Source organism: Chionomys nivalis, chromosome 24 (assembly GCF_950005125.1).
Source record: "Chionomys nivalis chromosome 24, mChiNiv1.1, whole genome shotgun sequence".
In the NCBI taxonomy this organism is placed as follows: Eukaryota; Metazoa; Chordata; class Mammalia; order Rodentia; family Cricetidae; genus Chionomys; species Chionomys nivalis.
Window position 1 is genome coordinate 50,538,106 of NC_080109.1, and position 72,089 is coordinate 50,610,194.

Below are 72,089 nucleotides of genomic sequence, written 5' to 3' on the forward strand. Positions count from 1 at the left end.
ACCCATTTTTATTAATCTGTATATTGCCATTTGGCTGTGGCTTACTGGGTAAAGTTTTCAGCATCTATCTCTGGCAGCTCCATGGCTTCACTTTTAATTAATGCGTTAATTATACATTACATTGTTAAATGAACTGCACAAACACAATACCTTAACCAAGAGCAGAAATATACATATAATAAAATTGACCTAAAACTTGTATCAATAAACTATGATCAATACCAATGCAAAGTATCCATATCTATAGCATATTTCCCTTTAAATGTAAAGATACATTCACAAACAATATTTGGGAATATGAGCATAGTTCTGTCCAAACTTTTTCCTCCTGCTTATTGGGTGAAGTAATTTTTTGAGGGTGTTCACAGTGACCTCTTGCGGGGTGTGGTCTATCAAACCCCATTAGCCTGGAATGAATCCATAAGTTCTCATCCTCTGTGGAAACAAAAGAAGAATCTCTTTTCTAAAACAACATACCATTAGACTCAAATTTTGAAGTCAAGATACCTTTATAATATGTATGCTGGTTTAGCTTAGCAGCCCATATAATGAAATGTTTCTCTGTATTTAGCTTACAGTCAAAAATTTAAAGAAAACATAATAATATAAATAATCCAGACTTACTGTGTATAGTCTGGCTTTATGTGACTTTATTTCTTTTTATTTGTTTTATTCCTTTTAATCTATGACTGACTGTACTCTGTATCTTTAAAACATTGTTGAATGATTTACTTTTTTTAACTCCCTATTTTCTCTTTTAAGCCTGTGTATATTTATTTAATGTTTGACCAATTTAGAGATTTTTATGTCTTAATTTGTCTTTATTGTACTATTTGAATTTTTTTTACTGTTTTGAAGAGCTTTTTAAATGGTAAGCAGCTTGGTTGTAGCTGCTCTGGATGTTGGTTCCACCTCTTCCCACTTTTAAAATGGTAGAGGTACCATCACTCTCAGCTCTGGGGCCACACTTAGCACTTTAACTCTGAGAATGAGTGTGCAGCATTTAAACCCTTTTTGTTTGAGTAACAGATAGCTAAATATGTTCTGTAGTGTACTGCTTGACCCAGAAATATTTTGTGTATGGTGTCAGGAATCGGCCATGTGTTTTTGTTTGTGCATGTCTAGCAGTCCTGATTCCACTGCCTACCCAGAAGGAGGGCACTAATCTGGTCTCAGCTACTTTTCTCCCAAACCTGAGTGGGCAAACAAACACCCAGGCCCACAAATACCATTTTAAAGCTTGAGTTTGTGTTGTCAGCATGGCACAAAAAGATGCTTAAAAAAAAAAAAAACATGACTTTTTTTTTGTTGTTACCAGTGAATTAGGAAAACCTCCCTTAAGAGATCTGTAGCATGTCATTAGCAATATATATCATCTGTAGAATATATATATATATATATATACTTTTTTGTGCTTAGAATTTTTTTTTAGGTTTTATAGCTTAAAAGCTTTTTCTAGATTTTAAATTGATTTAGCCCCACATTGGGTGCCAAATGCAGTGGGAGGCTGCTTGCTGGTTCGTGGATGCCTGGCTATCTTAGACCTAAAATAATCCTATAGAAACTATATTAATTAAATGACTGCTTGGCCCATTAGCTCTAGCTTTTTATTGGCTAACTCTTATTTTAATTTAACCCATTTCTATGAATCTGTATATTGCCACGTGGCTGTGGCTTACCAGGTTAAGTTTTCAATATCTGTCTCCAGAGGCTTCATGGCTTTTTTCTGACTCTGCCCTCCCAGAATACAGACTGCTTTTCCCACCTATTTCTGTTCTGCTCTTTCCATAGGCACAAAGCAGTTCTTTATTAATTAACTAAAAAAGCAACACATAGACAAAAGGACCTCTCACTCTAGGAATTGAGTTCTGTGCAAGGTGATAAGTATGGGTCTATTTGTACTCTTCTGCATGCAGACATCCAGTTTGATAAGCATCATTTTTTGAAGCATGCATGTCTGGTTTCTTGACCAAAAATCATGTGTTCATAGATGTGTGGGCTTTTGTCTGGTTCTTCAATTCAATTTAATTGATCAATGACTGTTTTTATGCCAGTCCCAGATTGTTTTTATTTCTTTAGCTTTTTAGTACAACTTGAAATCAAGAATGGTAAGAACTGAAGTAGTTATTTTATTGTTTGTGATTTTTTTCTTTTAGCAATCATATTTTTGTTATTGTTTTGGTTTCTGTGTGTTTCCAGTTGAAACTGAAATTTATCCTTTCTAGGTCTATGGAGAATTATGTTGGAATTTTGATGAGGATTGCATTGAAATTGAATATTGCTTTTAGAGGGATGGCTGTTTTTACTCTTAAGCCAACTGATCCATGACCATAGGATATCTTCCCATCTTCTGATATCCTCTTCAATTTTCTTCTTCAAAGACTTTCAGATTTTACACACAGTTCTTTCACTTGCTTATATAGAGTTACCCCTAAATATTTTATATGATCTGAGGTTATTGTGAAATATGCGGGTCCCTTAATTTCTTTCTCAGATTATTTGTCATTTTATTTAGGAATACTACTGATTTGGGGTGTTAATTTTATGTCCAGCTTGCTTATTAAAATTGTTTATCATCTGTAGAATTTTCCTCGTTGAATTTTTCAGGTCACTGAAATATACTATCATATCATCTTCAAGTAAACTCTCTTTGATTTCTTGCTTTATAATTCATATCCCTTTGATCTCCTTGAGTTGCCTAACAAAAATTTCAAGTTCTATATAGAATAGATATAGAGGGAGAGGACAGAATTTTCTTGATCCTGATTTTAGAGAAATTTCTTTGAGTTTCTCTCCATTTAAGGTGGTGCTAGGTATGGACTTACTGTAAACTGCATTTATTATGTTGAGATGTGTCCCTATTTCCCAAATATCTTTAGGATTTTTATCATAAAAGGGTGTTGGGATTTATTTAAGGCCTTTTCTGTATCTAATAAGATGATCTTTTTGTTTCAGTTTGTTTATATAATGTATTACATTGACAGATTTTCACATGTTGAATCATCCCTGTATCTCTGGGATGAAGCCTACTTGATCATGGTTGGTGACCTTTTAAATGTACTTTTGGATTCAGTTTGTAAGTATTTTATTGAGTATTTTTGCATCCATGTTCATGAGGAAAATTGGTATGCAAATGTTTTATTTTGTTGGGTTTATATGTGGATTTGGTACCAAAATACTTGTACCCACATGAATTGAATTGAGCAATATTTCTTCCCATCTTATGTTGTGGAATAATTTGAGGAGCATAAGTATTAATTCTTTCTGAAAATCTGGTAGAATTATGAACTAAAACCATCTGGCCTTGGCCTTTTGGTGGTTGTTGTGGGACTTTTACTGACTGCTTTTTTTCAATAGAGGTTATAGGTATGTTTAAATCTTGATTTAACTTTAATAAGTGGCACTTATGGTAAAAAATATCTTTTCTTTTAAGACTTTTCCAATTTGTTGGAGTTCAGGTGTTTAAAGTGTAAGTATGTCCTATGATTCTCTAGATCTCCTTAGTGTCTCTAGTTATATCTCCCTATTTATTTAAGATTTTGTTAATTTTTATACTATTTCCCCTTTTAGTTAATTTGGAAATGGGTTTTTCAATCTTATTAATTTTTCTAAAGAACCAACTCTTGGGCAACAGCAGGCACGCCTAGGTGGTGGAAGCACTGGCGCGCAGGCAGGCCCGGGCGGCGGAGGCATCGGCAGGCAGGCCTAGGCGGCAGAAGCACCGGCACGCAGGCAGGCCCGGGCAGCGGAGGCACCGGCACGCAGGCAAGTCCGGGCACTGGATGCAAGATAGTGCAGGCAAGAAACAGTGAAGCCTGCACTGAGAGCAGATTGCCCCGCTACAATTAAATCAAACCCAATAGATAGCATCAGTAAGAGGAGATGGGCAGACGCCAGGGCAAGAATTCACCCAACAATCTGAAAAACAACATGAAAACACCAGAACCCAATGATCTTACAACACAAGGACTTGAACACCCTAACACAGGAGAAGAGGAAAAAACTGACTTTTTGAAAGCAATAGAGTCCCTTAAACAACATGTAAAAAACGCCCTCATAGAAATGGATGAGAAGTATAACAAAAAGTTTGAAGAAATGAGTAAATACATAAATGATACCCTGGGAAGCCAAGAAAAAACGATCAAACAGGTAATGGAAACAGTTCAAGAATTGAAAACTGAAATGGAAGCAAGGAAGAAAACACAAACTGAGGACCAGCTGGATATGGCAAATATAGGTCAACGAGCAGAGACTACAGAAACAAGCATAATCAATAGAATACAAGAGATAGAAGAAAGAATCTCAGATTCTGAAGACAACATAGAGAAAATAAACGGACTGATCAAAGAAAACACCAAAACCAACAAATTCTCATCACAAAACATGGAAATATGGGACACAATAAAAAGATCAAACCTAAGAATAATAGGGATAGAAGAAGGAGAAGAGGCACAGCTCAAAGTCCAGAAAACATTTTTAACAAAATTATGGAAGAAAACTTCCCCAACATAAAGAAAGATATTCCTTTGAATATTCAAGAAGAATACAGAACACCAAACAGACTGGATCAAAAAAAAAAAAACGTCCCCTCACCATATAATAATCAAAACACAAAATATACAGATTAAAGAAAGACTATTAAGAACTGCAAAGGAAAAAGGCCAAGTAACTTATAAAGGTAAACTGATCAGACTTACACCTGACTTCTCTATGGAAACCATGAAAGCCAGAAGGTCCTGGATAGAGGTACTACAGAAACTAAGAGACCATGGATGCAAACCCAAACTACTATACCCAGCCAAGCTATCGTTCACTATCAATGGAGAAAACAAGACATTCCAGGATAAGAACAAATTTAAACAATACGTTGCCACAAATCCAGGCCTACAGAAAGTAATAGAAGGAAAATCACAACCCAAGGAATCCAACATTGCCAACACTGCCTACAATAACCCAGGCATCTAGCGACCCTTCAACAGCACAACTCAAAGAAGGGAGACACACAAACTCTTCTACCAAAAGCAGTAAGAATAACCGGAGTTAACAACCACTGGTCATTAATATCACTTAATATTAATGGTCTCAATTCACCAATAAAAAGGCACAGGCTAAGAGATTGGATATGAAAACAGGATCCAACAGTCTGCTGTTTGCAAGAAACTCATCTCAACCACAGACAGGCATCTACTCAGAGTAAAGGGTTGGGAAAAGGATTTTCAAGCAAATGGTCCTAAGAAAAAAGCAGGTGTGGCCATACTAATTTCTAACAAAACTGACTTCAAACTAAAATCAATCAGAAGGGACACTTTATACTCATAACAGGAACGATTCAGCAGGATGAAGTCTCAATCCTGAATATCTATGCCCCTAATATAAAAGCACCCACTTATGTAAAAGAAATATTACTAAAACTCAAGGCAGACATCAAATCACACACACTAGTAGTAGGAGACTTCAACACACCTCTCTCACCAATGGACAGGTCAATCAGACAGAAAACTAATAGAGAATTAAGAGAATTGTTGGAGGTAATGAATCAAATGGACTTAACAGACATCTATAGAACACTCCACCCAAATAGGAAAGAATACACCTTCTTCTCTGCAGCTCATGGAACCTTCTCGAAAATTGACCACATACTTGGAAACAAAGGAAACTTCCACAGATACAAAAAAATATCAGTGTCCACCTGTGTCTTATCAGATCACCACGGATTAAAGTTAGAAGCCACCAACAATGCTACCCCCAGAAAGCTGACAAACTCATGGAAACTGAACAGTCAACTACTGAACCACACCTGGGTCAAGGAAGAAATTAAAGTCTTCCTTGAATTTAATGAAAACAAAGAGACAACATACTCAAACCTATGGGACACGATGAAAGCAGTGCTAAGAGGAAAGTTCATAGAACTAAGTGCCCAATTAAAGAAAACGGAGAAAGCATACATTGGGGACTTAACAGCACACCTCAAAGCTCTAGAAAAAAAAGAAGCAGACGCGCCCAGGAGGAGTAGAAGACTGGAAATAATCAAACTGAGGGCAGAAATCAACAAAATAGAAACACAGAAAACAGTCCAAAGAATCAATGAAACAAAAAGTTGGTTCTTGGAGAAAATCAACAAGATTGACAAACCCCTATCCAAACTAATTAAACGACAGAGAGAGAACACGCAAATAAATAAGATCAGAAATGAAAAGGGGGACATAACCACAGACACAGAGGAAATTCAGAGAATCATTAGATCTTACTACAAAAGCCTGTATGCCATAAAACTGGAAAATGCAAAAGAAATGGACACTTTTTTAGATAAGTACCATATACCAAACCTAAACCAAGACCAGGTGAACGATCTAAATAGACCTGTTAGTCGCGAAGAATTAGAAACAGTTATCAAAAATCTCCCTTCCAAAAAAAGCCCAGGGCCAGATGGTTTCAATGCAGAATTCTACCAGAACTTCCAAGAAGAGCTAATACCTATACTTCTTAATGTATTTCACAATATAGAAACAGAAGAGTCATTGCCAAAATTCCTTTTATGAAGCTACAGTTACCCTGATACCAAAACCACACAAAGACCCAACCAAGAAAGAGAATTACAGGCCTATCTCACTCATGAACATCGACGCAAAAATTCTCAATAAAATACTGGCAAACCGAATCCAAGAACACATTAGAAAAGTTATCCATTATGATCAAGTAGGCTTCATTCCAGAGATGCAGGGCTGGTTCAACATACGAAAATCTATCAATGTAATCAACCATATAAATAAACTGAAAGAAAAAAACCATATGATCATTTCATTAGATGCTGAAAAAGCATTCGACAAAATTCAACACTCCTTTATGATAAAGGTCTTGGAGAGATTAGGGATACAAGGGTCATACCTAAATATAATAAAAGCTATTTACAGCAAGCTGACAGCTAACATTAAATTAAATGGAGAAAAACTCAAAGCCATCCCACTAAAATCAGGAACACGACAAGGATGTCCACTCTCTCCATACCTCTTCAATATAGTGCTTGAAGTTCTAGCAATAGCAATAAGACAACATAAGGGGATCAAGGGGATCCATATTGGAAAGGAAGAAGTTAAGCTTTCATTATTTGCAGATGATATGATAGTATACATAAGTGACCCCAAAAACTCTACCAAAGAACTCCTACAGCTGATAAACACCTTTGGTAATGTGGCAGGATACAAAATCAACTCCAAAAAATCAGTTGCCTTCCTATACACTAAGGATAAGGAAGCAGAGAGGGAAATCAGAGAAGCATCACCTTTCACGATAGCCACAAATAGCATAAAATACCTTGGGGTAACTCTGACCAAGGAAGTGAAAGATCTATTTGGCAAGAACTTTAAGTCTTTGAAGAAAGAAATTGAAGAGGACACCAGAAAATGGAAGGACCTCCCTTGCTCTTGGATTGGGAGGATCAACATAGTAAAAATGGCAATTCTCCCAAAAGCAATCTATAGATTCAACGCAATCCCCATCAAAATCCCATCAAAATTCTTCACAGATCTGGAGAAGACAATAATCAACTTTATATGGAAAAACAAAAAACCCAGGATAGCCAAAACAATCTTATACAATAAAAGATCGTCTGGAGGCATTACCATCCCTGACTTCAAACTCTATTACAGAGCTACAGTACTGAAAACGGCTTGGTACTGGCATAAAAACAGAGAAGTCGACCAATGGAATAGAATAGAAGACCCTGACTTTAGCCCACAAACCTATGAACACCTGATTTTCGATAAAGGAGCTAAAAGTATACAATGGAAAAAAGAGAGCATCTTCAACAAATTGTGCTGGCAAAACTGGAAGTCAATCTGTAGAAGAATGAAAATAGATCCATATCTATCACCATGCACAAAACTCAAGTCCAAATGGATTAAAGACCTCAATATCAGTGCAAACACACTGAACCTGATAGAAGAGAAAGTGGGAAGTACTCTACAACACATGGGCACAGGAGAACACTTCCTACGTATAACCACAGCAGCACAAACACTAAGGACATCATTGAATAAATGGGACCTCCTGAGACTGAGAAGCTTCTGTAAAGCAAAGGACACTGTCACTAAGACAGAAAGGCAACCCACTGACTGGGAGAAGATCTTCACCAACCCCGCAACTGACAAAGGTCTGATATCCAAAATATACAAAGAACTCAAGAAATTAGACCGTAAAAGGTTAATCAGTCCAATTATAAAATGGGACACTGAGCTGAACAGAGACTTTTCAACAGAAGAAGTTCAAATGGCCAAAAGACACTTAAGATCGTGCTCAACTTCCTTAGCAATCAGGGAAATGCAAATCAAGACAACATTAAGATACCATCTTACACCGGTCAGAATGGCTAAAATCAAAAACACCAATGATAGCCTCTGCTGGAGAGGTTGTGGAGAAAGGGGCACACTCATCCATTGCTGGTGGGAATGCAAACTTGTGCAACCACTTTGGAAAGCTGTGTGGCGGTTTCTCAGGAAAGTCGGGTTCAACCTACCTCTCGACCCAGCAAGACCACTATTGGGAATATACCCAAGAGATGCCCAAACATACAACAAAAGTATATGTTCAACTATGTTCATAGCAGCATTGTTTGTAATAGCCAGAACCTGGAAACAACCTAGATGTCCTTCAATGGAAGAATGGATGAAGAAAGTATGGAATATATACATATTAGAGTACTACTCAGCAGTAAAAAACAATGACTTCTTGAATTTTGCATACAAATGGACGGAAATTGAAAACACTATCCTGAGTGAGGTAAGCCAGACCCAAAAAGAGGAACATGGGATGTACTCACTCATATTTGGTTTCTAGCCATAAATAAAGGACATTGAGACTATAATTCGTGATTCTAGAGAAGCTAAATAAGAAGGTGAACCCAAAGAAAAACATATAAGCATCCCCCTGAATATTAACCTTCATCAGGCGATGAAAGAAGACAGAGACAGAGACCAACATTGGAACACTGGACTGAAGTCTCACGATCCAAAGGAGGAGCAGAAGGAGAGTGAGCACGAGCAAGGAACTCAGGACTGCGAGGGGTGCACCCACACACTGAGGCAATGGGGATGTTCTATCGGGAACTCACCAAGGCCAGCTGGCCGGGGACTGAAAAAGCATGGGACAAAACCGGTCTTGCTGAACATAATGGCAATGAGGACTACTGAGAACTGAAGAACAATGGCAATGGGTTCTTGATCCTATTGCACGTAATGGCTTTGTGGGAGCCCAGGTAGTTTGGATGCTCACCTTACTAGACCTGGATGGAGGTGGGTGGTCCTTGGACCTCCCACAGGGCAGAGAAACCTGCTTGCTCTTTGGGCTGAGGAGGAAGGAAGACTTGATTGGGGGAGGGGGAGGGAATGAGAGGTGGTGGCGGGGAAGAGGCAGAAATCTTTAATAATTAAATAAATTAATTAATAAAAAAAAGAACCAACTCTTTGCTTTATTGATTCTTTGTGTTATGGCTTTTGTTTCTATTTTATTGATTTTATTCCTGAGTTTGATTATTGCTATCTACTCCTATTTGGTGTGATTTCTTCTTTTTGTTCTAGAACTTTGAGGTGTGCCATTAAATTGCTAATATAAGATTTCTACAGTATTTTTAGGTGAGCACTTAGTTCTATGAACTTGCTCTTTAGAACCACTTTCATTTTGTTCCAAAAATTTAACTATGCTGTATCTTCATTTTAATTCAATTCTAGATAGTCTTTAATTTCTTTCTTTATTTATATACTGATATGATTTTTATTTGGTAGAGAGTTGTACCATTTTTATCAGTCTGTAAGCTTTCTGTTGGTTCTCTAGTTGTTTATATAGCTTTCAACTATTAAGATAGAGGGAAATTTTCTTGTTATCAGTTGAGCCTTGCTTTTTGTCAGAATATTCGTGAATTTTGGAGAATGTTCTCAAGTTGTACAGAACAATACATATTCTTCTGTGTTTGGATGAAATGTTCTATAAAAATCTGTTAGATCCAACAGGTTTATAATATATGTTAGCTTTAGAATTTCTATTTTTAGTTTTTGATTGGATGAACTGTCTATTGGTGAAAGTGGGATTTTATACTATCAGTGTATGAGGGTCAATATGTGTTTTAAGCTATAGTGTGTTTCGTTCACAAACGTGGGTGCTCTTTTCTTTTAGACACTGATGTTAAGAATTGGTGTCATCTTGGTGCACATTTCTTTCAATGAGTATGTAGTGTCCCTCCCTATCACTTTTCTAGTTAATTTTGATTTGAAGTCTATTTTGTGAGGAATTAAAATGGTTACACCAGTTTGCTTTTTAGGTCCATTTGTTTAGAATATCTTTTTCCAAGCCTTTATTATGAGGCATTGTCTATCCTTGATATTGAGGTGTGTTTCTGGGATGATACAGAAATATGGATCCTATTTGTTCACCCATTTTAATAGACTGTATAATTTTAATGAGGAATTGAGACCATTGGTCTTGAGAGATATCAATGATTGTTGTTTCCTATTGTTTTTTTGTTAGTCATGGTGGTAGTGGTGGTGGTGGTGGTGGTGTGTGCGTGTGTGTGTGTGTGTGTGTATTTCTCATCAAATTGAGATTATTTATTCCTTGTCTTTTCATGATTGTAGTTAACCTCATTAGCCTTTAGTTTCCTTTCTACCACCATTCTTCAGGGTTGGATTTATAGGTAGATATTGCTTAAATTTGGTTTGAATAGGTATGGCCCTCATAGACTCATGTGTTTGAATATGTGACCCATAGGGAGTAGCACTATTAGCAGCTGCTGTCTGGTTGAAATAAGTGTGGACTTTTTCGAAAAACTGCATCACTGTGGGGGCTGACCTTGAGGTCTTATATGCCAAAACTATTCCCAGTGTAATGAACAGTCTCCTGTTGCTGCCCACAGATCAAGATGTAGAACTCCAAGCAATCTCTTCAGCACCATGTCTGCCCATATGTCACCATCTTTTCCTCCATGACAATAATTCAAAAGGGAGAATCTTCTGTTTTGTGTAGATTTCATTGGTTAATAAAGAAACTGCCTTGGCCCTTTAATAGGACAGAAAATTAGGTAGGCGGAGTAAGAGAACAGAATGCTGGGAGAAAGAAGCCGAGTCAGGCAGTCGCCATGATTCTCCTCCTCGAGACAGATGCAAGTTAAGATCTTTTCTGGTAAGCTACCACCTCGTGGTGCTACACAGATTATTAGAAATGGGTTAATCAAGATGTGAGAGTTAGCCAATAAGAGGCTGGAACTAATGGGCCAGGCAGTGTTTAAAAGAATACAGTTTCTGTGTAATTATTTGGGGTAAAGCTAGCCATGCGGAGCCGGGAGCCTGGCTGCAGCCTGCCACTCCTCACTACAGAGTGTCACCCAATGTGGTAACGAACTCCACATAAAACCTGAGAGAGCTTAATTTTAAACACACACAAAAAAAGAGAGTTTAACTCAGCTTTTTGCTGTTTGTGGGTGGCTTGCTGCAAAGAAATTTTCCTGACTCAGCAGCACGAAAAAAATGGCTCTTTTAAAATGCTGGCATTCTGGGCTGTGCTGCCATTGTGATCTCTGTCTGGCTCCTGCGGGAGACAGAGCTTTTGAATGGAACATTTGGAGTAAAGTGCTAAGGTTTGCTTGATTGAATTGTGTACAGCTCAGGGGCACTGAATGGTTCTGAGACAGGAGGGGCTCTGGCTCCACTCTGCCATGCTGATCTGTGCTGAACTCAGGTAGAAATGATCATAATTATCATAATAATAGCACAGTTAAGGTTTAGAATGGGCAGGAAACAGGCAGTACCATATTACATCTACATGGTGCAACTTAAGTTTTTAACATTTTAAGAAATGCTCCTGGATAATAAAAAAATTACAGATTCACAATAAAATAGATTCAGACATAAAAGACCTGTAAATGGGTCACAGTGTTGGATAAATATATGTAGGCTTGGGAGAGAGAAGAAAAAGAATATAAAGTCTTTAAAGAGACAGAGTGCAGATAGTTATAGATCAAAAAAATAAAGAAAAATAAGCCACATAAAAACGGAAAATTCTCAGAGAGCCTGGATTCTGTGTTTTATTGTGTTTTCTTTGAATCTTTTGACTGTAAAGGAGCTAAGTACAGAGGGACATTTCATTATATAGGCTGGTAAGCTAAACCAGAATGGATATCATAAGGGTATGACTTCAGAATTTGGGTCTAAGGATATGATGTTTTGGAAAGGGTCTTCTTTTGTTTTCACAGAGGATGAGATCCTGTGGATTGCTTCTATCCCAATATGGTGTGATAGACCACACCCTCCTGAAAGGTTGCTGTGAACACCGTCAAAAAATTATTTCACTCAACTGCTGACTGAGAGGGACCTGGCACACAGGTTATACCATGAAAGACCTAATTAACAACACCCCATTTAGCAGGAAACAGTTTGGAGAGAAATAACTACATCCATATTTCCAAATATTGTTTATAAATGTTCTTTTACATTTAAAGGGGGATATGATATAGATATGAATAATTTACATTGGTATGGAGTTTAAGGTCAATTTTGTTATATGTATATGTATTTCTGCTCTTGATTAAGATATTGTGATTGTGTAGTTCATTTAAAAATGTAATGTATAATTAGGAGATATAGGTTGTTAATGGATAATCATCGATAATAGTATGTTAGTTAGATTTTCTAGATATATAGAGATATATTCCAGTTAGATAGGCATTCTTCATATCTTTCAAAGACTGCAGAATGTGGCATTTAATGTTTTAATGACTTAGGGCTTTTCATGACAATGAGACACATCTGCTCCAGGGAGCACCAATCTACTTCAAGAGGAAGATGGTCATCGAAGAGGCTACTTATGGAGTTGGTTAGCCATTTGGACAAGAAACTGCTCTTGCCTGGACTGATGCATACACTGGACACAAAGAACCTGCAGAAAGAGAACTGCTGAATTTGTCTAATGGTGAGATGGTCTTTCAGGGTTCCTGACTCATGAAAGAGTCTGTGAGACATTCTGCATGACATGGAAGATAGTGACTAAACTGTCTTTGAAATTTCCTGCTTCATGGAAATGTCTGCTGGATACTATGGGCCTGTAGGCTGAAGATGGATGCCCCAACGATACAGAGGAACTTTGGGTGACTGTCCAGGCAGTGAGATGTCTCTGTCATTTCTAGAGTTTTTAAAGTTGCTTATTTCTTGTTTACTTAGGCAATATTATATCCTTCTGGAGTCTTTGATGGAGTTAAAGAATGGTTAGTTATAGTTATTGTTTTCCTTAGTTATGATAAAGATAAAATAGATAGAAATGTTGTAACTGTAATTCTTACTTGATAACTGTTTTGTTATATGTAATTTTGCTATGTTAAAGTTAAAGCTTTCTTTTTTGTTTAAACAGAAAAAAGGGAAATGATATGGGAGAGTCTTCTGTTTAGTGTTGATTTCATTGGTTAATAAAGAAACTGCCTTGGCCCTTTAATAGGACAGAAATTTAAGTGGGCGGAGTAACAGAACAGAATGCTGGGAAAAAGAAGCTGAGTCAGGCAGTCGCCATGATTCTCCTCTCCAAGACAGACACAGGTTAAGATCTTTCCTGGTAAGCTACCACCTCGTGGTGCTACACAGATTATTAGAAATGGGTTAATCAAGATGTGAGAATTATCCAATAAGAGACTGGAACTAATGGGCCAGGCAGTATTTAAAAGAATACAGTTTCTGTGTAATTACTTGGGGTAAAGCTAGCTGTGCGGAGCCAGGAGCTGGGCTGTAGCCCACCGCTCCTACTATGAGCTAAACCTCTGAAGTGTAACCTAGCCGCAATTAGATATTTTCCTTTTCCAGAATTGCCATGGTCACGGGTGTCTTTTCACAGCAATAGAAACCCCCAAAAAAGACAATCATGGAATGTTTTACTTTTTCCATTGGTCACAATTAATGATTAGTTTTGATGAGCATTGTAGTATGGACTGGAATCTTTGGTTTCTTAGAGTCTCTAGTACATGTGGGATTTAGAGTCTCCATTGAAAAATTTGATATAATTCTAATAAATCTGCCTGTATATGTTATTTGGTCTTTTCCTTGTAGCTTTTGATATTCTTTTTTATACTAAATGTTTACTGCTCTGATTATTATATGTCGAGTGGACTTTCTTTTCTGATGTGGTCTACTTGTCATTCTTATATTTCTTGTCCTTTGATTAGGTTAGGAAAAAAATTCTTCTATGATTTTGTTGAAAATATTACCTAGGCCTTTTATCTGGATTTCTTTTTATTCCTTTATTCCTATTTATTTATAGATTTGGTCTTTTCATGATATCCCAGATTTTCTGGGTGCTCTGCTCCAAGAGTATTTAGATTTTACATTTTCTTTAATCAATATATCCATCTTTTTATGGTGTCTTCAATGACAGATATTCTCTCTTCCATATCTTGTAATCTGTTGGTGATGCTTGCCTTTTTGTTTCCTGTTTGAGTTCCTAAATTTTTTCATTTCCAGATTTCTTGCAGTTTGGATTTTTTTATTGATTTTATTGTACTTGTAGTTTTGAATGGTTTTATTTATTTCCTTCCACTGTTTGTGTTTTCATAGTTTTCTTGAATGGTTTATAATTTCCTCTTTAAGGACCTCAATAATATCCATAAAAGTTGTTTAAAGGTCTTTTTTTGTGACTCAGCTATGTTGGAATATTTTGGGCCTGCTGTGGTAGGGTTATTAGGCTCTGCTAGAGACATTGGTCTGGCTGTTTTTGATTCTAGTTTTATGCCAGTATCTGGGCATCTGGGATTGAGAAAATTATTATTCTAGGTGGAGATATCTGGTCTTGCCTTTTTTGACTGGGTGTTATGTTTCTTTTTTTGTTTCCTTTCTTGGTTTTAAGAGGTATGGTGGCCGTGTGTTTCCAAACAGGAAATTTTGTGAGAACCTGATAGGTGTGCCCACTGAAGGCTTTTGGTCAAATAAAATTGTGTGTATTGTAATATGACACATAGTAATGGGGAATAGGCTAGGGGCTTAAGGGGGTTTACAGGGAGGAAGACAGAGTTTTGCACCAGGATCAACTTATTTAGTTTCCTCAGAATGGGGGCAGAGAAAGAGAAGAGTTTGCCTCAGAAGGTCTGATATAGAGCTGAAGATGAGATGGAGGAAAAGGTAGGAATTGAATCTGAAGGAAGAGAAGGAGAGGTTAAAATTTGTAGTCATTCTATCTGTTTCCCTGTTAGGAGTTGCCTATGGGTAGCAGAGTGTCTAGTATATTTGGGGGTTGGGATAAAACAAGTAATAGGGGAGGAAAATTAGCAGAGGAAGGTCTGTGGGATCCACAGGAAATGAGGCAATGATGAGAGAAGGCTTCAGCAGGTGTTCAGTTGCAGAACTCGAGATGATACTTGGGGATTAAGTCTGGAGGAAATGAAGGTGAGGGGCAGTCAGACTACCTACTTTTCTGGATGGAGTGGTTTGTGAGTTAGCAGAGACTGAACTAATGCTCTATAATCCTATCGAGGGAGAAATTAGCTTCCCAAGGCAGTAAGAGTAGGGCTTGTCCATGGTGTGTAATGAGCTATGACATATGTGAATATGGTTCTTGTTGGGCCAAGAAAGCATAATTAAAACAGTTGGAATCTTTATTGGATTGGCCAATGATACACTCAAAAAGTGACCAATCTCAATACAGACCTCCTCAGGCAAAATAAAGAGCATATAGCACATCCATATTCATCCTTGGTACCTGTTTCATTCTCAAGAGTTCTTAGTTTTCTTTAATAATCTCTTGTGCTCTGTTGGCTGTTGGCACCTTGTTCATATTACCTTATTCTTTTGAGAATGAGACAATAAATTTGAAAGCAATTGGTTTGGAGTGATGTTAGTGACTTTAGGTCATCTATCATCTCAGCTCCTTGGGCATAAAGAAATGAAAGGGGCTCTATTATTTTAGAAGAAGCCACCATCACCACTCTAAAAGGATAGGTACAGGGATTTGTGCAAGTCTCTTGGAATACCATAGTTATAAAGAAGGGTGCATGAACTGGCATAAGAACACTCACCATGTCCCAACAGCCCAATAGTACATTATCCAACATGTCTATCTCTTTTTATAGGCTCCTGTAAGATTGAGGAAAAATATGCAGTAAGATATTCTTTGGAGACCTTTCCCTAATCCCAAAACAATGAATTGTAATGGAAGTATCTCTTTTGCAATACATTTTGACATTCAATACAGAAAGTAGTGGGAGCTGTTATAACCTCACTAGTGATATCAAGGTATTTTCGAATGTTCTGTATAAATGTCCAACTCTACCTGGTTCTTTGCCTGAGCCACCTTTCATTTGAAGTGGATAAATTGAAAACTTGAAAGTTGTTCTCTCTGGAGTTCTAAGTTCATATTTAGGTAATCATGTTGGTGTGGTTTCTACCCTCTATCTGCTCCCTCTTCTGCAATGATCAAGGGCATTTTTAGTAGAGAATATATTAGATGTATCTTTTTTGGCTGAGAGCTCCACAGACACATACTCTCTGCACTTTGATCAGTTGAGAGTATTGGCATTAACCACAATGCACTGCACAGAGAGACTTCTCTGAGATTCTAGAGCTGCACTGATCTATGGGAATGAAGACACAAATTTAAAGGGTACCTCAATACTATGTACATTTATCAAAGTAATATTAGTAGACTCACTTCTGGGGTCTGTGAACTTCCAAACACTGAGTTCTTGGCCATATTAATAGTATTGGGGATGTGTAATATGTTTCATTTTGTGCAGCAAGTATTAATTCCAAAGAAAATCTTGTTGGTTAATTTCATAAAATTTATGCCACAATTGCATCCATGTCCATATCTTGCCTATCCAATGATTATTATAGCTCAGAGGATTGATATCTGGGTATGACTATTGATAAATGACCCCAAGCCAATGTATCACTTTCTAGCACTAAGAAAGCTATCCAAAATGGATACCAACATGATGTTTCCGTGTCCTATGACCAAAGTATTTGGAGTCTTCAGCAATAGGGTCATACCATCAAGTTCTGGTGGGCAACTAAGAGCAATGGCAAGAGTAGATTGTTTTGTGGCTCTCCTCAATAAAATTGAATGGGGAACACTAGAACTCATATGTATGCATGCATATATGTAACTTTCCATACATCTTTTCCAGAAATCCGTAGCATTTATTATCATTCTCTCCCCTTTATTTTGCCCTATTCTCCCATTCCTTTCTTTTCTTAAGTCATTTACCCATCATCCTCTTTTCCCTTAAATCACCTCTGTTCTATTATACCTCTCCCTGAAGGTCTTTCTTCTCCCTCCCTGGCAATGGCCCCTTTCTGGTTTCACGGATTCTGTAGGTACTTTAAATTAAATACATAAATCAAAAGATTCAATACTAGTATCCACATATGAGTAAATGTTGTAATATGAGCGGCGGGACTGCGTCCCCGGCACCCAGCCGCCCGCATGGCTAGCTTATGCCCCGAAATAATTACACGGAAACTGTATTTTTTTAATTACTGCCTGGCCCATTAGTTCCAGTCTCTTATTGGCTAGCTCTTATATATTGATCTAACCCATTTCTAATATTTTGTGTAGCACAATGAGTTGGCTTACCAGGGAAGATCTTAACCTGCGTCTGTCTGGAGTGAGAGAATCATGGCGACTCCTGACTCAGCTTTTTTCTCCCAGCATTCTCTTCTGTTTACTCCACCCACCTAAGGTTTGGCCTATCAAATGGGCTAAGGCAGTTTTCTTTATTAGTTAACCAATGAAAGCAACAGATAAGATACAAGAACCACCTCCATCATTTTTCCTTTTTTTGTTTAAACAAAAAAGAAAGGCTTTCACTTTAACATAGTAAGATTACATATAGCAAAACAGTTATCAAGCAAGAATTACAGTTATAATATTTATATCTATTTTATCATAACTAAGGAAAACTATAACTATCTATCCATTCTTTAACTCCATCAAAGACTCCAGAAGAATATAATATTACCTAAGCAAACAAGAGATCCAAAACTCTAGAAATGACAGAGACATCTCATTGCCTGGACAGTCACCCAAAGTTCTTTTGTACTGTTGGGGCATCCATCTTCAACCTTCAGGCCCATAGTATCCAGCAGACATTTTTATCAAGCAGGAAATTCCAAAGACAGTTCGGTCACTTTTTGCTGTGTCCTGTAGAATGTCTCGCAGACTCTTTTAGGAGTCAGGAACCCTGAAAAGCCATCTCACCTTTAGGCAAGTTCAGCAGTCCTCTTTCTGCGGGTTCTCTGTGTCCAGTTTATGCAACAGTCCAGGCAAGAGCAGTTTCTTGCCCAAATGGCTATCAAACTCCATAAGGAGCCTCTTCGGTGCCCATCTTCCTCTTGAAGAAGATTGGTGCTGCCAGGAGCAGACGTGTCTCATTATCATGAAAAGCCCTAAGTTATTAAAACATTAAATGCCATATTCTGCAGTCTTTGAAAGATATGAAGAATGCCTAATTGAAATATATCTCTGTATATCTAGAAAATCTAACTGATGTGACTACAAGCTTGACTATTATTTATGATTATCCATTAGCAACCTATATTTTTCAATTATACATTACATTTTTAAATGAACTACTTAATCACGATACCTTAATCAAGAGCAGAATATATATACATATAACAAAATTGACCTTAAATTTCTATGAATAAGGCAAAATTTATACCTATGCAAATTATTCATATCTATATCATATCCCCCTTTAAATGTAAAAGAGTTTTATTGGTCTGTTTGATTACCTCATTAATTAAAATATTTCATAGTTCTAAATGTAAATTTTGATGAAGTTAACAAGAATATTTCTCTTGCTAGAATAAAATTATTGTGCCATTATACTCTAATGATCAACAAAAATCTTTAAATTATAATCAAGAATTTTTTGAGTCAAGCATCCTTAATTTACAATAAGAATTTTTGGGGTTATCTCCCTTAAGCTTCTGGAACATTGCATTCTCCAGAGCAATCAATGGTCATAATGAGAAAATGTACAAATCTAATTATTACACTACAAAAAATTATACATTAGCCCAGAATGGAGTATAACAAAAGTTTGTTTATTTAGAGATACACTTGTGAAGGGATAGCAATCTGCAGTCTTCTCCATGCACTGAGAACTGGAACTGAATTCAGCAGCCAAGGGGCCTACACATACTATTTGTCTAAGACCACACCTAAAGTGGATCAGTATCTTAAAGGGCTTTGTTGAAGGAGTTCACTCATCACCTTCCTGTTTTGCCTAAATAAGAGAGTTCTAAGCTTAATACAAAACTATATACAATAAGAACAAATATCAAGTATAAAAGTTTGAATTACAATCAGCATGACCAACATCAAATCAGAAATGTATACTAAATGTTCCTATCCCAAGGCATCTAAGTCTTATAGTAGAAACAGCTTGGCTAAGACAAGAAAGTAACTATGACAATCTAGTGTTCAACCACATTAAAAACGCGAGAAGGTAAACAATATTACTTGAATAAGCAGGAGTGTAATCAAGCAACTTACAAATGGTTTAAGAAATGACAGCGAAAACTGGCTACAACGTCTTTTTGTAATGTTGGGACAACCAACTTTGGTTAAGTCCTAGAGTGACTGACAGATCATTTTCAGAGGCAGAAAAATTTGAAAAATCATCTTACCCTGTCTTGGCAAGGTTTGACAGTTTTTTTTTATTTATTTTATTCTGCTTGTCCAGTCTGGACACCATATATTTTGTCCGTGGTTGAGGCAGGGGCAATTCTTTGCCCAAAAACCAGGCTTGCCAAATAGAAAACAGGATCCAAGTGGAGTGTCTTTGCTGCCCAAAATTTATTGTGAATATATTGGTGATGCCAGGAGCAATTGTGTCTCATATCAACAGAATCCCGAGTTATTTATATGACATATTCAACAGTTCTTTGAAGTGCATGAAGGTTACCTATCTGTTTGGAATACAATCTCTATACATCTAAAGTACCTGATTAGTCTAACTATAAGTATGATGAACATGAATGACAATTGTCCTATAATTCTTAATACCTATATAACTTAAAATCTAAGGATTTATATTAAAATATTAAACAATCTTTAAACAACTGTACAGCAAATGATGACAGTAACCTCAAAATATAAACAATGTATAAGTATCTTGATCAGAGGTAGAAATGTATAGTGCATTATGATAAATATATCCTTAAATTTTATAAATGTACCAATTACCTTAAGCAAAATTAGAAACATGCATGCATAGAATATGTCAAAATAACTTTGCATAGGTGCACAAATGTTATAAACAGAAATAGGAGCATATTCAATATAAAAAATATAATTTGAATTTGTATCAATATACAAGAATCTATACCAATGTAAATTGCATATAAATAGTAGCTCACAAGTGTTCTCACTATTACTCACTATTATTAGTGTGAATAAACTCATATTAAACTACCTATTATCCCATCCAATCTCCCCTTCTTTTTTTTTCCAAAAAGACCCCTAAGCCTACTTAATTTCCTCACACAACCCCATAACACTTAAAACAAACCCTTAATAGATGTCCCTAATGCTAAGGACAAACTTTGTTGGGAGACGAGACATTGTCTTCTAGAATTTCTTCCGATTGTCATGGGGGTGATGTTCTTTCTGTGGGATCCTGTAAAACCTAAAATAATGGTTAAGTTTTAAGATTATTGTCTGGTATAATTGCAAACAGTCTCTGAGTTTTCTTTTCTTAAGTTCTTATTTGAAGTTCTGGCCAGAATGTTGGAAGAAGGTGCACCATCTCAGCTATCCAAGTTGGAATCATCTAGAGCAGTTTGTAACCCTAAACCAATCTTGAAGTGATGCTATAAGCATAATGACATCAAATCAACCAGGTGGAATTGTTGTGGAGCCTCATCTTCTTCCTGATAACTTCAATTAATACTGCAGGAAAATTCATTGTTTATTTTGGAAAACATAAACATTACTCATATAGACATATATTCAGTGAAAGATATGTTTAAACAAAATGGGAATGGAGAAAAGTTAAAATTTTTCTAAATGTTTTCTTCCTACTGTTGCATAGCAGGTGGCTCCTGATATGAGAGAGAATCTCTGAATTTTCCTTTTGACAGCATGCTTAGATTTAGAGAAGTATAGTCATTGTCCAACACCAAGGCCAGCTTCAATTTTTAAGTTAGTTGTAACTATCATTATACTGAGAAGTAGGGAGATATGTATGCTTAGGTAGTTAAATTTTACCCTGCAGAGGATGTAGTGATTCTTTCTTCATAGCAATTTTTTCTTCTTTGGGCATCAAAATGTCCAAGGTCTCTAAACTTTTTGAAGATGGGTAGTTTAGCTGTGTTAGTTGGAAGAAGGCTGCAAACCTTCTGAGCAAGGCCCGGTAATGGTGTGTACTCTGGCCACATGGATGACAAACTCTAGCAGTCTGGAAGATTTCCACATTAGCCTGGAATGGATTATAACAAGGTTGATTTATTTTGATATAAACTCACAGAAACAATAGCAATTCCACAGTCCTCTGTGTGTTCTGAAAAATGAAACAGTCAAGGGTTATGTGCATGCTTTTTGTCTGCACATAAAGTCACATAAAGTACATGAGACTATGGCCAAAGTGTGCTAATATCTTAAACACTGTTGGCTGAGGAGTTTCCACAGCATTGATAATTGTCTTACAAATAAATAGCATTATTAACATTAGTACCTGCATTTACACATAAGGAAAAGTTGCCTAAATGTAGCCATATACCAAATGTTATAATTTGAATTTCCACTTACAGTTCTTCTGTCATACTAGGCTATAGCATTAGGGCTTGCTTGTTGGGGTTTCTGTCCCAACTGGTCCCCCAGCCATTTTAGTCCCAGAGAAAATCACACAGAAGTCTCCATAAGATTATAAACTGATTGGCTTAGGCTTCTTGCTATTATAACTTATATCAACCCATTCTTATCTATGTTAGCCACATGGCTCAGTATCTTTTTCAATGTGCAGGTCACATCCTGCTTCTTCAGTGGTATGTGCAGGACTGGGGAAGAGCTTCCTTCTTCACAGAATACTCCTGTTCTCATTGCCTTGCCTCTACTTCCTGTCTGGTTGTCTTGCCTATACACCCTGCCTGGTTATTGGCCCATCGGTATTTATTTATAACATGATTTAGAGATACAGACAATTCTCCTACACCACTTCCCACTCTTTTTTTTAAACAAAAGAAAATACTCATAGTCCATTTTTTGGGAATGTGGATGTAGTATTTCAGGATACTTCCTGCTGGTTGGGGGCACTGGTAATCTTATGGGGACCTAAAGAAAATTTAAAATTATGATCAAGTCCTGACTGGAGTATCCTGTGAGTCTTGATCATCTCAGGCAGCAGTCTTGAATCTGTTTTGGATGTAGAACTCAGACATTTGGGCCATCTATTCCTACCAGAGATTTCTCAGGTGGTCTTCCTTGATCAAACCTGATTTTTCTTAACTCAGAATGAATCCACAGTCTCTCATTTCCTGTGGAAACAAAAGCAAATCTCTTCTTCAAAGTAACATATCTTTTGACTTCACTTTTGAAGTCAAAGCATTTTCAAAATACCTATCTTGGATTAATCCAGCAGCATTTATAAACAAGTACCACTTAGCAGCTCCTTCTTCAGCATTTAAACAATTCAAGGAGAGTATAATAACATATAGTATCCAGATTCTCTGTGTGATTTTCATCTTTATGCAGCTTTATTTTAAACTCTATTTCTTTTACTTTTAATTTTTGGGGTTTTGAGACAGGGTTTATGTGTATCCTGGAACTCACTCTGTAGATCAGGCTTTCCTTGAACTCACAGAGATCCATCTGTCTCTGCCTCCTCAGTTCTGGGATTAAAGATGTGTGCTACCACAATTTGAAGTCACAGAAGTCAGTCTACGTCTGTCTCGCAAGTGTTGGGATTAAAGATGTGTACCACCAAACCCAACTATCCTCTTTCTTTTCTTTTTTATTTTAAGGACTTTAACCTTTATTTAAGCCTGGATATATTTTTAAACACACAGTAAACCTTTTATGCATTTTCTTCATCTTTGAATCTACTGTATATCTCTCTCTTTTTCTGACCATGAGTCTTTAATTTACTTAGTGATATGGGTGGGATTAAAGCCCTGGTCTTGATGGTTGAATTCAGCCCATTCCTTGGCTTTCCAACCTCATGGCAGAGGTATTGGCCAGAGCCATGTTTATTGCCACAATTCTATGATGTTTCAAGGTCTCTGCCAGCAAGCAAGCTGCAGCTGTGTGCTCAAAAACCACATTTAAATGCTCTGGAGTCACACCACTTGCCTGAGTCAGAGTTTGCCTGGGCAGGACAGCTCAGAAAGCCAGCATTTTAACACAGTGCAGTTTTTAACAGCTACAGCTGAAAACTGAAAAACATGTGGTCAACTTTTCATCAACACTATTTAAGTGTTCATGGCAGGACCTCTTAAAAGAGCTTCAAGGTTTTACATCTAAAGCTGAGTCAGGAAGCCTCTCTTAGATGAGACCACTTGCTTGCCTCTGGCAAGCAGAGCAGACCTGAGAAAGTGCTGGTATCAAGAAAATATGCTTTACTCTATTCTTTCCCAAGCATTGTCAGGCTTTCTGTGGATGCAGTTATCCACATGGGTGCCATTCTATAGCATTAGAGCTTGCTTGTTGGGTTTCTGTCCCACCTGATCCCCAAGGCATTTTAATCCCAGAGAAAATCACACAAAGTTCTCCATAAGATTATAAACTGGTTCACCCATTAGCTCAGCCTTCTTGATAACTATTATAACTTATACCAACCCATTATTCTTATCTATGTTAGCCACATGGCTCAGTACCTTTTTCAATGAGGATGGTCACATCCTGCTTCTTTGATGATCTGGCCAGGTCTGGGGAAGGGCGTCTTTCTTCTCAGAATACTCCTGTTCTCATTTCTCCACCTCTACTTCTTGTCTGGTTATCTTGCTTATATTCCCTGCCTGGCTATTGACCAATCAACATTTATTTAAAACATGATTGGCAGAATACAGACAATTCTCCTGCACTAGGCAACTTTAAGAACCAATTTGAATTTCTTTCAATTATTTAAGAAACTGTCTTAGAGGAGGGACCTCTGATGGTTAGTGTTACTTGTCACCTGTGATATTTAATGTTAATTGTCACAGTGATGGTTAGTGTTGATTATCACCTGTGATGGCTAGTAATAATTGTCACTTGTAGTGGCTAGTGTTAATTGTCACTTGGGAGTCTAATATTAATCTTCAACTAATACAATTTATAACTATCAGAAAAAAGTCTCAGGGAGAGATTGTTTTCATTGGGTTGGTCTGTGAGAATGTCTGTGAGGGATTGTCTTAATTAAGTAAATTGATATGTACAGACCTGACCCAGTGTGGGCAGCATCATTCACTGGGCAGAGGATTCTGAACTGTATGACAGTAAAGAAGTCAAGATAACTACAAACAAGCAAATGGGCATTTCCATATTCATTTTCTCTGCTTTTTCCTGTGGAAGTAATATTTGACATTCCTTTCAATTTCCCTAGTAACTTGTAATTGTGGGCTGAAACAATTTCCTTTCTTTTCTAAGTTGATTTTTCTTCTTAATTAAATTTATGTATTACTTTATAACCTGGTTTAGTTTGTAATCGCTCTTCTTCCACTTCCTTTCCACACTTCCTCCATCCACTCCTCCTCTGTTTCTTTTCAGAAAGGAACAGGCCCTCCATGAGTGTCAACAAAGCATGGCATATCAAGTTAAGGGGACAAAACTCCTCCCCTTATATTAAATGCTGGGCAAGGCAGAATGAGGGATCAGTTTCGGGAAGCCAAGAGCCTCTAACCAGCCCATTTAGGAGTGGTCTCATATTATAAATGTAGACATAAAGTTTATGTTCTCTCTCTCTCTCTCTCTCTCTCTCTCTCTCTTGCTGCTCCATCTGCTGCTGGATTCAATTCCTGTTTCTCATTCATGCAACAGACTGTGGTTGGTGAGCCAATCCCTGAATAAAGAGCCCTTTATTATACTCAATTCTAAGATAGTGTGGGATTACTTTAGAACTCCCACTTATTTTATGGCACCAATATGAATCCCAACTCCATGCCTACAGGGTTCTAAAGGTCCGCAGTCCAAAAGGTCTCCAATCCCACTTACCTGGCTTGATTTCATCTACTAAGTGGTTTTTGCAACTTGGCAATTTCCTGGGCTTACCCCTTTTCCCTCTACCCACTGCATTTCCTGTCATGAGGTTATTTGTGCAACTTCTGATTTTCACTCCTCACAAACTCTGGGATCCTTAGTCCATGTGTGGGATTGATTTAATTATTCTTAATTTGTTAAGCAAAGCATATTTGTCAGTATTTAACCAGGTACCAATGGACAGAAACAAAGTGGGATGGGACTGTTTGTGCTTATGTTGGCCATGTTTCTTCACCACATGGCTACAACCACAACAACTGATAACCAATAAAGATTATTACACCTACAATAATGTACTGAAATCTCATAACTAAGGTAACTATTTGATTAATAAAAAATCAGTAAACTTGAAATTTATAATATGACAGATAATATTACCATTCAGAAATAAAATAACCTTTTTGCTTATGATGGTATTTTGTGAGATATATATTGTTCTGAAATATCCATTCATTTGGATATGGGATTTAGTTTTTTTTATATTATATCCTTAAGAAAATGGTTTGATAAATAGAACCAAGAACTAGACACTTTTAGCAGTGATACAGTCTTTACAGACTAATAATGAACACCTAGCTGACAGGATTAATACCAACAAGCATCAAAACTTAGCTGAAAAAATTAATACCATTGAAAAGGATAACATTAATTTGACAGGCAAAATTCAATCCATGTCAAAGGTTACTGAGAAATTATCTGAACAAAATCATACTGTTGAATTTGACAATAAAAATTTGTTTAAAAATGATGATATGTTAGCAGATAGAGTATCTCTCATGTTTCTTGGAAGAATATTATAAGTTACTACAAACAAAGGTCACAAGCCATTCAGGCTCTACAAGAACACAAAACAACTAGCAAATATTTAGAAGTATCAATGACCCTAACTTTAAAATGGTTAACTGAGAATCCAATATGGGTTAAACAATGGGCTTTAACAGAAGAAAAGCTGCAGGCTTTAGAACAGTTGGTTCTGGATAAACTAGATACTCACCATATTGAAAAATCAACCAAAATTATCCTATACTGCTGTTAAAAAGAAATCTGAAAAATGGAGAATAGTAACAGATCCGAGAGAGAGAGACAGAGAGAGAGAGAAAGAGAGAGAGGATGAATATTGGAATATTGAGGACCAAAGATACTCCACTTGGAGAATTTTCTTCTTGGTACAATTGGCCTTTGGGTTAAGAACTGCCATGCAAGGAGGACTGACAAAATGCATGGTGTCTGGAAAGGACGAGCAGGACACAAACAAAAAGACTGTCAAAGCTTCCCAAGACAGGGTAAGATGATTTTATAAATTTTTCTGACTATAAAAATGGTCTGTCAGTTATTCTAGGTCTTAGCTAAAGTTAGTTGTTCCAACATTGGAAATGAGACTTTTGGTGATTGTCCAGGTAGCTAGTTGTATCTGTCACTACTCGTACCTTTTGAAAGTTCCTTGATTATACTTTATGTTTACTCAAGTCGTTTCATTTTCCTTCTCATGTTTTTGATTTGGTTGAAGACTAGATAGTCTTAGTTACTTTCCTCTTGTGACTTTGCAAAGCTATTTCTAATATAAGAGTTAGCCTCCTTAGAATAGGATAACTATTAAAACAATTAGCATATTTTCTTGCTTGATACTGCTTATGCTGGTTGTAGTTTTAAATTTTATACTTGGTATTTGTTCTTATTGTATATAGTTTTGTATTAGGCTTACAATGCTCTTATTTAGACAAAAGGAAGGGGTGCTGTGGGAAATCCTTCAGTCAATAGACCACTTGGGAGTGATCTCTTATACTGTAAATGCAGACATAAAACTTGAATGCTTTCTCTCTGATGCTGATTTCAGTTTCTGTTCCCTGTTTGTGCAGAGGATTGTGATCTCTGATGCTATCTCTGAATAAGTGCAAGGGTATCAGGACTGTATTTGTCTTCTTCTGTTAGAAGCAGGGCCTGCCAGGCTCCAAAAGATCCTGTGTGTTAGAAAAATCTTAGGAAGGCAAGTTTACCTTGGCCTGAACAGCAAGGCAAGTTGATTTCGTTTGATTTTTTGTCCACATCTGGAAATCTTCAGTTTAGATGAAAGGCAGTTTTCTCTAGTTAGCACTTTCACTTGATGAAGCAAATTGTGGATGATGTTGTTCTGTGCCCATAGCATTCTGTCTTGTTTGGAGTAAACAGAGTGTTGCTGCTAGGAGCCAACCTGTATCTCTGTTATGAAAAGTCTTTTTAATAATTAATCATTTAAGTGTCATATTCCCCAGATTTCTGAGCATTTGAGGACTATTTATTAGGTATAGATAAGTTATAGCTACAGTGTAGAATCTGCTTGGAGAGCTGAGTATAAGCTTGATTGTACTGGTTTTTGACTTAACAGGTGAGATTTATACTTGCAAAAGACAAAGAAGAAAAATTATTAACAATAGAAGCTTAATGGCAAAATGGACATTAGTGGAAAATAGCTTAATATATTTTAAAGCAGAGTTGGATTACATACATAGTATTTTTGTAAAAGATTTAAGAGTATATACCAATTTAAAATGTGAAACTTATGGTTTTCTTAGTCTGGAATGAGATACAGTAAACACACAATTACAATTTAACAGTAAATATACATACATTTACACACAGTTGAATTTAAGTTTTATACACATATACACAGAGAATTAAAGCTAACTTATGTTAATACATAAAGTTAGCTCAAAGTGTACATGCCTACACACACACACACACACACACACTCATAAAACAGGAACTGAGCAAAGTAGGTGCTTTGTTGGGCACTACAAAAAGCATGACACTGAGTAAAGCACATACATAACAGAGTTAATAAGAGAAATTTAGAGACAAAACATAAGTAAACTTGGAGACTAGGCAAGGAATACCTCAGTAAAGATGGCAACTTGGTTATCTGCCCTTAGTCAAGAGGATGGGACTTGGTCACCTGACCTTCCCTTAGTTAAAATGGTGGTGAGGTCATCTGACCTGACCTTAGTCAAAACGGTGGCAGTCACATACTGTATAGAGAAACCATGTTTTCAGAGGCATGGCTGCAATGTTAAATAAATACAAATTACAAGAGAGACATAGGTGCCATGTAGAAGATGCATTTAAGACAGAATTACATCCATGTAGACACCATTTACATATTCTTTTATACATGAAATACAAAGAAAAATTACACTGCCAGCTGCCACCAGTCATTGCACACCAGCCACCATAGGAATCAAGGGAACAGACACCTTGGATCAGGCCAGTTTTACGGGTTACTGTGGGACCAGCAGCTGTAGTGATAGCAGAAACAGAATAGAAGCAAAGAAAGGAATAGGAACAAGAAAAAGAGCATTTACTGGTGGGTGGGGTTGAAGTTGCCCAGCAAAAGGAAAAGTGTATAGGCATGAGATTCTGGCAGAACACCAGCAGTGTGGAACATGGCTGGATGAAAGCTTTTTTAATCTTCCAGTTTGCTGGTAGAAATTAGAAATGTCAGCCTGTCTCACAGGTGAAGCAGAAAATTAATATATTGGCTTAAGTTGTTATCCATTCATCAACACAAAAACGGGGGCTGAGAAAGGGCAGTGACTCAAAAGACACTAAGACAGAAGGGAACACTGTCCCAAAAATGATCCACAGATCCAAGGGGCACTGCACCCGAAAAAACAAATGTATTGCTCATTTAGGGCAGTGCCAGTGGAGAACCCGAGAAAGAGCAGTCACCCAAGAGGTATTAGACTAGAAGGGAGCACTATCTTGAAAAGGATCCACCAATTTAAGGGGCCCTGGACCCAAAAACAAATATACCACTCAGGGAGTGCAATGCTAGGGCAGAGCCTGAGAAGTGTCAGAGATGATCTTATCAATTGACCCAGCAAACCGATGGTAGAGAAGTGCGCTGGTAGAATTTCCAGGTTTAGGATTTTAACCCACTGTGCAGCATGGGGTGGGGCATGGGTAGTACAAAGTGCCCATCACACTGCCAAGCCAGGAGCCAGAACTGAGCCTGCAAGACAGAGCGGGGCCCAGCAGCAGCGGGACAGTTTAGCATGGGTGTGATTATGTGCTGGGAATGAAAAGCAGATAGAAAAGCATAGAAAAAGTAGGCTGCATTTACAACTAACAGTCACTGGGAGAATGTTAGCTGATATCTGAGGGGCAGTTGGCACAGCATCCATGAGTAAGGCAAGAAGATCCAGAGTTCCTGGAAGTTCAGCATGGACTGTAGCTCAACCTAACTTTGTGTTATCACTCAAAGTCCAGGAGCCGTGAGAATGGGTGGGCACACACCAAATCTTTACATTATGACATGGAGTCAGAGGCCCAAACAAAACATTTTAAGCGCAATAGGCAAGTGGTTGACCAGTAATGGTCCATTTTTATTCAGGAGAACCACTGACTAATGATTGCACACTCATGAAGGCATGGTTAAATGTGTAGAAGAAACCTACCATTTGATATTGGGGGTAGAATTCCAGCAATTTTAAGTTGAAAAAGTGATAGACTAGAAGAAAAGTTAGAAGTTTACAGAATCCCTAACAGTCCTCAGCTGCAAGGGATAGTGTGCTGAGTTTACAGCACCAATTTATAATGCTGGTGACCCAAGGCCAGTCCCACGAGGGGCAGTGGCAGGTGAAGGTGGGTCTTCTGGCAGGTGGCTTAAGGCCTTGGTGGGAGACAGACAGAGACGATAGATATGTCATGCAGAAAGAGTTTGGGTATAGAGTTTATTTAGTGGATTATAGAGAGAAAAGGAAAAGAGAGGTGGGGAAGGAGAGAAGAAGAAAAATGAGAGATAGAAGTTGCCTTTCCAGAAGTGGGAAGAGGGGCAGAGATAGAGGGATAGAGGGATAGATAGATGATAGATAGATAGATAGATAGATAGATAGATAGATAGATAGATAGATAGATAGATAGGTAGGTAGGTAGATAGATAGATAGATAGATAGATAGATAGATAGATAGATAGATAGATAGATAGATAGATAGATATAGATAGATGATAGATAGATGTATAGATGTATAGATAGATAGATAGATAGATAGATAGATAGATAGATAGATAGATAGATAGATAGATAGATAGATAGGTGAGAGAGATAGATAGATAGATAGATAGATAGATAGATAGATAGATAGATAGATAGATAGATAGGTAGGTAGGTAGGTAGGTAGGTAGGTAGGTAGATAGATAGATAGATAGATAGATAGATAGATAGATAGATAGATAGATGATAGATAGATGTATAGATAGATAGATAGATAGATGATAGATAGATAGATGATAGATAGATGATAGATAGATAGATAGATAGATAGATAGATAGATAGATAGATGATAGATGATAGATAGATAGATAGATAGATAGATAGATAGATAGATAGATAGATAGATAGATAGATGATAGATAGATAGATATCAGCTTCCTTTGGTAGAAGAGGGAGGTTGGGAGTGGGTGGGTCTTGGCTCTTAAAAGAACAGAGTACCCAGGCGACAGACCAGGCCAGAAGATTAAACTTCCAGAAAAATTAGCAAAAACACACTTTCATATATGTGTCACCTACAAGTAGTTAGCATTGTCTAGAATACTGTAACTTTCAAGACACCGTTCAAATCTCTCCTCTGGTGGCACACGCCTTTAATCCCAGCATTTGGGAGGCAGAGGCAGGCCGATCTCTGTGAGTTCGAGACCAGCCTGGTCTACAAGAGCTAGTTCCAGGACAGGCTCCAAAAACCACAGAGAAACCCTGTCTTGAAAAACAAAACAAAACAAAACAAAACAAAACAAACAAAAAAAAAAGAAAAAAGAAAGAGAACAGAGAACATTCCCCAACTTGTTACAGTCAAAGTTAATTCTAGCCTTTTAGCTAATCTCTAAGCATTTCTCAATATTTCCTTATCTCACTGAATTTTGACTTTTGCTAGTGGTAGTACTGGGGTTCAAACACAGGGCCTTGCCAATGTCAGGCAAGCAGTCCACTGAGTTATATTACTAGCTCATTTACTGTCTTTTAAATTTAAGGACTGTGCAATATTTATGCTGCTATGATCAGCTCAGTAATCATTATAATGTTTTAAAAATAAATTGTTTTTCCTGTGAGTAAATACTCCAATCTAGCATATATGTATATGTATATGCATATATATATATATATATAATGAACAATATTTTAAAGAGAAGCAGTAAAAAAATATTTAAAGAAATAGCATGTTACCCCAGGACACTTATTCCTAGAAAAATAATATGTTATTTGCATATTTAAATTATTTGTCCTATTTCCACAAATTTTCCAGGCCGTTCATTCAAGAAAATCCAGGTGATTTGTCATGAAGATGTGTCTAAGTATTGATGCTAATTTTCGCTACTAGTCTTTTTAACTCAAAATATATCCACTGTCATATAAATATCTTGGCAAATAAATGTTGATTAACATTCCAATGCTTGTATCTTATGCATAGCCAAGTCATAAACAATGTAGAAAGTAAAGACAGGCTGTAGAAAGAGTAAAAATAATTATTGAAATTGGGGCAGAATGTCCAGATGGCCTGAAACCAGCAGGATACCAGATAACCCAATTTTAACTAGTCATAAAATCCTGCTGGGTTATACCTAGCCTGGCTTCCAAGTTTTCACACAGCCCCTAGGCCTTCCTTTGAGTTACAAATATCTTTTATTGTCCATTGTGAATCTTGACTGAGAGTTTCCCATGGATACAGAGCCTATGCAAAACTTAGTTCAGGAAAACCATGGTACCACATGAATCAGGTATTTGCACCTGGCATTATATTGTCAGAAGCTTCTATTAGTTTGTTTTGAGATAAAGTATAAATATAAGAAAAAATAAAGATGCTGGGAGGCAAAGGCAAGGTGCTTCCATTCACTGAGACTGAGCCCCCTGCAGCCACAGAGGCTAAGTTCATTCTCAATGTGTTTCTGAGTCTCCATTTATGGAACTCACATGTACAGACACACTTTGTGATGAAATACTGGTGACAAGTAATAAATATTTCAGCCTTGAAGATGTGCCAGAGAGGAAAGTTTATCATGTAATTAGCTTCAAAACCATGAAAGAATAAGAATGAGTAATAATGGGACTGATCAGGGAGTAGCGTACCAAAGCAAATTAATGAGCTACTAGCAGCATGGGTACAAAAACTGTAAATCACAAACCAATGGGAAGTCTGAATACAGGAACTGTGAGCCAAGGGAACATTGCCAATTTCAAATTATAGCAATAGCTATGTTAAAAGTGTCTTGAATTAAAGGAATCTCCATGAAAATAAAAATAAAATTAAGTCTTGCTAGTATGCCAGAAAAGATAGTTTCAGAAAATTTGCTTTTCAAAAGACAACTTCATCCCATTCTGCCTCCACCACTGAACTTCAGGTAACATGTATTCAGTGATATTAGCTCATCTCCCAAGTAGTTTTGTCAAAGCTTGCCAATAAGTGCTTTGCTCCCTGCTTTTTTCTTTTTTTAATGGATCATATTTACTTTTTTATTGTTTTTATTGAGCTATCTATTTTTCTCCACTCCCCTTTCTTCCTCTCTCCTCCCATGGTCCCCACATTCACAATTTACTCAGCAGATCTTGTCTTTTTCTACTTCCCATGTAGATTAGATCCATTTATGTTTCAGGATTCTCTTTGTTATCTAGGTTTTCTAGGGTTGTGAATTTTAGACTGGTTTTTTTTTGCTTTATATCTAAAAGCCACTTATTATTATGATAGAGTATATATTATATTCATACTTCTGGATATGATTACCTCACTCAATTTGATGTTTTCTACATCCATCCATTTGCCTACAAATTTCAAGATGTCATTTTTTTCCTGCATGGACTCCATTGTGTAAATGTACCACTTTTTCCTTTTCCATTCTTCAGTTCAGAGACATTTGGTTGTTTCTATTGCTATGACAATCAATGCTGCTATTAACATAGTTGAGCACATGTACTTGTGGTATAATTGAGCATCCTTTGGGTATGTACTTAAAAGTAGTATTGCTGGGGTCTTGAGGTAGGTTGTTTTCTTATTTTCTGAGAAATTGCCATGCTAATATCCAAAGTGTCTGTACCAGTTTGTACTCATACATCTGAACTCTCTGGATTTAAGGACTGTAGCTCATTTATTAAAGGCAAATGCATAGCATATTTATATTTCAGAATCTGGATTACCTCACTCAGGATGATTTTTCTAGTTTTATCCATTTGACTGCAAATTTCATGATGTTATTTTTTTAACAGTTGAGTAATATTTTATTGTGTAAGTCTATGACATTTTTTAAATCTCTTAGTCTGATGAGGGGCATCTAAGTTGTTTCATTATTTTGAATAATGAAGCAATGAACATGACTGAGAAAATATATTTTTGGTAGGATGAAGCATTATTTGGATATATTCCCAGCATGGTATAACTGAATCTTGAGGTAGCTCTAGCCCTATCATTTGAGTAGCCCTATCATTTGAGTAGCCACCACACTGATTTCCATTGTAGCTATACAAATTTGCATTCCCACCAATAATGGAGGAATGTTACCCTTCTTCCACATCCTCACCTGCAAAGAGTAAGGTAGAATTTCAAAGTACTTTTGATTTGCAACTCTTTGGTGGTATCTCACTCATTTGAGTCTCCTCTATTGAAAATTCTCTGTTTAGATATGTACTCCATTTTAATATGAATTATTTTGTTTTTTGATTTCTAGTTTTTTGAGTTCTTTATGTATTTTGGGTAACAGTGCTCTATTGAATCTGTAATTGGTAAAAATATTTTCCAGTTCTGTAGGCTGTTGCTTTGTCCAAATGATAGTGTCCTTTGCCATGCAAAAACTTCTTAGTTTCATCAGATCACAGCTATTAATTGTTGATCTTACCGCCTGTGCTAATGGTATTCTGTTCAGGAAGCCTTCTTCTGTTCCAATAAGCTTAAAGCCATTTCCCACTTTCTCATCTATTAGATTCACAGTATCTCATTTTATGCTACAATCTTTGATCTATTTCAAGTTCAGTTTTGTTCAGTATAATAAGTTTGGACTTACTTGTTTTCTTCTACATGCCCCATCCAGTTTGAGCAGCACCATTTCTTAAAGATGATATCTTTTTCCAATGTGTGATTCCTGATAAAAAAAAAAAGCAGTTGACCATAGGTGTGTAAACCTTTTTCATAAAAGCAAGTTGGATTGTGATTAGGGTGTTTTCTGCATCTAATAAGATAATTATGTGGTTTTTTTTTTTTCAGTTTGTTGATATAGTGGATTACCTTTGCTAATTTTTGTATATTGAACCATCCCTTCATTTCTGGGATGAAACCTACTTATTCATGGCAGATAATACTTTTGATGTGTTCTTGGATTCAGCTTGCATGTATTTAATGAGTATTTTTGCATCTGTGTTCATAAAGGAAATGGGTCTGTCAATCTCTTAACTTTGTTGAGTCCTTGTATGGTTTAGATTACAGGGACTATTGTTTAGATTATTATTATTGTTAGGAATATTTCCTAACGCCAGCTCTGTCAATGCAAAATTCCCAATCAAGCCAAATAAAAACAAGCTTTATTTGGGTAATAGCAGGACAAGTTTATACCACATTGAGACTGTCTTCTGAGAAGGCAAAGAAAAGCGATTATATTTGGTTCAATAACCAGAATACTTAGAGATAAATTTTAAGCTTGGGCAGTCTGTAAGGGCTACAGCAAGTACACATTGTACATGGTTAACTTACACATTAGAAATAAACAGTAAGTGGCCCTGTTTATGCATTTAAACCAGACAAAACTTTCCTTACTTTTTCCAGCTGAATTTTTAGGCAGGGGGAGAGGCTGCAGGCCATTTGTACTTTCCTGGTTGGTCTGTTCCTGCAGCTGCTCTGCTCTGGTGTTTCCCTTTCTGCTGCTTTGGAGCAGGAGTCATTTTGTGAGACCAAAACCAATTATCATCCAGGACAAGCGTCCATCTTTGGTACCTGGCCTTGCAGTGGTCTCTGCTCACCTCTGTCCTGGCTCCTCCTTGGCATTTGGGACTGGGACTGCAGTACCTGTGGGGGAGAGGCAATCTTCTCCCTGGCTGCCAGCAGTAGTAGCAAAGACAGGGGCCTGCTGAAGTCTGGACTCCTGAGGCAGAGAGGGGCAGGGAAGGTTAGCAAAAATCTACTGTTAATTTCCTGAAATTTTAGAAGTGATAGAATAGGATCTGAAAGGACCTGAGGCTCAAAGGAACCTCTGGGTATGAGGACTGATAATCCTCTCAGTCTCACTGTAGGGCTTTGTCAAAGATGGTTGAGAAATTTTGAAAATTCTTGTAGCAGGCATGTCCAGGTGAGCTGACAACTGAAGCCCCCGTTTTGACCATGCCATTCAAAAGCAAATAATGTCTGACTCTTGGCTTCAAAAGTTAGGCTGAAGAAGGCGTCCTTAAAATCTAGAACTGAATACACTTAAATCTCTGGAGAGAGGGAGCTCAGGAGATTATAGAGGTTGGGAATTGTAACATAAATATTTTTAACCCATTTACTAATCTCCCTAAGATCTTGCATGGGTCAAAAGTCACTGGTCCCTAGTTTTTTTAATGGCAGAAGTTGGTAGTTTATGGAGACTGGCAAGGCACCAGGATTTCATGCTCCAGGAACTGATTAATATGTTTAGTAATACCCAACTTGGCCTCTGGGATCATGGGGTATTGCCTCACCCTCACCTGTTGGGCATTGGCTTTTAAGGTGACTAAAGACTCCTGAATAGCTAGCTAGTCTTGGTAGGCTAGTATCTGCCCACACTCCTGGGATGGAGCGCTGGAGTTCAGCCATTAGAGGAGATGCCTCTAGAGTGAGAGTCTGTTAGAAAAGCCTGTATTCTTTCAGATCTAGGATAAGGCATAGACTTCGGGCTGTGGGGAGATCATCACACCCTTCCCAGAAGAGAAATGAATTTGGCCTTTTATCTTAGCCAATTAGTCTCTTTCCAGGAAGGAGTAAGGGCATTTAGAGATAACTATGAAGGAATGTATAACTTTTTTTCTTTCCAATTTTACCATCTGTTTTGTGGTCCATGGTTGCAGAGCTGTCCTTGTATCCCCTTGAACCCACATTTGTTTGTCTGATAGAGGCCCCAGTGGAGGTTTTTACATTGAAATGTGAGCACCAGTGTCGACTAGGAAATCCACAGGTTGCCCTGCCACTTTTAGAGTTACCTAAGGCTCAAGGGGAGGCTTAAACCCCATCTCCTTTAATAGTCTGGACCTGCCCAATTTTAGGACTTTTTGTCCCTTCTACCTTTGTGAGCATTGCCAGTTGGATATTTAAGACAGCCTGTATTCCCTCTGCCCATCAGGTCCCCAGTGCTTATCTGCCAGTAAGACTTTTGCCAGTCCCTGAACTTGCGTATCCTCAGGTATTTCTCTGCTGTTATAAACCTTAGTGGCTATAGCAATCAATTTAGTAAGATTTTAAGCTTTAAGTCCTTTGAGTTGCTGAAGCTTTCTCTTAATATCTGGGGCTGCTCAGTTAACGAAAGCCAGGTTGACTGCCATTTGATTTTCAGCAGCCTTAGACAGATGGGTGGGCAGTCAAGTAAGTGCTCAGAGACGATTTCTTTAATGACTGCCTCATCATTAGTGGGTCAACATCTTATCCTAGAACCTGCTTCCAACATTTTCACTAAATTTTATCTCTTTCTTCACTGGTGAAGATTATCTGGAACAATTGCTCGTAATCCACCCCCAGGTTGGGGATTGTGTAGAGGACAGTATCTAGGACTTATATTAGCACGTGGGGTTTCTCAGGAAAGGAAGGAGTCTGAAGTTTCCAGTTTTACAGATCACTAGATGAAAGAGGAAATAAACCAGGCAGGGACTGCCATCCTCATTAGAAGGTCCCACAGTGCAGAGGGGGAGAGCAGGAGACACCACCACCCACTACCCGCCACTTGTGGCTTCCTTGAATGAGTGCCAAAAGGGCTCAGCTCCAGAGCCAAATAAACTCAGCTCCAAAGAAGGAAGCAGGGGAGAAGGAGGAGAAGGGGAGGGAGAAGTGCTCTGCCAGGGAGCAGTGGGAACTCTGGCTTCACAGAGGGCTGTAGATGCTGCAGCCTCCCTGAAATCTTGAAAAAACCAAAGGGCAAGGTCCAGGGGAGACTTAGGCTTGAAAGAAGCTTTTTCCATAGTGGAAATTACTTCACACATGACCACAACAAGAAGAATGACAAATAGAACAACAAGAAAATGAAAACAAGAAGCCAGCAGACACAAAAAAAGAAATGCTGTGCTTAGGGTCACATGATCTCATACCATTACCAAAAGGCCAGAGGAGGAGTAAGAGCCTCCCCTATTTTCCCCTAGTTCTGAGATTAGAAGTGAATTCGATGGATCTCCTTGAGCCTCCAGACTGTCTGGACACCAGAAACCAGAACCAGAAACTTATCAATTGGTAAAATCAAAATAAAAAAGTTTTCCAAAAACCAGAGACTGGGGTGTCCCCTCAAAACCAAGTTTGCACTTCCCCATATAAACCACCAAAATGTTAGGGCCAAGGGAAATGTGCAAAGGTGGGAACAGACCACCAAATTCTAATAAACTAGAAGCAAACTTTGTTCCAAAAACCAGATTCCAAGAAAACCAGAAGCAAACTTAAAAATTTAAAAAAAAAAAAAAAAAAATACACCACGGAGCACAGAAGCTTATCAGCTAGCTGAGACCACAGCCAGAGACAGTGTTTGTTAGGCTTCAGGAAAAGTCTATTTTCTGAATCCATTTTTCTATAGTTAGGGCACCAAGCATTAGTTCTGAACAAAGGAATTTTTTACAATCTTGCCCCAACCCATGGGTCAGTCAACATAGATCCTAAGGAGGGGAGTGAGTTCTAACATCAATGAGTAACTAGGCAGCAATCATGAAATATGTTTCAGAGTAGATTACAGCAAAAGTCATTAATTGCAAGAAAACAGGTGTCTTTAGCAATTAGTCAGCAAAGAAACCACTAGTAATACCAGAAGGTTAATAAATTAGAATCAATTGGGTCTTAGGCTGGGAACTTTCTGATAGCAGAAAGCTTTTCACACTATCTCAAGGTAAAACTCAGATACAGACTGCCATACTTTACAACCTCCAATTATCAGAGCTCATTAGTTAAGCCGGGTGTTTGCACTGTGTCCAGTCTCTCCTGGAGCCCCAATCATCCTCTTTGGTGGCACCAGTTTCCCATAACAGAGACAGTGCCTAACCCAGAGGTCACGATCTCTGTCCACTCAAGTTTAATTCAGTTCATATCTGTAGTTTATCAAGGATGGTCAGGACACTACTCTCAGTTTGAAGAGAGACACTCTGACCTTGTACATAAAACAGCCCATTGTAAAATGAAATGGCTTAAGCTGATGGAGGCTTCTTAAGCTTCTGAGAGCATAGGTCACTGTGAATGATGATTGATCTGCTGAGAAAGCTGCTGACAGTCTGTTCTCATTCTCCTAGACTTATAACTTTATATTTCTTTATTTATACATTTTTTTATTCTTGGAATCTACATTTTTATTTTCTTATTCCTGAGCTCTTCAAAACCACTTTCATTTCTCTTGGGTTTCTCTTCTTTCCTCATGAATATTTAATATTTTAAAAAGCACTTAACTTATTTATAGAGTAAATATAACAGAAAAAGATAATTCAATATCTTGGGTTCTTCCAAGCCTTTAAGGATATTATTATATTCACCTTCTATTGGATAGTACTGAAAATACCTTATTCTCTAGTTAATTAAATGTCCATCATTTATATGTGAAGTTACAGATAGTGGAAATCCTGTCTAATGACCAGTGAAGTTTAGAACTTCATTTTGTTTTAAAAAGTTTTTTACCTTTGTAAAATGCAGAAAAATGAAAGTGTAAACTTATTATATGCTTACTCTTTAGGATATTTACTTCCAATAGCACAACATTGTTTAAGTGCTGTATGAACAAGACAGCAAATATGTATGCAGTCGGGTACACCCAGTAGTGTTTTGTTTGTTTTTTTGTCAAACTTGTCTCTTCTCTATATTTTGTAAAACATTTGGGAAAAATATACTGAAAAATGTTTTTCTTTCTTTCCACAAATTTTTCAGATTTTGGAATTTTTATTTCATGCTTATACAAATGAGATATTATGGGGATGAAATTTAATTACAAACAGGAAATTAAATTACTTTGTGTATATTTTATACACATCACCAGAATGTAACTCTGAACAGTATTTTATAAATAATCTTATACATGATACAGAGTTTCTTAATGTAGATTTTCCACTATCATGTGATATCAGGATTCATAAAATAAGAGTTTTAGAGTGTTTCAGGTCCTGCATTTTTCTCATGAAGGATGTTCAACTTATTCTAGAAAAGTCTAGAGTTTAAGCCCTAACTCATCATCACAATAGCAATGATGGCACTGACTTCTTGGAATGACTCTTTCCCATCTGCTTGTTTCTGAAAGAATCAAATCTCACACTTCTGGGAGATTTCAACTAACACAGTATTAACTCTCTGGGAAAATTCAAGTCCCTAAAACTATAATCATTTCTCAAATTAACTTGAAACTGAGTTCAGGAGTAGGATTAATGATCTACTTTAAGTACATTTTTCAGGATAATGAGTCCCCAAACCTCTAATAAGCACAGGGCCATCTCCTGTTTTCATTCATGGTCTCTAGATTTTGACTGTTACTCACTTTCAGCTTCTATACAAAGGACTTACAAATGAAAAACAACTCAAAACCCATGACACTCCATGACAAGCCTCCTGAAAGGTCCTACTGAAAAACACCTAAGTGAATGCCTGGGAAAGATACAGGATTAGATCCTGTTTTTCCTCTTACCCCACAAACCTGTGCTTGGATTACTCTGGCATTTCCAGGCTACTCCTCTAACCCACCCCTACTACAAAAACTACCACTCTTTCCGTGACTTATCACAGTACCAACTATAAAGATTTCCAGTAAATATCTTTCAAATAAACAATACAGGAAGAACAAGTGAAAGCAATATTCACAGGAAAGTATGGCCTAAACAAAAATATTTTCAGTGTAGAGGGGGAATGTCACACACAAGATAACATACATACATAATTTTATAACATATATTAAGTTTGAAAATGAAACTGTAGGAGAGAATCATTCCAAGATTTATATATGTATATATGTGTTTATAGTTTTATATATGAATATATAAATAAAAATATGTATGTATATTCTTGAAAACTTCAGAATGTAATATGGCCCCAGACCTTAGTAGACCCCCAGATCGTAGCACAACTGACTCTATCCAGGTCATAAAATTCAGCATGTAGACAATGCTACCTCCCAAGACTAAAGCAAAGGTCATATTCTGGAAAGTTTCTAAATATGCTAACCTTGTTTTTGCCTTCTGTAGTTCTGCTTCTGTCTGACTGTTCTTGTTAACTGAAGTATGCTAATCCAGTATGTAAGCCCAAAATATGGTGCTTGTGGTTAAATGCTCACCCTGAGAAATGCTCAGTGCTACAGTGGGATCCTGAAGACCCAGTGTAGTCACTGGCCAGGTAATAAAGACCTTCTATTGGCTTAAACCCACACCTGAGCAGACTTTTCAGGTGAATGTTCCACACCAAGCATGACCTTCTAGTTTTCTCAAACTATTATCTCCAAAGAACTACTCCCTCACAGCCTCATGTCCTGGGCAACATACTCCAACTGTGCTTTTTACCCTAGGACATTTACCCTCTCCTCTTGGCCTCCTCCACTTTTTCACAATCCTTTGCTTGCTCTATTCTTACTACCTGCTGTCTAACCCCTCTCTGTTTATGCTTCTCTGCATTTTATATTCAGGACGTTATGTCCCCTGATTGCATCACATTGTCTCTCCACAGCTCAGCCTCTTGGAATTTGGGTTTCTGCAGCTTCCATTCCCTTCATCATGTTTCTGATGCCAGTGCTCTGGCTTCCACACAACTTTGGGTCTCATTTATATACACATTAATCTTGAAAATGTGGCAAGTCTTTGAAACCCCTTAACAACTTTCCAGCAATCTGAAGCAAAACTCACCATTCCCTCTCAGAGAAAAACATAGTAAAAAGTCTAAAAAGTCTTGCCACCTACCACACCACACACAGACATACACCTTCTACCATACACCACCACCACACACACTCATAACATACATACATATAACACCACATCACACACATAACCTATCACATCATATAACACACCCATCACATATACACCATCTCACCTATCATACTACACCACACACACACACACACACACACACATACTACCACCACAACCACCATCAGCCCACACACAGTTAGCTAAGGAGATGTCAGAGCATAAACTCCAGCAGCTGCCTCTCCTAATTAGCTTAATGCACTCTCACAGCTTCTAGTGCCTTCTCTAATTGTTTTTTACTATCTCTTGATGTTTCTAGTGCCACCTGATTTCATTTTTATGTGTTCTTTACATTGTATTTCTAGTCTATTCCACTACATTTATTTTCTACTTACTCATTTCTGCTTACAAATATCCATATACTTACAATTATCAAATCCACTCTACACATCAGGCCCATTCTTACTGGGAAAAAAAAAATGATTCCTAAGCATTCTTTTTTTTTTTTTTTTTTTTTTTTTTTTGGTTTTTCGAGACAGGGTTTCTCTATGGTTTTGGAGCCTGTCCTGGAACTAGCTCTTGTAGACCAGGCTGTTCTCGAACTCACAGAGATCTGCCTGCCTCTGCCTCCCAAGTGCTGGGATTAAAGGCGTGCGCCACCACCCGGCTAGCATTTTTATTTTCTTGACTAATGGTAAATGAGATTGTTGTCTTAATTTAATTTTATAGGAAGTGGGATTGAACCAGAGTTACACTCTTTAGACAGTGCCGGCCTAGAACTCAGGATGCATTCCAGTCTGCCCTCAAACTTGCCTCACTCAGCATTCTGAATGCTAAGATTACAAACTTGAGTTACAACATCCAACTTTTATTTTTGTTTGTTCATTGCTAGTTTTTTAAAATAAAAAGCTTTTTTCTATAATGATTGCATCTGAAGACACTTTGTTCAACTCTTTCTTAGCTCTGATGGCTTGATTGATACCTTAGAGCTTTGTAAACACAAAATTGTGTCAACTATAGGTAGAAAAAGTTTGAGGGTTTTTTTTTGTTGTTGTTTGTTTTGTTTTGTTTGTCTTTAGACATTTAAAATTCCTTTTTCCCCCTGAGTACAAGATTGGGTGGGTACAAGTTGAGAGACCAAGAGTCCTTGTCTTGTTCCTGATCTTAGGCACAAATCAGTGGTCATTCAACATTAAGTGTGACGTAAGTGACTTTTCAATACACTCATAAAAATAATTTTAACGAGTGAAACTCAACGAACATATAAAATAGATGAAAATCCACCCTTTTATTTTGTGCTACCATGGAATTAATTCATATCATCTATGACCCACAGTGGCTCTGTCAAATTTTTATTTAGTTCCATAAAAGACAAGGAAGTGCCATGATTCTTCCTTTAGAAAGAAGGGAATGGGTGGAAGAAAAAAGAAACAATTAAAACAAAAGAATTTTTATCTGTGCAGTAAATAATGTTGTTTGAGCTCACTCAGCGCTCTCCCTCTTCAGGACCCTCTCCCGGGAATGCTGGGTTCCAGGCCAGATGAGCCTGCATCTGGTAGGTGACACTGAGGGACCCTGGTGTCTTGTTTTCTCGGTCAGAATCTAACAAATATTTACTAGGGGCCGGCTTAGAGCTTAGAGGGAAGGCAAATCCGGCCTCAGAAACAAGGGAGCGGCCACGCCCCTTTGCTGAAAAAATTTGAACTGTCTTGGCTTAGATTCCAGCTGCAGGCAGCCTGAATCCCAGGCAGCGGTGAGGGACAGAGACCTGACAGGACTGCACCCAGCTCTCAGCTCCACCTCGCCGGCGGTGCTGAAAGTGGATGGAGAGCAGCTAAGAGAGACAGAGACTTGAAAGAAGCCCGGAGCTGGACACTGTGACGGTGAGTCATAGCCTGATATCCTCCCACCTTGGAAAGATCGCTGGCAGGAAGCAACTTGATTGCAAGGGTCCTGGGAACTGAGGGTCTCCAGGACATTTCTTTCAGTACCCTCTCTAGAACTGGTCACCTTCCTCAAAGGAAAAGAGGGACTTCGAGGGTGGTGTGCGTTTTTTTGAAGTTTACTCCAAATTGAAATGTTTAAGAAACAAGCCAGCAAATTTTCTCCTCCACCCAAGTGAGTCTAAACTGTAACATAAAGCTTGTGTGGACACAGGACTGCCATGTGAAAGTGATGCTGCTTTTAGGTAAAATTAAGGAAAACTTGGTCCTCGTCCCCTGCTTCTCAGATATGCTTCGCCTCTTCCTTAGCTCTCTGGGTCCTTGGCATCAGACCCTGGAAGTGCCTGGGACAAAATTAGGTCCTCTGAAGTATTTCCAGAAGCCCTTTGATTCACTGACAGAGATGGAGAAGCACAGATACTAAATCCAATTGCTGCAAGGTTGGCCTTTGCACATCTGCTATTGAGGTGAAATTTTAGTCAAGGTCCATTTCATCTAGCATCCCATTTTTCAGTTCTTTGTCTGAACAGCCAGCCAGCTGTGGTCTCCAGGCTCCAGCCAATTTTCCCCAAGGGCTTTCTTGTCTTACTGTCTTTGAACAAGTGTTGGAGACCTGAACATTGACTTCTTGTTTGCTATCCCCTCATTGAGTTTCAATATCCCATAAGCCACACATCCCTTCTGTCCCCTACAATAATATGCAGGAAGTTAACTATATTTAGTTTAATCACAGGAAGAGAAAGTAACAGAGGGGAAGGCAATAAGCCTCCCCGACCCTTTTTATAACCTTTGGGCCACTTGTGTCACCTTTAGAAGATACTTTAGCCCCCAAATGATTCTCCTAGTAGTTGCCTCTGGAGAGGCTCCTTGGTGAAGGTGTTAGTTTTACTCCCATTTTCTGGGTTTTAAAACAAACAAACAAACAAGCAAGTAAAACAAAAAACCACTTGCCACATAGTGTTTTCCTAGCTATAAATACCTCATCCATCACCCCTTCTCAGCAGGGTAAAGCAGGGGAAGCAAAGGGATGAGAGAAAGAAGTCCTCTGAACCAACTGTGTGATGGGAAAGCGGCTTTTTTCAGCAACTCAACCCCTTTCTCTGCTCTTAAGGTCGCTTTTTAATTTTTAGTAATTAATAATTTTTAATAATTAATTTTAATAATTTAATTTTTGATAATTACTCTGTGAGGCAGTTCAGATTTGGAATCTTCAAAACTCTCTAGTTCTGCTGCTATATTGTCTACACTGGGTAAACATTCAGTTTTCTAGTGATGGGTATGAATATCCATCCCCAAATTATGAATGGTAGTTCCTATGATGCAGCTTATGGTCCAGGCGGTAACCCAGATATGGAAGTGTCAGCATTGGCTAAAGTGTCATGACTTTAAGTTTTAAGTCTACAACCTTGTCAACTTGAACTGCATCCTTCTTTGACTCCTTCATGGTGTCTTGATTTCTAGTTCTGCTAACTTTAAACTGAGGTATTGCCTCATGAACTCCCAACTCAGGGAATTGTCTACTCTAGGCAAGGCCGTTTTACAGTCTAAACTCTAGTTTCTAGAGTGTCATTCCGCCACTATTGCAGTCTTTTCTCTGTCTTAATCTGGATAATTGCTCAAAGAATAAACTAATTTATGTGAATCACACAGCTCTCTCCTTTTGCCTTTCTACTTTGAAGTCTGACTGTATTTATGTGCCCATGTGAATTCGTGCCACAGGGGCTCACCACTCTGTTACTACTATGAACAGTTAGTAACAATAACTTATCTCGGTTGTGTTTGAGGGACAGTAGAAAGGAAATGGTTAATGTGCTACTTGCTAAAGCCAGGGTGAAACATTTAGCCGAAAAGGAATCTGAATCAGTTTCACCGCCACCCATTAGTCTGCTCTGTGTTCTCACTGTGTACTTTTCAAGAAAACGGCCGAGAGGTGTTCTATTTTACATCCAACCTTGTACTATGATCAGAAATTTAACCTCTCCTTCATTTGTATTTTTTGGCTGCCGAGTGCAGATTCCAGTTTTAATGCCTCATGATTACCACTGAATCTAGTCCTTTTGTTGCTTAATCCCAACTAGTAAATATCAAAGAATTTCCCAAGCAAGCTAGTAACTTAAACTTTTTTGTTTAAGTGTAAATATTGCCATAATTAAAAAAGGTGACTTCAAGGCACATAATGAGGCAAAACAATAAACATAATGAAAATATCAGAGATCTGTTTAGAAGTGTTTTATTAGTTTTTAATGAATAAGTATTACTATTATTAATTTTATTTACATTCTAACCATAATTACCCCTCCCCCCTCTTCTTCAACCCACCCCCTAACCCCATCTGCCTGCCTTCCTCCCTCATCCCCCATCTTGATCCACTCACTCTTTTGTTTCTATTCAGAAAAGGGCAGGCCTCCCATGGATGTCAAGCTGCAATGAGAATAGGCACCTTCCCTCCTATTAAGGCTAGACTAGGCAACCTGGTAGGAGGAAAGGGTCCCAGAAGCAGGCAACAGAATCAGAGGCAGCCTCTGTTCCCACTGTTAGGAGTCCCACAAGAAGATCAAGCTATACAACTATCACATATATGCATAGGGCCTAGGTTAGTCTCATGCAGGCTTGCTGGTTGTGTCAGTCTCTGTGAACTTTTTTGAACACAGGTTAGTTGATTCTGAGGGTTTCCTTGTTGTATCCTTGAACCCTTTGGCTCCTCCTCCTTTTCTTAGAATTCCCCCAAGCTCTGCCTAATGTTTGTCTGTGGGCCTTTGCACCTGTTTTCTTCAGTTGCTGGGTGAAGCCTCGCTGATGACAACTGGACTAGGCACCAATCTATGAATATAGTAGGCATAACAGAACATCAGGAGGCATCATTACATTGACTTTTTTTTTTGCCAATGGTGTTTGGTTTTAGCCTTCCTATGTTTCTGGGTTGCCCATCTTCTGAATCCTGGTGCTCTAGGCAATGTCAGAGGTTGGCTCCCTCTGGTGGCATGGGTCTCAGGCTAGACCAGTGATTGTTTGACTTCTCCCAGAATTTCTGCAGTTGCTTTGCCCCAGGACTTCTTGTAGGCAGGACAAATTGTAGGTTGAAGGTTATAAGGCTAAGTTAATATCCAAATCCCTTCACTGAAAATCTTGCCTGATTACAGGAGATTGCAAGATTAGATTACATATCTTCTACTGCTAGGATTCTTAGTTAGGGTCACCTTTGTAGATTCCTGAGAGTTTAAATTGCACTAGGTTTTTACCTCATGCCCCAAATGCCCTCCTTTTCCAGTCCTCTCTTCTGGTACCGCCCTCCATCACTCCTGTTACCCTCCTCATCCAACTCCAGTTCACTCAAGAAATCTCTCCTCTTTCTCCTTCCAAGGAGATCCAAGTATCTGCCCCTTGAGCCCTTTTGGAATGTTTTGATTCTTTGCTATTTTGCAAGATGGACACATTGTCGTTTAAATGCCTCACTGCTGGAAACACTATCACTTTTCTTCAAAATAGTTTAAAAGGTATTCTTAAAATTTCCTGAAGTCATTGGGTAAGACAGCCTGTATTTCATCTTACATATTAAAGCCGTGAACTAAAACTCTCATAAACCAAAGTAAGTTGTGTTTAATTTCTATCATATATTTACCCACGTCTACAATTTCTATTGCATTCATGGTCTGAATATTAGCTCCTTAAAATAATTTTTAATGAATTACTATCTAACACTGCTTTACCTCACCTCTGTCTACAAAAATCTAAAGTAATCTTCAATTTGACAAATAAATACAACTAGCTTACCATTGTTCTAAAATACATAATTCTGTTATGGTTACCCATAAAGAATCATCAACATTTCAGATATTTTATTAAAGCATTGTTCCTTTAATGCCAGTTTTGAGAGTTGAAAAACTTAAAGAAAAGAAAGTGAGTTAAGAACAGTTATTGATATGCCGAATGGATATTGCACTAAAATTACACTTTTTCATTTCTCATCAGATGTTCATAAGGGAGAACGATCCTTTGTATATGAAAGCTAAATAAAATGTTAAGTGATTGCTTATTTTAGATTACTTTTATAAGTCAATTAAGAAGAATTTACTTTTGTTTTGGTTTTATTTGCTCAGTTCCTCAGTAGGCCAAAGAGTCTCACAGACAGGCTAGTAAATTTAGAATTTTGTTTAGAAGTTTAAGTCTAAATATTTCAAAGATTAAGTAGCTATCTTGAGGACAGCATCTAGAGTCAGAGTTGATGTTTAGAATCTGCTGGTACTGGCCAAGCTTTCTTCCCATATGCAAGAAATTGTTAAGTTACTTATCCAGTTTGCCTTTTAAATCCCTGAGGTTACTCCAGTTGCAGTGTACCATCCTAGCTCTACTGGCAATGTCTTCTAATTTTAAATTGCAGAAATAATAATTCTTTATTTTGGGTCAACTTCTTCATGATTTCTCATCCATTTTATGTACATAAAATATACTTTGATCTTTACTAAACTATTGTAAATCTTCTTTGGATCAATCAGTTTAAGTATCGGTGGCTAACTAGAAGGTAAGAATGGTTGTGCACTCAATCAGAGTTCATGATTGCTATTGTGTCCGTGCTGATTTGTGTTTTCTCATTTTATATTAATCAGAGTTCCTTTTCTCTGTTTTGCAAAATTGAAAAGTTATGCATGTGAGATCTATGTGGTACCCGATTCTTACAAAGGGCATAGTATACAAATCAGATGACAAGATGGCGCTCAAAGGAGAAGAGTGATCACACAGTTGTTGGGCAAGCTACGAATACATTTAGAAAGAAATGTTTTTAAAAACCACCACTTCTCTTGTCCTACCTGGCCTAAAGCCAGAATGAATTTGTACTATGGTTGTCTTGTTCAGTTCCCACCACTTTTGTAATAACCACTAATTCTTTTACATCTAAGATTGGCACCCCTTCAGTAACAGAGAACACAGCAATATATCCTCATAACACCCTCACAAAGCTACTGCTTTGCCTTTTGTTTGTATGTTGGTTATTTTCAGTGCCAGTCTGAAAAGTGTTCACTGCATTTCCAGAAGATATATGTTACAGTAAAAGTACCTTTCTAGGGCCATCTGGGTAGATTGTCCTGTGGTGAACAATAAAATTGCTTAAAGCTGATGTTTCAATCTTACCAAAAGGGAAATTAGACATCATTTATATTTTTCAGTCTGAAGAAATAATAGCAAAAGAATACATTTTCAAGGGGTATAGAGAATGTCTCAACAGTTAAGAGCACTAACTGAACCTCCAGAGGGACTAATTTTGGTTCCCAGCACCCATGTCAGGTGACTTCCAACTGCTTATAATCCCAGGGGATCTGGCACTCTTTTCTGGGTTCTGTGACACTATACTTGTGTGCATATGAACACACAGGCACACACGTACCTATGAATAATAATAATAATAAATTGTGTTTTAAAGAATAAAACCTTGAAACAAAAATCAGTGATTCTTTATATTGAGAGGCAAGTGAAGCAAGAATATCAACATAGTCTAGAAAGATATTAAATCTCAACTTCTCATGAACACCTTCCTTTCTATCAGGTTTTTGTTTGTTAATCAGGGTGCAATATCACTGGTATAAACTTTGTTCTAAAAATGATTAACAATAATGTGTAAGTATAACTCTGATCTATTGCCGTATTCTTTTTTTAATTTAGTGTCCATGTCTCCAGAGAGCATCTAGAATAAAATGACATTGCTTCACAAAGGAACATTCATTTTTTTCCAGTTCTCTGTGAATATTTGGAAGAATGCTAGCCAGGAAAAGATAGAGAGTCCCATGACAGCCATTGAAAATATCTTAATTCTATATAAGGAAAAAACATGTTCTTAGAGTGTTATCGGTGATTTTATTCTTTTGCAAAATATTCTTAACATGCAGTGATAAGACATTAGAAAACCACCACTCCTTTTGTCCTACCTTTCAAACCAGATGGAATGTGTACCATGTTTGTTTTTTTCAGTTCCCACCACTTTTATAATAATCACTGCTTTTTTCCATATCCCCTAAGCCATCTACTCCTTTAGTATTAGGGACCACAACAATGGAGTATTAACACAGCACAGGAGCAAATTCCTTACCTTTCTGGTCTGTGGGTTGTTTGTTATCAGTAGCAGCATGGAAAGCATTCAATACATTTTCATACCCTGTTTTATAGAATACAAATGTGATGGTGAAACTGCATTGCACATGTCATCTACATAAATTGTCAGTCAGAATGTGTAGCTACACTTGTTGTCAACAATTTTGAGCAACCTCCAAACTCTATGACCATCAGACAAGGTGGGAATAGGTTCACATTTTTGGGCCTTCATAACATTTTTAAGTATTTCAAAAATTTTTATGAAGTAGCAGATTTCTTCCTGGCATTTTTATATATACTTGATTTGGGACACTTGCCCCTACTTCCTCTCTGGTAACTCCCTGTCTTCTCATCCCTGATTGAGTCTTTTATACCAGGATCTTCTTTTTCTCCTCATATTGAATGTGTTCTAGTACCCTCCCCTCTGCTCTTCCTTTAAGTCTGTTTACTCCCTTCTTTATGGGTCCCTTTCTACTTTCTTGACCTGTGTACACACCCACTCCCACATAAATCAACAGGTATCAGAATCAAAAGCTAGGATCTTCATATTTGAGAGACCATGTATGTTTGTCTTTCTAGGCCAGGGCTACCCCATTTTATATGGTACTGTATCAGGACGGCACGTGTTCTTTTCCTGGTTGCCCAGACTCCCCAAATAATCTTTCAGAAACTATATTATATAAACAACTGCTTGACTAATCATGTAAGTGTATTGCTAGCTAGCTCATATATCTTTGGATAACCCATTTCTATTATTTTATATTTTACCATGAGGATTGTGGCCGACCAGTAAGGTTCCAGCTACCAGCTCACATATTACCCCTCTTGCTACTCCATGGCTTCTCTCTGACTCCACCTTCTTTCTCCCAGCGTTCAGTTTAGTTTTTCCACCAGCTCTATTCTGCTAAGCCACTGGCCAAAGCAGGTTTATTTATTAACCAATAAAAGCAACAAAAGGACTTTCCACATCATGGTACTTCCAGTTTCATTTATTTTCCCCCAACTTTAAGTTTTATTTACATTTATGCTTCAATAAAATCTCATTGTGTCTATGTACTGTATTTCATTATCTCTTTGTCTTTTGATGGATATCTAGGCTGATTCCATTTCCTGTCTCTTGTACATAAGAAAGCAACAAGCATGAATAAGCAAGTGTTTCTGTAGAAGTATTTGTGTCCTATGGATTATATGCTCAGGAGTGGAGTGGTTGGGTCATATGACACTCCCACTTTTAGATTTTTGAGACACTGTCATACTGGTTTGCACAATGTCTGTATCAGTTCATAGTCCCACCAACAGCAAATAAGGGTAAAATTATTCATGGATTTAAGATACTCCTTGACAAAATCCTGATACCATTCTTCATAGAAACCAATTCATATTTTGATAAAATTAAAATTAACTGAACTGATGTTGACTTTTACTTAATCTTCCTAAAAACTCTCTGTCTCTACTTTGTACTCATTTTATTATCTGAATACTGAAAATAAAATAAATAGTTCTCCTATGTATAAGAACTGATAAAGTCAAAATTTATACAATAATTCTAATTCCAAACCCTGTATTCTTAGCTTCAGCCCACTGTCTATTCTATACTGTAGGCAACCTTTGTTTTAATGGAAGCTAAATATTTGAATATTGAAAGTTAAAATTTGAAATCAAGTTCTATTTTACTTATTTGGAAAAAGAAATATACAAGATCTACTGTATTTTATTTAAAATATATGACCTTAAGTACACTAATAAAATTTTTTTTATTTGGAAAAATACTAAAATTAGACAAATCCATTCAAACTCATTGGTGGTTGTACACTTAATATATTGTTCAGGTTGCAGGGAGAAGGAGGAATGTGTGTACAATAGTTTACCTTAGTTTGGCTTTTTGAAAAGGAATGGTAGGTGGCCCCAGTATCACATGTCTAGCTTACCTACATGGGAAATGGAAACAGGAAGATACCTTTAGTTCAATAATTAAAGATAACCCTGGGCAACTAAGAACAATATTCTAAAACTATAAAAGGAAAAGAAATGATGACATAGTTTAAACATTTCTATTATCTCAACTAAAATTTACTATTTAACTTTTAGGGATCTGAGGTTATAAATTTGCCTCTTGAGCAAGTCACATAAACTGTTGACTATGCCAATTTAAATTAACAATTGCTTTTTTTAAGTTGTTACTATAAATGCTTATTTAACTCATGCATGATTTTATAATAAATAAATAAGCCATAGTTAGTTACAACCCCTCAAGCGAGTGATGTCTTATTTAAGTTCAAGACTTCCCAATTTTCAGTCTATGAACTCTTTTTCCTAGTACAAGCAAGGTTTCTGGAAACTTTCAGACGGGCCTGGTTAAATGGTTCTCATTTTGAAATAGACTCCTTGGTAATTGTCAAAATACTAAACTGTACCTAGATTCCTTTAGATTATTACTGAGGATAGAGGTGTGCTTTCACATAAATTACTTATTATTTTCTGAAAGATAAACTTTAGCAGGTATTGGATCTGGGACACTGGTATTCTGGAATCACTCACAGGTATGTAACAGCTAAAACTTAAAGGACAATCATGTTTTATAGGGAAAATGGGAAGGGAAATAGCGTCAAGGAGAGTCTGTGGACAACAGGCAAAGTTTATATGGTATTAACAAAATGAGAAAGTACAAATGATTATCCCTGCTTTGGCCATTTAGAATATCACTGGACTCACTGAGCCCAATTTGTCATCATAGTTAAACACAACCTGTAGTGAGTTTATTTACCCCAACCAGGTTGAAAATAAATTCATGTAGAAGTGATTCTTCCAGCAACTGCCATATACTTGCAATATTTTTATGATAATTTTCTTTATTTTTCTCTCCAATACTTCTTGATATTAAATTTCAGTGTGCTATTACATGCTTCTAAGTCAATGTTGTATTTCTCTAGAATAGGAGCACTCCATTAACCTGGAGTCAATAACTGTCTCTCCATTCAAGAGATATCATTGTGCCTGCAACATACCTTGATGTTCCCTAGTCCTTTACCTGTTCATAGTTAACTGCTATCTCTTTATTTGAAGTGGAAAAACTTCTAAACTTCTAAATGTTTCCAGTATGACAACTTGAATGGGGTCTTCTAAGGGAAGTCCTGTCAACCGGAACAAGCAACTACAGTAATAAGCCATACAATAGAAATGTAAGCAGTTATATTTTATATAAATTAATTGATATCTCATATGACCTAATATCTCTTGTAGCTACTTTTCTATTTCTGGGAAGAGATGCCATAACCAAGACAACTCAAAAAGCATTTAAATGGGTCCTTGGTTACATATTTAGAGGATAGTTTATGACCATCACAGGGGGCAACATGACACCTTACAGAAAGACATGGTTCAGGAGCAGTTGTTGAAAGCAGTTGTATTGTATACCAAAGTTGGAGGCAAAGAGATTGGCTAGGTTTGGCATGCACTTATGAAACCTCAAAGCCCACACCCACTGACACATCTCCTTCAACAAGTCCATACCCCTTAATCTTTCTCAAAACAGTTCTACCAATTAGGGACCAAGCACTGTATGAACCTCTGGGGGCCATTCTCATTCAAATCACTACAATATTTACTGGGAAGATAATCATAAGTGAATAGAGCAGCATACAAAATAGAGTCCCAAGCAACACTCTGATTTTATGTGTCTTATAGATTCTTATCGAAGGCCTATTAGACTCTGACTTGGTGTTCTAGTGAAAGGAACTGAGTCATGTTTTCAATGATTTATGACCTAAATCATTGATTAAATTTTTAAATATTCAAATAAAAGAAAGATTAAAACAAATATAAAATAACTGTGAAACTTTTGAATATTATAATTTCAGATCAGAATTTCTAGGTTTTTCTATATGCCTTTAGTAATTTCTTATTTTGCCTTTATCTTTCTTACTTTCCATACATCTTGTGATTACTAAAGTATGTGCATCTATGTACTGATGACAAACCACACGAGAGATCTACAGCACTTTGACAGAAACTCTTTATGGTAGCAGGTCATTGCTCTGAGCCATATTCATGTTGCTATGTAAAGTTTGGAAAGACCTTCCAGAAAGTGACTGTGTTCCTCCAACAAACACAAACCAGAATTTTAGTTTTAGACAACAAACACTTGAGGAATAGTACTACAAATCTAATCCTTCTATATTTTGTTTTCCTGAAGTTTGGTAGCACCCAGAGCCTTTATTACCTTAGTATTTTATAGAAGAACCCACCTTATGGGAAATACCATCTGATAATAGGTATAAATGCCAAGGTTCTTTTACAACACAAATTGTGATAAGAGTAACAATATATAGTATTATATGTGAATATAATGTTTCACTTACCTGTGTGTTATCCCTTTTAGAACTCTTTTTTTTGAAACCTGATTTTTTTTAATTTCTCCTTTTATTAAAAGAATTATCTTTTTTCATTTTACATATCAATCCCAGTTCCCACTCCTTCCCCTCCTCCCATTCCCTCCAACTTCCCCCTCCCACCCCATCCTTCATCCACTCTTCAGACAGGGTAAGACACATTGCTTTCAGGAAGAACAAAGGTTCTTCCTACTTTATCTAGGCTGAGCAAGGTATCCTTTCAAAGATAAGGGATTCCAAATAGCCAGTACAAGCAGCAGGAATAAATCCTGTTTTCATTCCTAGTCACTCTGCAGTCTGCCCCAGCCATACAACTGTCACCCACGTTTCAGTTGCCTAGTTTGGTCCTCTTCCTTCCCTGTCCATTTGCCTGTTGGTGAGATCCCATTAGTTCAGGTAAGCTGTTTAAGTGGGTATCCCCACTACGAAATTCTCAACAGAAGAACTCTTAAACTTAAAATAATTTTATTTTTAAAGTGTTTCAAGTTCACAGTGAAAAATATTAATTAGTATTAATTGAATAACATTTATAGACTCGCTAAATGGCTCTAAAAAGCTAATAAAAAACATTTGTGTTCAAGCCTGATAACCTGAGTTTGATAACCTGGACTCACATAATAGAAGAACCTAAAAGTCATCATGTGATCTCCACACATATTCGATGGCATTCATGAGCATACTCGTCTCTAAACAAAAATAAGTAAATAAATGGTTGGTTATGTATTAAAAAGTTCCTGGGGAGTCAAAGGAAGCTATTTAACAAAGAAAATACTAGTTTCTGTAATGTGACATGAACTTTCTAATATGTGAAACTGTGAACAGCTCTATTAAAACTCAGCAAAGGTGATAGCAGAGAAAACCATAGAAGAAAACCATCAGAAAGTAGCAAGAAAGTGAAAGTAACCTCCAGTTATTTCCAAGTTAGAGAAATGCAAATACAATCAAAACAATGGATTCAAAACAAAAGATTTAATGAAATCCAACTTTTCAGCATCAAACTTTTATTGGAAACTTTATAGAGGTGAACTTTAAATATTTATCAAGAACTTAAAAATATACAGTTTGGTCCAATGAGACTGTTTTAGATTTATCCTACTGAAAATCTATGCAAGTCCCAAAGTGCTTATGTACAAATATTATGCAATCACTGAGACATATTTTATGACAGCTAAAGGAGAAATTATGGGAAAAGAATGAGGCTCAATATAAGTTTGTTGATTAAATAAGTTATCATCAAGAAAATTATCAAGAAATATAATATAATGTAGGAATCACTGAGCTTGCTTTTTGTATGCCAGTGTTCTGTTAGAGTGATAAGTGGAATTAACAAGTACAGGAATGAGCAGAGTACTAAAATGAATAATAAGAATGTGTTCTTTCATTTTATTTCATGTGGCTCAGTTGTAGAATATTTGCCTAGTATTTGGGAGTTCCTGAGTTCCCAGAAACAGAAGTCCCGGAACAGGGAAACAGAGAGAGAATAATATGTGCATGAATTATGCATTTTAAAGTTCTGGAAGAATAAGCAAGAGATTGCAAGTTTAATGACCTATGCAGGGAAAAAGGATACATTAACTTTTATTCTAGATTCCTCTATAACAAAATGTTATAAATTTTAAATGTTATAGTGTTTTAAATTCTTCTATAACAAAATACCACCTGTAGTTACAACTTACATGAAAAAGTAAGATAAAAATATTTTTTCAGGGCTATTTTCAAATTATGTTTTGATACCACTGGTAAAAACTTTGAGCTAAAAATAAATAGAAAGCATTTAGTCAAATTTAAAAATAAAGTTCCAATCTTTTATGATGTTTCTTTAATAACTTAGTGTCTGTCTCTCCAGAGAGTATATAAAATAAGATTACATTGTTATACCATGAAACATTTTTTTTCTTCTGTAGTATTTGTATATTTGGAGAGCTGCTGAACAAAAGCAGAAAGAATCTGAGAGTCCTATGACAGCCACTTAGAGCTTCCTAACTCTAGATCAAGAAAAGTTATATCTTCAATAGGTCAATGGAGGTTTTATTCCTTTACAAAACATTCTTGTTATGTAGTGTTAATACTTATTTTGTGAATTGATATAAACCTGACCACATTTATGAATTATTTTAAGCTTTTTTCTTTTTGATTGAATATAGGATAGATTGATATAATAGTTTACTATTTTAATCTGAGTAAGTCACGGTAACAATCCCAGAAAATCAGGAATAGGTCTTTTAGCTTCAACATCGTATCTGTTAGTCATTTGCTCCAATCTTTAATAGTAAGAGTAGCATGAGAAGACACACAACACACACACATATGCACACACAAACTCATATACACTTATACATATATATATACATCACACAATACACACATATATACCTACACATGCATATATACATATGTACACACATGTGAATACACACACCACATATACTTGTTCTGTGAAAGAAACAAGAAATAAAAAATTAAAATTTCAATTGCACTCTATTCTCTGTGGGAGGTCCTTCTGCCTATGTATTGCTTTTATTGGTGAATGAATAAAGAAACTGCCTTGGACTGTTGATAGGGCAAAACTTAGGTAGGCAGGAAAAACTAAACTGAATGCTGGTAGAAAGGAGGCAGAGTCAAAGAGAAGCCATGTAGCCCCGCCAGAGACAGATGCTAGCTGGAACATTGCCAATAAGCTCCTGCGATGTGACAGTACACAAACTAATAGATATGGGTTATATTACTATGTAAGAGTTAGCTAATAAGAAACTAGAGCTAATGGCCCAAGCAATGATTTAATTAATACAGTTACTGTGTGATTATTTTGGGGCTAAGTGACCAGGAACTAACTAGTGGCCCTATCACAACAATTCTCTTCAATATGTAGATTCAATATACATTTCAGAGCTGTGAGTCTAGTCCCAACAAATACAACTACAAAATGCTCTCATACCTAAAGAATTTGTTTACATTACAGAAGAGAGGGAAGAAAGACTGTAAAAAACTGTAAAACCTGTAAAAATTGGTTGGCCAGTGCTAAATATCCCTGAAAGTATAAAATAAGTAACATTATGCAGACTAAGCAGGTTATACTTAGTAATATCATTGAAAAGTGACCATGAATTTGAAGAAGAATGGTAAGAGAGTATGGTAGGGTTGAAGGAAGGAAAGGGAAAAGAAAAATGTTATAATCATAATCTCAAAAATAAGCATTTATACAATGTTAAATGTATATAATGTCAGAATTTATGAGATACATCCACTTGTACTGATGAAAAAAATATGTGAGAGATAAACAAAGCTGTAGCAAAGATTATTTCTGTCCACAGGTGAATACTCTGAGAAGCATTCTTGTCACTATATAATACTTGTCAAAATCAACCAGTAAATTTTCTTCAACAACCTATGTTGCTACTCCTGGTAAATCACAGACCGTAACAGTTGACCTGCTTCTGTTCAGAAATCTGCATGTCTCATAACTGTAAATTTCTCCTTTATTCCATTGGCAAGATAAGAGAAAGGTAACATCCAGTCAAAGGGGTCCCTGAAGCCGGGTACAGATTAACTTTGTGATAGACACTAGTGGTAAAAAGTCACATGTGGAATGCCCATCACCTGAAAACAACAGAGTTGCCTGGGGCTGCTTTGCAGTTACATCCCATCCTTCATGAGCCTCTATGATATTTTTCATGAAAGGAATTCTAGCTCGATTAATAATAATCCAGAGACACATATTAAACTTCAGACTGAAGTTCAGAAAAGCAAAACAGCCAGCCATTGGCTGAAAAGGCAATCCTGCCTTTACGAATCTTAGATTGACTATATGTCTAAGAGAGGTCTTCTGTTTTGCATTTCTCTCTGGGCTGGGATTAAAGGTGTACACCACTACCATCTGGTTTCTACAGCAAACTAGTGTTGCTACTGGGATTAAAGGCATGTGTCATCCCTGCCTGCTCTGTGAGGCTTAACAGTGGTGCTCTTTTACTCTCTGATCTTTAGGCAAGTTTTATTTATTAAAAAGCAAATAAAATATCACTACATTTCCCCATTTGCCTAAAATCAAAAAGGCTATACATAATATAAGAAAACTATGTCCAATAAATATAAGAACCATATATAATTTTTATAGGCAATAATTATATCAACAATGCCTATTCCATTTGCATTTGACAAATTTAGAGAAAATGCTCCATACATTATCTTGGTGAGTCCAAAGTCTTGTACCTAATTTTCTTACTATCATAACTTGCTTTAGGCAGCAGGTAAAAAAGGAAAACTATAAGTATCTAGTCTTCAACTCCCTCAAAAAGCCAAGAAGGAAATAATATTAACTGAGTAAGTAGGAAGTGCAAGCAAGCAACTTCAAAAAATGTGAGAAATGACAGAAACAGCTGACTGTCTGAACAGTCACACAAAGTTTCTCTGTAAAGTTGGGGCATCTATCTTTGGCCTACAGGCCTACCATATTAATAGACTTTTTTGTGAAACTGGATATTCTAAAGGGCTGTCCATCCTTCTTTTGATAATATTTGGCAGTCACTTCTTTTTTTTGTTTGTTTTGCTTATCCAATTAGGACAGCACACTGTCAACAGATGAGGCAAAGGCATTTTCCTGCCCAGTGGTTTACTTTTGCCACAAAGAAAATGAACTCCATGTGGAATTTCTTAGATGCCCATTTTCTTTTCTGAAGTAGATTAGTGCTGCCAAGAATGGACAGGTCTCATTATTATAAAAAAGGAACCTAGGTTATGAAAACATCTTAAATGGCACATTCTGTTGATCTTTGAAGTGTTTGAAGATGAACTGTCTATCTAAGATATATCTTTGTTTGACTTTCTTATTGTCATAAACACTTGATAATAGTAACTTCCAGAAACAAGAAAATTGTATTCTATTGTAAAATAAACTGTATAGGTACAATATATTAAAAAATATTAGAAACATGTACAGTATCTTTTAACAAAATTAATCTCAAATTTGTATCAATATACAAAATTTGAATACAATATACAAAAATCCAATACAATGTAAAACAGTTAATACTACTGGTTGCTTTTTAAAAGTAAATTCAATAATCTACTTTTTTTTTCTTTATAATAGTAGAAGTTTAATAATCTCCATACTTACAGAGAAGTGATATTTTATCATTTTGGTTAAGAGTCCTAAAAGTGTTTGATATGCCCTGTTGAAATTTAGACATTGCAACATTGCACAGCTTATTTCTTCTGTAAAACTGTTGAATAATGTAAACATTATGTACTCAAAAATAGTTCCTATGACTGAGAGAAATTATGAACAATTTGACAGAGAAAGATACTTCATCCTTTGCAAGTTTCATAAAAGCAGCACATTATTTGCTAGAAGGGATATGAAGGGTTCAGAAACATGGCCAAGAATTTGAAACATTCCAAAGTTTAGCAACTACCTCTGTGCTCTTTTGTCAAATTATGGCATTTGAAAATCTTAGAAATATATTCTTTTGAAAATATTCTTTTGGCAATTCTTTGAATACATTAATGTCTTTCATAAATATCTTTAGGCTCAGCATTGAAAAAAGTAACATTTTACCGACTAGGGGATATTACATATGACAATAGGGCTTACAGGTATATCAGAAGATGAATGGAAAAGAAAATCTACAAAAAGAGACTTGGTCCCAAAAATTCTGTGATTACATCCATATCTAATGTCTTGTTCTGCTAATTTAATGTTTTAAATAATAAAAGAAAAGAAACGTCAGAGATTTTGATCATTTTCTAAAGGAAATAGTAAAATTCTGATAATTGTAAAATTCTCATAATTGTTATTCTGCTACTGTTAAAAACTGCAATGAAAATATCTGTTTTCTGATGGTCTTAGTTGACCCCTGTGACCACCAAAGGGGCAGAAACACACAGGTTGAGAAAGACTGTCCTAAGTTTTAACATTCCTAGAGCATATAAAGACTTAAGGAGTTTCTTTGCAGGAAGTAATGAATCACTTCAGGGGGATTGATTGATGAATGGCTTCATAAGAGTCACGAATTATGACAACAGTCTAGTTTTAGCCATATACCACAAAGAAAAAATAGATATATTAACCACTCTATTCATGCTGGCTTAAATGGAATAATGGATTAATCCATATTAGTTCAACTAAAATATTCTTAACCAAATAATTGGGTTAGAGATAGAAGTATTAATTGAAGTAATAACAATGAAGATAACATAAAATGTATTTAGAATTATTGTTGTAATAACAAGGACTCTGACATAAAAACTACCACACACAAGTTGAAAATAACTGTACTCTAATTCTACCTGATAAAAATTATAAAATTCAAATTGGCTATTGAAATAGACTTCAGCATCCTGTAAATATCCACCTATATTTATTAATGATAAACTTCTCTGAGCTTGTATGCTGCATTTGAAGTATTAGACAATCACACTATGAAGATATTTAAAAACTACATAAAATTACAAGACAAAAGGTATTTTTTTAAAAAATAAGCAGCTCTTATTAAAAAGTCCGTCAAATATTGTTAAATTTTCTAGGAAATATCATAAAATTATGTCTTATGGTACTTTTTTATATGTTTTTAAACATACCTCAGTTTATGGTATTTTCAGGATTACTTTGAATAAATTAACCACAAAAGTACTTTTTTCTCATCATAATGGGAAGATGAATAAGAACTGATATGAACTTAGAACAATATTAAAAATAAAAATATTCTATAAAAATATCTAGTCATAGCAGATATGAGATTACTTTGAATAAAATACCAAGAGGATTACTGAATAAACTTACTGAAAATATAACAATTGGAAACTGATTCCCTCAATCGTGAAGAACATAAATTGCATTGAAATCATTTCGTCTAGCACCCTAAATTATGACTGTGTATGCTATTTTCTATCCTGGAAGTCAGACAAGGAAGATAGTTAAAATTTAGACTGTTTAGGGCATTGCTAAAGCATAATACTAAATCTATACATTTGTATATCCCAAGCCACATACATGGCTACATTTCTTTTTTTTTCTCATTTTTTTATTCTTTTTTAATTAAAATTACCAACTGCTCCCCGTTTCCCATTTCCCTCCCCCTCTTCCCACATATGGCCCCCTCCCCCCGCTTCCCTCCCCCTATCCCCACTCCTTTTCTCCTCCCCCCAGTCCATTCCCCCTCCCTCTCGATACTGAAGAACAGTCCAAATTCCCTGCCCTACAGGAAGACCAAGGTCCTCCCACTTCTATCTAGGTCCAGAAAAATGAGCATCCAAACAGGCTAAGCTCCCACAAAGCCAGTTCATGTATTAGGATCGAAACCTAGTGCCAATGTCCTTGGCTTCTCATCAGCCTTCATTGTCCGCCTTGTTCAGAGAGTCCAGTTTCAACCCATGCTTATTCAGTCCCAGTCCAGCTGGCCTTGGAGAGCTCCCAATAGATCAGTTCCACTGTCACAGTGGGTGGGTGCACACCTCGTGGTCCTGATTTCCTTGCTCATGTTCTCCCTCCTTCTGCTCCTCATTTGGACCTTAAGAGCTCAGACGGTTGATCCAAATTGGGTCCCTGTCTCTCTCTCGATCCATCGCCAGATGAAAGTTCCCGTGCCATTCTCCTTGGCCTCTCGTCAGCTCTCATTGTCCGCCACATTCAGAGAGTCCGGTTTTATCCCATGTTTTTTCAGTAACAGTCCAGCTGGCCTTGGTGAGCTCCCAATAGATCAGTTCCACTGTCAGTGGGTGGGTGCACCCCTCGTGGTCCTGACTTCCTTGCTCATGTACTCCCTCCTTCTGCTCCTCATTTGGACCTTAAGAGCTCAGTCCTTTGCTCCAAATTGGGTCTCTGTCTCTATCTCCATCCATCGCTAGATGAAGGTTCTATGGCGATATGCAAGATATTCATCAGTATGATTATAGGATAGGCACATTTCAGGATCCCTATCCTCAGGTGCCCCAATGAACTAACTGGGGACATTGCCCTGGGCATCTGGTAGCCATTCCAAGTTCAAGTCTCTTGCCAACCCTTAGGTGGCTCCCTTAACTAAGGTATGAGTTTCCCTGCTCCCCTATCCAACCTTCCTTTATCCTCAATCACCCCGATTCCCCCAGTTCCCCTCATCCTCTCCTTCACACTTTTCTCTCCCCATCACCCCTCATCCCCATCCCACCGCACCCCCAAGATTCCAATTTTTTTGCCCATCATTCTTGTCTATTTCGCATAGCTGGGAGGATATCTATGTGTTTTTCCTTGGGTTTACCCTCTTGTTTAGCTTCATTAGGGTTACAAATTATAGACTCAGTGGCCCCTATCCATGGCTAGAAACCAATAATGAGTGAGTACATCCCATGATCTTCTTTTTGGGTCTGGGTTACCTCACTCAGGATCGTATTTTCTATTTCCATCCATTTGCATGCAAAATTCGAGAAGTCATTGTTTTTTACCACAGAGTAGTACTCTAATGTGTATATATTCCACACTTTCTTCATCCATTCTTCCATTGAAGGGCATCTAGGTTGCTTCCAGGTTCTGGCTATTACAAATAATGCTGCTATGAACATAGTTGGACAAATGCTTTTGTCATATGATAGGGCATCTCTTGGATATATTCCCAAGAGTGCTATTGCTGGGTCCAGGGGTAGGTTGATCCCAATTTTTCTGAGAAACCGCCACACTGATTTCCAAAGTGGTTGCACAAGTTTGCATTCCCACCAGCAATGGATGAGGGTACCCCTTTCTCCACAACCTCTCCAGCAAAGGCTATCATTGGTGTTTTTGATTTTAGCCATTCTGACAGGTGTAAGATGATATCTCAAAGTTGTTTTGATTTGCATTTCTCTGATCGCTAAAGAGGTTGAGCATGACCTTAAGTATCTTTTGGCCATTTTAACTTCTTCTGATGAGAATTCTCTGTTCAGTTCAGTGCCCCATTTTTTAATTGGGTTAATTATCCTTTTAAAGTCTAGTTTCTTGAGTTCTTTATATATTTTGGAGATCAGACCTTTGTCTGTTGCGGGGTTGGTGAAGATCTTCTCCCAGTCAGTAGGCTGCCTTTTTGTTTTAATGACAGTGTCCTTTGCTTTACAGAAGCTTCTCAGTTTCAGGAGGTCCCATTTATTCAATGTTGCCCTTAATGTCTGTGCTGCTGGGGTTACACATAAAAGTGATCTCCTGTGCCCATATGTTGTAGGGTACTTCCCATTGTCTCTTCTATCAGGTTCAGTGTGTTCAGATTGATATTGAGGTCTTTGATCCATTTGGACTTGAGTTTTGTGCATGGTGATAGATATGGGTCTATTTTCATTCTCCTAAAGGTTGACATCCAATTGTGCCAGCACCATTTGTTGAAGATGCTTTCTTTCTTCCATTGTATACTTTTAGCTCCTTTATCGAAAATCAGTTGTTCATAGGTTTGTGGGTTAAAATCTGGGTCTTCTATACGATTCCATTGGTCAACTTCTCTGTTTTTATGCCAGTACCATGCTGTTTTCCTTACTGTAGCTCTGTAATAGAGTTTGAAGTCAGGGATGGTAATGCCTCCAGAAGTTCCTTTATTGTATAAGATTGTTTTGGCTATCCTGGGTTTTTTGTTTCTCCATATAAAGTTGATTATTGTCCTTTCAAGATCTGTGAAGAATTTTGATGGGATTTTAATGGGGATTGCATTGAATCTATAAATTGCCCTTGGTAGAATTGCCATTTTTACTATGTTGATCCTCCCAATCCAAGAGCAAGGGAGATCCTTCCATTTTCTGATATCCTCTTCAATTTCTTTCTTCAATGCCTTAAAGTTCTTGTCAAATAGATCTTTCACTTCCTTGGTTAGAGTTACCCCAAGATAATTTATGCTTTTTGTGGCTATCGTGAAAGGTGATGATTCTCTTATTTCCCTCTCTGCTTCCATATCCTTTGTGTAAAAGAGGGCGACTGATTTTTTGGAGTTGATCTTGTATCCTGCCACATTACTAAAGGCGTTTATCAGCTGTAGAAGTTCTTTGGTGGAGTTTTTGGGGTCGCTCATGTACACTATCATATCATCTGCAAATAATGCAAGTTTAACTTCTTCCTTTCCAATTTGAATCCCCTTATCCCCTTATGTTGTCTTATTGCTATTGCTAAAACTTTGAGAACTATATTGAAGAGGTATGGAGAGAGTGGACAGCCTTGGAGTGTTCCTGATTTTAGTGGGATGACTTTAAGTTTCTCTCCATTTAATTTGATATTAGCTGTCGGCTTGCTGTATATAGCTTTAATTAAATTTAGGTATGACCCTTGTATCCCTAATCTCTCCAAGACTTTTATCATAAAGGGATGTTGAATTTTGTCAAATGCTTTTTCAGCATCTAATGAAACGATCATATGTTTTTTTTCTTTCAGTTTATTTATATGATGGATTACATTGATAGATTTGCGTATGTTAAACCAGCCCTGCATCTCTGGTATGAAGCCTACTTGATCATAATGGATAATTTTTCTAATGTGTTCTTGGATTCGGTTTGCCAGAATTTTGTTGAGGATTTTTGCGTCCATGTTCATGAGTGAGATTGGCCTGTAATTCTCTTTCTTGTTTGGGTCTTTGTGTGGTTTTGGTATCAGAGTTACTGTAGCTTCATAAAAGGAATTTGGCAATGACTCTTCTGTTTCTATATTGTGAAATACATTAAGGAGTATAGGTATTAGGTCTTCTTGGAAGTTCTGGTAGAATTCCGCATTGACACCATCTGGTCCTGGACAGTTTTTGGAAGGGAGGTTTTTGATAACAGCTTCTAATTCTTCACGACTAACAGGTCTATTTAGGTTGTTCACCTGGTCCTGGTTTAACTTTGGTATATGGTATTTATCTAAAAAAGTGTCCATTTCTTTTACATTTTCCAGTTTTGTGGCATACAGGCTTTTGTAGTAAGATCTAATGATTCTCTGAATTTCCTCTGTGTCTGTGGTTATGTCCCCCTTTTCATTTCTGATCTTATTAATTTGCAAATTTTCTCTCTGCCGTTTGATTAGTTTGGATAGGGGTTTATCAATCTTGTTGATTTTCTCCAGGAACCAGCTTTTTGATTTATTGATTCTTTCAATTGTTTTCTGTGTTTCTATTTTGTTGATTTCAGCCCTCAGTTTGATTATTTCCAGTCTTCTACCCCTTCTAGGTGAGTCTGCTTCTTTTTTTTCTAGAGCTTTCAGGTGGGCTGTTAAGTCTCCAATGTGTGCTTTCTCTGTTTTCTTTAAGTGGGCAGTTAGTGCTATGAACTTTCCTCTCAGGACTGCTTTCATAGTGTCCCATAGGTTTGAGTATGTTGTTTCTTTATTTTCATTGTCTTCAAGGAAGACTTTAATTTCTTTCTTTATTTCTTCCTCAATCCAGGTATGGTTCAGTAGTTGACTATTCAGTTTCCATGAGTTTGTAGGCTTTCTGGGGGTAGGATTGTTGCCGAATTCTAGCTTTAATCCATGGTGATCTGATAAGATACAGGTGGTTATTAATATTTTTTGTAACCGTGAATGTTTGCTTTGTTACCGAGTATGTGGTCGATTTTTGAGAAGGTTCCATGAGCTGCAGAGAAGAAGGTATATTCTTTCCTATTTGGGTGGAATATTCTATAGATGTCTGTTAAGTCCATTTGATTCATTACCTCCATTAATTCTCTTATTTCTCTGTTACGTTTCTGTCTGATTGACCTGTCCATTGGTGAGAGAGGAGTATTAAAGTCTCCTACGATTAATGTTTGCGGTTTGATGGCTGCCTTGAGTTTTAACAATGTTTCTTTTACGTACGTGGGTGCTTTTATATTAGGGGCATAGATATTCAGGATTGAGACTTCATCCTGATGAATTGTTCCTGTTATGAGTAGAAAATGTCCCTCTTCATCTCTTCTGATTGATTTAAGTTTGAAGTCAACTTTGTTAGAAATTAGTATGGCCACACCTGCTTGTTTCTTAGGTCCATTTACTTGATAAGCCTTATCCCAACCCTTTACTCTGAGTAGGTGCCTGTCTTTGTGGTTGAGGTGTGTTTCTTGTAAACAGCAGAATGTTGGATCCTGTTTTCGTATCCAATCTCTTAGTCTGTGCCTTTTTATAGGTGAGTTGAGTCCATTGATATTAAGTGATATTAATGACCAGTGGTTGTTAACTCCGGTCACATTTTAGTAGTAGATTTTGAGTGTTTCCCTTCTTTGAGTTGCGCTGGTAAAGGGTCTCTAGATGTCTGAGTTATTGTGATCATTGTTGGACTCCTTGATTAGTGATTTTCCTTCTATTACTTTCTGTAAGGCTGGATTTGTGGCTATGTATTGTTTAAATTTGTTTTTATCCTGGAAAATTTTGTTTTCTCCATTTATAGTGAACGAAAGCTTGGCTGGGTATAGTCGTCTGACCTTACATCCATGGTCTCTTAGTTTCTGCAGTACATCTATCCAGGACCTTCTGGCTTTCATTGTTTCCATAGAGAAGTCAGGTGTAAGTCTGATAGGTTTACCTTTATAAGTAACTTGGCCTTTTTCCTTTGCTGCTCTTAGTATTCTTTCTTTATTCTGTATGCTTTGTGTTTTGATTATTATATGGCAAGAGGATTTTTTTTTTTTGATCTAGCCTAGTCGGTGTTCTGTATGCTTCTTGAACCTTCATAGGTATATCTTTCTTTAGGTTGGGAAAGTTTTCTTCTATAATTGTATTAAATATATTTTCTGGACCGTTGAGCTGCGCTTCTTCTCTTTCTTCTATTCCTATTATTCTTAATTTTGGTCTTTTTATTGTGTCCCATATTTCCTGAATGTTTTGTGATGAGAATTTGTTGGCCTTGCTGTTTTCTTTGATCAGCGTGTTTATTTTCTCTATGGTATCTTCAGAATCTGAGATTCTTTCTTCTATCTCTTGTATTCTGTTGGTTATGCTTGCTTCTGTAGTCTCTATTCGTTTACCTAGATTTTCCCTGTCCAGCTGGCCTTCTGTTTGTGTTTTCTTCTTTGCCTCCATTTCAGTTTTTAAGTCTTGAACTGTTTCCATTATCTGTTTGATTGTTTTTCCTTGGTTTCCTAGGGTATCATTCACTGATTTACTCAATTCTTCAAACTTTCTGTTATACTTCTCATCCATTTCTATAAGGGCATTTTTTACATGCTGTTTAAGGGTGACAATCACTTTCATAAAGTCAATTTTATCTACTTCTTCATGGTTAAGGTGTTCATGTCCTCCTGTTGTGAGGTCGCTGGGTTCTGGTGGTTTCATATAGTTTTTCAGATTGTTGGGTGAATTCTTGCATTGGCGCCTGCCCATCTCTTTCTCTGAATGCTCCCCTATGGATCTTCTTTTACAGGATCAGGTCTCCTTGCCTACTGATGTACCTTCTCAGTGATGCCACTCTGCAGTGATAGCTCTCCTGGTGTTCCAGTGATGTCTCTCCTGGTACCAATATCTGATCACTGTGCCCAAAGACGGCTCTCCTGGTACCAAGATCAAATCTCCCTGCAGGTTGAGTAGTTCATAAACAAAGCCCCTACCTTGCTTGTTGCAGGCAGGCCAGTGAAACAAAGGAAGTCTCGCCTGCCTACTTGCCCTGAGGATTTGCCCCCAGCGCCAGACAGACTGAGCTGGATGGTGTTATGTGCCCAAAGAGGAAAGGGGGCAGAAGGAAGAAGGGTTCTGGATGCAAGCTGGGTGGGACAAGAAGAGAGAGGCAGTATGCGGGGTGTAGATCCCCTGCAGGGAGCCCAGGGAGTATAGGGTGGGGGATGAGGAACTTCAGAGTTCCCTGTCCAGGGCTGCTTCCGCCGCCGGTCACAAACTCACCCCACTGCTGTCTCTCCTGGTGCCGAGATCAGATCTCCGTGCAGGTTGGGTAGTTCGTAAACAAAGCGCCTACCTTGCTTGGTGCAGGCAGGCCAGTGAAACAAAGGAAGTCTCACCTGCCTACTTGCCCTGAGGATTTGCCCCCAGCGCCAGACAGACTGAGCTGGATGGTGTTATGTGCCCAAAGAGGAAAGGGGGCAGAAGGGAGAAGGGTTCTGGATGCAAGCTGGGTGGGACAAGAGAATAATCTACTTTTTATATCATATCTATATCCTTTTTTTCTTTTCAGAGTAGATTCAATAATATACCCTTTTATCCTGTCATTTTTATCCTCTTTTCTTCTTTTCAAAACAAGACCCTTCAATCTAATTTTCTTTGCTTATATTTTTTCCTGATCATTACCAATATTAACTTGTAACCAAAACCCCTAAATATTGACAAATATTCCTAATTCATTGACTGACCAAACACCATCCACCCCACCTCTTGGGAATGTGGTTGTTTTATTATTAAATTTACTTCCTCCTGTCTGGTGGTAAAGGTATGTTTAGGGGATCCAGAAAAGAAATATTTTGGGTGAATTGTCAAGTACTGACAGAGGTAGCTTCATCATTTGTTGTCCAGGCTTTTTCTAATGGAAATGTTTGCGGTTTGTCTCAAGTCCTGTTATAGTGGTCTGTTAGGCAGGATTATTTCAGTTAGGCACCTCAAAATTGTACTAAGCAGATTGTAGTTCAAAGTCAATCTTTAAGTGGTGCTATAAGCTAAATGATATCACATGAACCATGTGGAATCATTGTTGTCTGTCCCCATCTTCTTTCTGGAGACTTCAGAGATTACTATAGGAAAATTTATTGTTCACTGTGAAAAACTTAAACATTATTCATATCAAAATGGAAAGTTTGAATTTTAATATATATATATATATATATATATATATATATATATATATATATATATTCAAAGTAAGGTACCATAGAGACAAAAAATGAGTATGGGGAAAAGAAGAATTTTGAAAACAGAATTTTGATAACCTTAGTCCCTAGGCTTGTATTTTCCTTCTATCCCATAACAGATGTCTCTCCTGATATGAGATAGAGACTCTGAATTTTTCCTTTAACATGATTTGATTTAGAGAAAGAGATTCACATCCTAATTCCAAAGTCAGCTTTGATTTTTAAGCAAGTTGGGACTGCCATTATATTGAGAAGTAAGGAGATATGTATGTTTAAGTAGTGAGAGTTTATCCTACAGAGGATATTTATATCATAAATCATACTTTGGTGATTATTTCTGTATAGCTATTATTTCTTCTTGAAGTATCTGGATTTCCAAGGTCTCTTGATTTTTCGAAGATGAATATTTTCTATTTTCCTGAAAAGGTAAGAACAGAACCCTATCCCAACCTTTGTGGGGTGTCCCTACAACTTGTAGGATTGTCACCTCTGTGGGTTAACTCTCATTTCTCTTTATCAAGATGTTTCTCCTTTTCAAACCAAATCTTGATTAATTTTGATGGTGTCTATATATTTTCTTCTCCTGTAGAAACAAAAGCGAAACTTCTTCCTTAGTGTTGCATGTCTCCTGGTTTCCATGCTGAGATCAACACTTCCTTGAAGTACTCCAGCTGATTTAATTCAGAAGTTTTTTCATTGGCTGAAGTCTATCTTCAGCTATTGTTTCTTTCTCATTCGCATTAAAAAAAAGTCAAGGCTAAAAAAGCATTGTGCAATCCAATCTAAAAGTATTTTATTTATTTATTTCTGTTTATTTAATGTATCCTTTGTAGTTCAATTTGATCTGTCTATAACTGTCTGGCCTGTAGGATTGTTTGGTATACTTTAAATATACTTTATGATGTGATAAACAAAAAACTGCTTCATTTTAAAGAGACATTTGCTGGAGCATTGTCTGTTTTTATTTGTGCAGATATAACCAGGATGGCCATAACTTTTAGCAAATGTGTGATTACTAAATCAGCCTTTTCCAAACTCAAAGTAGTTTCCCATTGAAAACCTGAATAAGTGTCAATAGTGTGGTGTACATATTTTAATTTTCCAGATTATACAAAATGAAACACATCCATCTGCCAGATTACATTCATTTAAATATCTTTTTGGTTACTTCCTGCAGGTAGTCATGTTTAGTTGTATAAAGAACAAGTAGGACATCTCCTTATAATTTCCTTGGCTTGTTGCCACATGCTTGAAAAGTTCACTTTATAACTTTACTATTGACATGATTTTTTAATAAAATTCTGAGGCTTCCAGCACACTTCCAAGTCAATAACCAATCAATTTCTGCATTACCTTGTGCTAGAGGATCTGGTAGACTCAAATGGGATCAGATGTTTGTTATGTATATATAATCAGATGTGTGTTATGTATATTGGAAGATGATTATATCTTGTACCTGAATAAATAATAAAGTCAATTCTATTCCACCTGGTATAAATTCAGCAGCTTTAATACCCGAAATATATAGTGAAGAAAAATATCTTTAATTCAATAGCTATGAGAGGTCATTGTAGGGGAAGCCCAGCCAATCACCTTTGTGGTGTTTGATCCCCGGGGCCCCAAATAGCCTATAAAACCATTGATGTGCTCTTGTTTTCTCTCTTTGTTTCTTCCTGTGCTTCGCAGGAATGCTGGCTTTGTAAGTCCTCCCTTATTAAAGCTGAATATATATTAAAGCTAGTATGATTAATTTGATTTGCCGGTCATTTACATCCCTTCATTTTGGCGCCCTAACGTGGGGTTTTTTGGATACCCGCCTCCTCTGAACGCAGTGCAGGAGTCGGCGCCTGGGGCCCCTCCCCCCTCCGCTGTGCTGCGAATTTGGCTTTGAGCTTTAGATTGAGAGAACGCTTGAATTCAGCGTGCCCATCATTTGCTTTCACAGAAACCCCTAAGAAGAACGTTGCCCCCATGTCAGCTGGAAGCAATTTTAGAGGACGATGTGTCCTCTCCCAGCAGAGTTTGCCCTCAGGTTTAGGGACATCATTTAGTGGTTGGGATAGAGTTGAGGGGATGGGGATGATATTTTATGGGATTAGGGGTATTTTTCATGAAAAAAAGGGGGGATTAACTGGTTTAATGGGATGATTGGTATTTGTGAATTATTGTTTTTAGAAAATTGTATTGGTGCTGATTCTTGTATATTGATATATTGAATATTGAATGTGAGTATGCTTCTACCTCTATTTATTGTATGAGAGTATGTTTATACCTCTGTTTATATTTACCATATTGTAATGTACATTTCTACCACTGATATGACATTGTTTACATCTGGAGATCATTGTCCTCATAATTTGCACAGTTGTTTATTCTCTTAGTCTTCAAGTTAGATAGGTATCAAGAATTATAAATCAATAGTCATACATGTTTATCATATTTATATTTAGGATACATAAAGATTATATTTAGTATAGATAGTATAATCTTCAAACTCTTCGAAGAGCTGTAGAAAATGGCCTTTAATCTAACTTAGAATTCCGTGCCAACAAGACACAATCACTCCTGGCAACACCACTCTACTCCCGAGACAACGTTGAGCACCAAAGACACTCCACTGGGAGCTTGTCTTCTTGGCAGAACTGACCTTTGGGTAAAGAAAAGCTCATATCTCGACTACTGACAAAGATACAAAATATCCATAAGTGGACAAAATAGGATTGTCTTATCTTGCCAAGACAGGGTAGGATAGTTCTAAAAAAGTTCCTTGCCTTTGATAATGGTATGTCAGTTATGTTAGGCCTTAGCCAAAGTTGGTTGACTCAACATTGCAAACGAGACTTTGGGTGATTGCTCAGGTAGTCAGTTGTCTCTTCATTTGTTGCACATTTTGGAAGTTTCTCGTTTGTACTTCCTGGTTGTTCAAGTAATATTACTTCCCTTCTCAGATCTTTGATGGAGTTGAAGATTAGATAATTGTAGTTACCCTCTACATTATTTAGACTTCTTGACATAGAATGTTTAGTAAAACTTTTGTTATATATTTCTTGCTTAATATTGTTTGTTATTTGTAATTTTATTTGTTCCTATTGTATATAGTTGTATTTGGTTTCGTTCTGTCTTATTTAGACAAAAGGGGGAGATGTAGAGGATGCCCAGCCAATCACCTTGTTTGTGGGGTGTGATCCCCCGGGGCCCCAAATAGCCTATAAAATCATCGATATGGGCTTGTTTTCTCCCTTTGTTTCTTCCTGTGCTTCGTGGGAACTCTGGCTTTGTAAGTCCTTATTAAAGCTGAATATATATTGAAGCTAGTCTGATTATTTCGATTTGCTGGTCGTTTGCGCCCCTTCAGGTCATCATTTGGGCAATAGAAAAGGCAAAAGAATTCCAGATTATAGAGAACCCATTGGTTGAATCACCTTACTAAAAGCTCTTAGATCTGTTACCTTTCTAAATTTACAGATTTCTTTTCAACAACAAATACAGGAGAATTTGAGGGCTGGTTGATTCTTAATGTGCTTGCATCTAGTCCCTCCTGTAGCAGCTGTTCTAGAGTCTGTAATTTATCTTTTGTTAAAGGGCATTGCTTAACCCATTTAGGTTTCATAGTTAGCCATTTTAAAGGCAGGATTGTTGGTACTTTGAGAGTTTGTCAATTGTTATTTTGTGTTTTTGTACAGCCTGAAAGGTCAGTGAC